Source organism: Humulus lupulus, chromosome 9, assembly GCF_963169125.1.
Source record: "Humulus lupulus chromosome 9, drHumLupu1.1, whole genome shotgun sequence".
NCBI lineage: Eukaryota > Viridiplantae > Streptophyta > Magnoliopsida > Rosales > Cannabaceae > Humulus > Humulus lupulus.
Genome location: NC_084801.1, coordinates 39,809,891 through 39,881,979, shown reverse-complemented (window position 1 = coordinate 39,881,979; position 72,089 = coordinate 39,809,891). Strand labels below are relative to the sequence as shown.

General features: G+C 41.4%; 1 protein-coding gene across 1 annotated transcript; it reads right to left on the bottom strand.

Moving 5' to 3' along the window:
* Positions 1–27,909: 27,909 nt before the first annotated feature.
* Positions 27,910–54,672, bottom strand: LOC133799634 (uncharacterized). The gene is made up of 2 exons (XM_062237632.1): positions 54,532–54,672; positions 27,910–28,563 (listed from the first exon to the last, which is right to left on the bottom strand). Exons 1-2 carry the CDS (start codon positions 54,670–54,672, stop codon positions 27,910–27,912), a joined length of 795 nt encoding a protein of 264 aa, XP_062093616.1.
* Positions 54,673–72,089: the final 17,417 nt, after the last annotated feature.

Here is a 72,089-nt window from a genome sequence, read left to right as displayed (position 1 = left end):
AGTCTTGGATAACGGTACCCAGTTTGACAGTGATCTATTCACAGACTTCTGCAAACGACATGATATTATCAAAAGCTTTTCTTCAGTCGCTCATCCCCAAGCGAATGGGAAAGTTGAAGCAGTTAACAAAACGCTGAAGGATACCCTGAAGAAAAGTCTTGAAGAAGCTAAGGGAGCATGGCCGGAGAAGTTGCTTGAAGTTCTTTGGTTGTACAGAACTTCCCACCGAACAGCAATAGGTCATACCCTGTTTTCCTTGGCGTACGGGTATGAAGCTATGCTGCCTGTCGAGTTAGATCCACCCTCGCACCGTAGATTAACACACGACCAAGACTCTAACAGCCAGCTATTGATGGAATCCCTGGACTCAATTGATGAGAAGAGTGAACAAGCTCAGCTCCGAGTAGCTACGTACCAGCAAAAGGTCGCCCGGTATTTCAACTCTAAAGTGCGAGAAAGAAAATTCAGTGTTGGAGACCTTGTACTCCGAAGAGTTTTTCTAAACACTTGCGACCAAGCTGCTGGAGTACTCGGGCCTAATTGGGAAGGGCCATACCAGATTGATGAGGTCCTTCACCCAGGCACTTATAAACTTGCACGCTTAAATGGAGATCTCGTTCCTTGCTATTGGAATGGAGAACACCTGCGCAAGTATTACCAATAAACAATTCTTCTTAAAGAATTGGCTTGTATTAATTTTACTTTTTACAAGTTTTGAAAAAGCGTAAGATCTTATTGATCACTCGTACAGACATGTTTAGTCCATTTATTACGAGAAATAAAAGGGACTGTGCGTAGCCAGTCATTTCTTGCCAACTATTGTATTTATTACAAGTATTTGCTCATTACGTGTGTTGTTTTGTTGTATTATAATGCTAATCATATTGCTACGAGCAGTAATGTTGGAACAAGTTCTGGTCAAGGCAAGTGACCAAGGACCTAAAGCTCCTTGATCACTTGGGGGGCATATAAGGTACAAGTAAGCAAAGCATATAGTTAAAAGGTATGTAAACATATGAGCAAAATAAGTGAAAGCATGCTAGGGCACTTAGAGTATTTTTCAAAATTTTGTTATTTTGTTAAATCAAACCAAAGTGTTATGCTAAGTTCAGTCATGCGAACAGATGTTATAATAATATGAAAATATATTATAATGTCAAAATGTATCATTTTACATCGCGAGCAGTCGCTGCTCTGATGTAATTGTTCAAATAAAAGTAAAAGCTGCCCATGTAGCAATAAAAAATATATTGTCTTGACATCACGGCCCGTAGGTCGTGTAGTTAAAAAGATAAAATATAAATAGAATAAGCTTAGGGAGCCGGAGGATCTTGAGGAGCCGAGGGATCTTGAGGAGGGCCTTGATCGATGACGTCTGCAGCCTCATTATCTGCCCCATCCATCCCAGCGGTCAGCGAGATCTCAGGGGAAGCAGAAATCCTCACCCTTTCTTCCTCTGCTAGTCGAGCGGCACAACGAGCGAGCTCGGCGTTTCTTGCATTCTCAGGAAGGTAATTGAAGTCAGCACCCTGGTTGTGCTTCCAGAAATCATAGAAGCATCGGAGAATGGCATTCTTATACCTTTCCAAGTTGCTGGCATTGGCTTTCTCGAGCTCCTCGATCCGGCCCTCCAGGGTAGTATTCTCTTGTCTACTCTCAACTAGTTCCTCCTTGAGTTGTTTGGCCGTGTGGAAATTGAAGCGGTTAAACTCCTTGTACTGGTCCCTCTGACCAATGGCCTTGTCCAGAGACTTTTGCTTCTCCTTCAACTCCTCTGCCAGCTTATTCTTCTCCTCGAGCACCACTGCAAGCTGTTCGGCATAATTTGCTTCGGCAGCTTTAAGTTCATCAGCGTGTCTTTGATCCAAAGATTTGGCCTCCTCAGAAACAGCACCCGAATGGAGGCGGTCGGCAGTAAGGGTCAGCATTGCCTGAGGTCAGAGCAGAATTTAGGCTAACTGTAAAGCATAGAAGAGTTGTCTCCGCAGAAAAAGATGACTTACACTGGTAAACTCGTTCAAGGCACAGTTTAAGATTAGGTCGACGTCCATCGCTTCGGTCACGACCATCGCCTTTCGGCAGCGGTCGTGCTTTGAAATCTTCGCGACCCTGTCCTTAACCGACTTGAAGACATGACCAATTATATCACCCCCAGTCGAAGCAGGACCGGCCTACTGAGTCTGGTCGGTTGGGGCCGCTGGAGGTGGAGTCGATCCGGCTAGAGCAGGGGGAGTGTGCTGCTCGCGAGAAGAGGGTGGAGTTGCATTGGCTGAGGGCTCGTCCTCTAGGGGGCTAGCATTGCGAGCCTTCTTAGCCTGAGGCACTTTGCTGCTTTCCCCATGGTGCCTCTTGCTTGGCTTCTTTTTGCTTGGGGGAGCCGTGGCAGCCTCGGGGGTGCTGTAAATGTCGAACACATTCATGGAGTCCATGTCTGGAAAAGAAGAAAAATGTTGAACAGTGAGATAGCATAAATGATTAAGTATATAACATCAGGAAAAGAAATAAAGAAAGATTGCAAAGTCAAATACCCGAGCTATTATTACTGGTCGCTATACTATAGACTTTACTAGTCTTATACTCACTCTCTGACATGAAGAAGTCTGGACCTAAATTTGGAGCATATTTAAAATTGTCGTCCCCGTCGAATAGATGACAGGGAATTGGTAAGCTATCTAAAAGCAAAATAACTATACCATTCTCGTCTGAAGACTCGTCCGAGTGTTCGACAGGCTCGGTGGCCTTCTTTTTCTCCCTCCCAAGGGGGACAGAGGGCCTCTCTGCTGGAGGTGTGCCAGCAGGTTCCCTGATCGTGACCCCAGTTGGTCTCCTTCATGGAGGCGATGCTGGTGGTTGCTGCTCGGGTTCCTCCTTGGCTGTGGCACTCCTTGCAGTTGACTCCCTCATGTCCTGATGAGGGGCCAAGAGGCCAACCAACCTAAGATTTGCCTCTGTGACCAGATGTTTGATGCTTTTTTCTACGTCAGTCATGCTGGCCAAGAGGGCTGGCCTCAACTCCATATATGGAGTTGGGTCTAGTCGCAGCCATGGGCTTGGAAGGCATTAAAAGTTTAAGAGATGGTGGAGAAGAACACTAAATAAATACCAACAGCCAGTGGTACGAAAGTTTTACCTCCTTGAGCGAAGGCCAGGTTGTCCGCGATCATGTCAGTTGTGAGGAAGTAGTCCTGCTAGTACCTCCCCACATTTGATATATGGGTGGTGTCAGTTAGGAAGGTGCGCCTAGTTTCCTGATGATAGAAGTGAAAAAACCCCGTGCCTTCTTGGTTGGGGTTAGACATGAGGTCGATGTAATGACCCAACTACTCTAGACTTTGGACCATTAACGAAAACTATACATAGACCCTAATCTTTAATAGAACTTACAAGTGAAAAAGATCATACTTTATTAAAAACTTGTAAAAACCAATGTTTAAACTTACATAACTCAAAGCAGGATATGGGATCCCATTGTTTTAAAAAGAAAATATATCTTAATTGAAATGAAAAGAGATTACATAAATAGGTGCGGAAAAATACACATAAACCATAAATAAAAGACTACATCCTCGAAATCGAACTCTCGACTCCTTGAATCCATTCATCACCGATACACATTCCCCAAGCATCCACGAACCTTACCCGCCACTATAGCTATTTTCCTGCACATATAAACAAAAAGGAATGAGCCTAATGCCCAGCAAGGAAAATCTACCACATAGTTCATATACATAAATTTCATAAGAAACATAAAAACATAACATGACACTTATATCATACACATACTATAATGGCCATTATTACTTGGGGTCCCATAGACTAAACAAGTCATATGCCCATTAGATTAGTGGGGTCCTACTAGCTAAGTAGGTCATATGCCCATAATCTGTTTGGGGCTTGTTAGTCATATGGGTCATATGCCCAAGCCTACATACGTACATAACATAACACATTTCATAACATAAAAACATAAGATAACATATAAAACATATAACACATGAATTCTATCCTATTTTCCTTACCAAAATTACCGGGATAAGAGGACAGAGGTGGGACTTTGGAACACTCCTAAGAACCATTTGAAAAAGAGTGAGTATAGTGAAGAAGAGAAATGAAAGGAATGGAAGGACTAAACCATTGAGAAAATACTTACCAAAAACTTATGTGCGAGTTCTTAGATTTCCTAACCAAAATAAGAATAAGGTTAGAATAAGTAGAAGACTATGAGAACTTTTAAAGAAAAAGTACAGAAACGAACTAGAGTTTGGGTTACCTTGAAGACTTGTAAGACCAATCTAAACCTCGAACCAAAATACTATAAAACCTTAGTTCCCCAAGTGTTTGATAAGCTTATGATGATCAAGCTTATGATTCCCAACCCAAGTGTTTACACTCTCACACTCACCTAGTAACTTGCAGCCTCTGTACTTAGAGCAAAAGATGAATAATGGCTAGGTACTAGGTCCTATTTATAGAGTTTAGGAATGAAAGGATCTTAATTTAACTTGAATAAAAATAATGGCTTATTAAGTGAAAATAATTTGAATTATCGTTCAGCAGAGGCTGAAGACTCGTTCAGAAAGGTGCTGGACTTATCAAGAGGTTGAAGGGTTGAATGGAAAATGATTTCAAAATCATTCAAAATCATTCAAAATAAGCGATATATCGCCTGGACCATTATGCCCGAGGCAAACGTACATCGTTTTGTGTTTTCCGTATCTATGTGATGCGATATATCGCCCCCTATAGCTGCGATATATCGGCATACGCTGATTATTTAAACACGAAATTACACATTTTTAGCTTAATTCAAATTTGGTAAACAGCCTTGACTAAGCCCTCAAACGTATTCAAAGCTGCTGACTGACCTTAGAGCATTCAAATTTTACCCTTATTAAATTTAATCCTCTAAATACTTAATCCTTAATCACCCATACATAACATGTGCTTAAAATCCTATTGGTTCTTATCTAAACCTTATAGTATAATAAATATTATCCTCAATATCAGCCATATTAATCAAACCTTAGGTTAACATCAATATTCTTAAACTATAGGTTAAACTTAGAAAATCTACAAGTACTACTATGAGTGTCCAAATAAATCCCGGTCTGAACCAAAAATCCACAGTCATAAAGATAATACTATAATTACTATAATACTACTATCTAACTTAGCTAAGTAAAGTTCTTGGACTCTACAGTCGAACAAGTAGTTGACCTCATGAGGAGTTGGCACGGGCCATTCCTTGTGGCTGTACAAGATATAGAGTGCAGTGAGCATCCTATATCCATTTGGAGTTATTTGAAAAGGGGCAACTCCGAAATATTTGGCCACCCCTTGGAAAAATGAGTGAAGAGGCAAGGTAGCCCCTGCCTTGATGTGAAACCTCGACCAGGCGCTGAAGGTGCCTCCGGGCAGGTTCACCCTTTGGTCTTGGTTAGGTCAGACTAAGGTCACCCCCGTGAGACCGTACTTCCTGATATAATTAGCGATCGTCCTAATTGTCACTCTGCTCTCAGGAAATAAATGCCACTCAACATTTGGCTAAATGGCATGTCAGGGTAAAGCGTGTCTTTGGATGTTGGGGTCAGGAGCATTTTTAGCTTGACCACTGGTCGAGGGAGTTTTAGCCCGAGGAGCAGGTTGATGTGAAAGAGTGGGGGTTTTCTTTTTCTGAGCTTTGGTTTTAGCACGAGCCATACTTTGAGTAAGGGCGGGTGAAGTGTTTGGAGTGACACGAGAAAATGGGATGTCAGGTATCAGTGACGATGGTTGCTCTTCGTCCTCGAGCATTTGAGCCAATAGGTCGTCGTATATAGGTCTTTCTCCTCCCCACAGATCTTGCATGTAAACTGCGAATAGAGAAAGGAGGAGATAAGACGTACAACCTGGGAGCTTATGTTGAAAGTTGGAATAATGTTGCTCGCGTCTACGACCAACAGCATTCTAACGAAAACTCTAAGTTCTATGTGAGTACTTTGAAAAATAGATCAAAAAGTGGAAATAAAAAGTTTATGGAATTTTTAGCCCCAGATTTTCATTCTAAAGGGGTGGGAAAAACCCAGATTTTCATTTAGCCTAAAAATCGAATTTTTACTTCGATTTTACGCCCTAAACTTACGATCTTGACTATCAAACTGGCTCCTAACTCCGACAGAGCAAAAATACACTACCATATCAAGCATCAATCAGTATTCCCACAATCCTCATGCATTTCTACCCAAGAACACGAAAAATTTCAAAACTCAAAATAGGCGTACAACAGTATGCATGGCATGTCAAAGAGCTTGAAAGTTGAAGAAATTTACCTAGATGAAGGTTGGAGGTTCTGAAATGAAGCGACTTTGGACGTGCAAACGGAGGATCCTTAGAACAGCGATGGAAGATCTTCGAAATTTTTGAGCTCTGAAATGGAGTTCTTGAAGGTTCTTGGCAAGAAAATGACTAGTAAAAAGTTAAAAGGTAAATTTGGGGATTATTTATAATGGCTGAGATATGTTGAAAATGGGTAATCATAAGTTACCTTTTTCAAGGCATGGGGGAGTGTAATAGCTGTCAGAGGGATTACTTAGAAACTGAAAAGGCGTGATTGGACGTGATTAGGTCACAGTTTTCGAGAATGCACGAGGGGCTCTGACTGATTTCGTGGGGCATACGAAAAGTTAGTTTCCTAAGTTTACTTATTGCTAGTCGCAATAAATAAAATTGGGGGAAAATGTTTATCCAAAAAATAGCTGTTGATGACGTGGCAAGAATTTTTGACACGTGGCCGACACATGGCAGAGATGCTGCTCGCCTATCGACCAGAGATACTTCCATATGCGGAGGGAAGTTTTATATACGACCAGACTGGTCGTATACTCCGTGTATATATGAATAAATCTATACAGTTGTAATGATATCCGAGAAATACTCTTCATTATAACCTGAAGATCCATTTATTAAGGAAATATATGATTAATTGACTCCTGTAACCCTCCTTGAGCCTATAAATATACAAGAAATAGCTCAAGGGGGGATCTTTTGATCTTTTTTCGAATTTCATTACTATTATCCATCGTTTGTATCGTCTTCTCCTTCTAAGGTCTGTGAAACTCAGGAACCCTTGTCCTTTTATCATACCTTTGAAACTCAATATTAATAATAATATCAAGTGGACGTAGGTCATTACCAATCACTGGGGCCGAACCACTATAATTCTTTGTGTCCTTTACTTTCCTTTAGATTGATTTCTCAAGCATCGTACTAATCTCCTGTCGTTTATTTGACTCCGTGTCGTTGACCAAAACGAGGGTCAACAGTTTATGACCTAGTTTATGATATGTATGACCCTAACATTTCAGGTACAATAAGAAGATAAGTGTGGCTGGACCTAAAGTGTTCAAAAATTTATGATAGACCTAAGTTGATGTACGGTAGGCTTGGTTGCCAAAATTGTGTGATAGACTTATGTCCAGGGCTTAATTGCTACCCCTATATAAGCACTTATCTTTTTCTTATACATGTCTTGTTATTATGACCTATTATGACTTATGATGTTGATCCATGTTATGACCTAGAATATATCATGATCTTGTATGATTAGTATGGGTTAGCATTGTTATGATCTTTTGTATGATAAACAGACCTTTGACTTTATTTACAAAGCATTTCCTTTTAATTTTTTTCTTTTATTTATAATGTTGATCATTTTATTTTGTTAAAAACTATTGTTTTATTTTTGTAAAGACATGGGATCCCTTTTGCTTATTATGATTTTCTTAAATAAAGGAGCAATATATATATTTATGATCCAACGCTGTATTCTCGACAATATCATGAGAAATTAGGGCGTTACACATCCTTTCATGAGCTTTCCAGGGAGAAACTCTAACTCCCTTGAGAGGCGGCACCACTTCTAAGTTCACATAGGTCAAGTTCTTACAACTTCTTTGCTACATTTAGAGATGCTTGTTGTACTTAACTGAACTTCATTAAAAACCTTAAGTTTAACCCTCACTCGGTAGCAAACAACACTAAACATCTTGGATGGAACTCATAATTATTTAGTGTCGAAACTATTCACTTATCAATGACTTGTTCTTACCCATTGAAATCTTTCCCTTGATGTTAACAAGGTTGGAGTTAGGTAGCCATCATTGGTGAATCTCTTATTCTAGGAGTTTTTGTTAGGAGTATAGCTTATTATCACAAGATTAATATGATAATTCAAAGGAATCAAACCTAGGTAATCTCGTAAACAATGGAAGAATAACACAATTTGAGGCAAACCTTTCTTGAGAGAAACCCAAGTTACATAAAATCATAAAGTTATGATTTAGTGTAATAAATCAATGGAGATGAACACGAAGGCTTGAAGTAATAGAATTGTTGTCCAAAAAACTCGATTCCTAGCCTCCCATAAGAGATTGCTTGAAGCTACTACAATGGCAGAATGAGTCTTGGGATTAACAAGCCTTGGTCTTCAAACAAGTCAAGCTTTCTTGATGAAAATCTTGGAGAATTTCTAGTAACCTTAGAGAGTGAGAGAGAGAGAGAGAGAGAGAGAGAGAGAGAGAGAGAGAGAGAGAGAGAGAGAGAGAGAGAGAGAGAGAGGAGAGAGTGATTAGTTCACCAAAGTCTCAAATGAACCCTTTAAATAGTGTAGGAACCGTTATTAGTGTTTACTAATGAAATTATAACATTTTAAACTCAGTTTTGGAGCCAAAACATGTAACTGTACGGGTCCGTACAAACAGCCCACACAATGCGTCACCTGGCAGGCAAAGCATTGCTTTCATGCAGGTGATGTGTCGCTTGTCTGGGCTGTCTTAAGCTAGGCAATGCAACACTTGTTGCACTGACTTTTAACCCCATACATTGCCCTAAAATACCTCCAAATATCACAAAAAATTTTGGGTACCTTTATATACTCCAAAGAAACACTTTGGACCCAAAAAGATAATTTTAAAATGCCTACACCAAAAGTCAACCCACTCATGTTGAATTTAGTGAAATAGTCTATTATTTTGCACCTTTTTGTGTATGACTTATATCACTATGTATTTAACCAATCCTAACAATCTCCCACTTGGATAAATACATACTATTCCTCTGGCTCGAACGATATTAGTGCATAGAATAAAGTACCTTTTAGTTTGAACTTTGTCTTAGTAAAAATACTACAAAGCTTTACCAAAATGTTTAGTATTCTTAAAAGATTGAACCAAACATTTCTAGTAATAAAACAAGTAGTATCTCACACACCTCTACCTAATTACTCACGTATTTCCTACTTTTCACGCTTAACACTTTTATGGCCTTGTGCTTATTCATTCATGAACCATCTGAAGAAAAAACTTCTACTCTCTTGAGAGGCGATACCACCTCTAGGTTCATATAGGTGAAATTCTTGCAACATCTTTGCTACCTTTAGAGATTCTTGTTACTCTTCAATTGAATTTTATTAAAAGCCTATGACTTAACCCTTATGTCCGGTAGCAACCAACATTAACTATTCTTGATGAGACTCTTATTAATAAATGTTGTCAACTATTCCCTTATCAACAACTTGTTTTTACTCATTGAACTCTACACTCGATGTATATGGACTTTGATTTTGAGATGACTAAATTTTTCAAGAACTTTCTCGACATAATGGGCTTAACTCAAAACAAAACCCTCACTATTTCTTCTAACTTTGATACCTAGAATGGTATCAACCTCTCCAAGGTCTTTCATCTTAAAGATAGAAGATGGAAACCTCTTTTTTTTCATTATTCCTCTCATGTCATTACTCAAAATCAACATATCATCTACATAAAGACACACTAGTATGACTTAGTCATCACAAGTCTTAGCATATAAGCACTTGTCCACATTGTTGTGTCTAAACCCATTAGAAAAAAATGACTTTATCAAAATTCTCATGCCATTGTTTTGGAGCTTGTTTTAAATCATACAATGATTTGACAAGTCTATACACTTTATGTTCGTTTCCTTGAAGAACAAATCCTTCCGGTTGTTCCATATAGACCTCATCTTTGAGATCTCCATTTAGGAATGTTGTTTTAACATCCATTTGGTGAACATACATGTTATATATAGATGATAAGGAAAATAACAATATAATAGAAGATTTCCTTGCTACCGGTACATATGTGTCAAAGTAATCTATTCTTTATTTTTGTTTAAATCCCTTGGCTACTATTCTAGCATTAAAGGTTTGAATGGTGCCAGCAATATGAATTTTCTTCTAAATAACCATTTGCACCCAATTGGTTTAGACCCTTGTGGAAGGTCAACCAATTCCCAAGTGTGGTTAGGCATAATTGAATCCAAATCATCATTTATTGCCTCCTTCCAAAAAGTGAAGTCTCTTCAGGACTAGCTTTTTTGAAAGTTTTGGGATCATTTCTATTTGAAGTACTATTGGAAATTTCCATGTAACTTCTTCATTATTTCCTTCTTCTAGATATAGTGTCTCCACTTGGGAGCACTTTTCACTTGATCCCAAGTCTTTAAGCCTTTGGCTTCTTCTAGGCAATAAAGGTTGCTCATCAACCATTTTAGGAGTCTCCTCTTGAGGCTCTCTAATTTGAATATGTTCTTTTGATTTATTATAATCACATAAAATTTTCTCAAAGAACTATACATCTCTTGATTCAATTATCATGTTAGGCTCCAAGTCTAACAATCTATAAGCTTTGATATTTGAGGAATAGCCTACAAATTAAAATCTTATAGCCCTTGGACCTAACTTGGTCCTTTTAGGATCCATGCTTTTGTAATAAACAAGATACCCCCACACTTTAAAATAACCAATATTTGGTTTATTTTATTTCCATAAGTCATATGGAGATATATTATTTTTCTTCATAAGAATATGAGTCAAGATATGACATGCGGATAACAAGGATTCACCCCACAAATTAAAACTTAATTTTTAATATAATAACATAGCATTGATCATTTAAAAAAATGTCCTATTTTTTCTTGCCACTATACCACTTTGTTGTGGAGTATATAGGGCGATACATTCATATATTATTCCATGCTCTTCACAAAACAAGTTGAAATCATTTGAAAAAATGTAACGTCCCAATATACCTAATAAGGTTTAGTGCCTTAATTAGGGGGTCAGGAGGGCAATAATTGAATTATTATGTGATTATATGCATGATTATCTAAATTATGTGAGTTATATTATAATATGACTATATTTGCATATTTAGGTTATTAAGCATGCATGTGGGCCTGTTTCTTATTAGAAGGGCATTTTCGTGATTTAGGCCCGTCGAGGGCATATTTGTATACATATATATATGTGTGCATATTGATTGAGACCACATTATTATGTGAATATATTTGGCTTATTCGGCACAAAGCAATCATAGGGAGCAAATTAGCGGTTTATTCATAATGGAGTTAAATACCCGGCTCAGGGTGAGCCTAGGGGTATTTTGGAGATTTAGTACATTACCAGGATTTATCGGGTAATGAAAAATTATTTGGTGATTATTTGAGGATATTGGAAGTAACAGGAAATTATGAGGCGTTAATTGAGATTAGCGGGAAATATGAAAATGATGATATTGCCCTTGGGGGCATTAAATGAGTAAGGCTTGATCAAGGGGCATTTTGGTCTTTTTATTTTTAGTAGTGACTTAGTCATTAAGTTGCTTCAGAGGTAGGAAAAAAAGGAAAACAAACACTCAGCTCTCTCTCTCTCCCTCACGTTCTCTCTCCCTCTCTCTATGTTGGTTTGAATTTGAAGAGGAAAAAAATGGAATTCAAGTTTGGGAGCTTACTTGCTAAGGGAATTAAGGAGTTTGAGGAAAGTTTGGAAACTATGGAGACTTAAAGAACAGTTAGGAATTGACTTAACAGAGGTAAATCCAAGGTTTAAGTTCTGAGTTTTTTTTTTAGTTTTAGAGCTTCTCTTGAATTTTGAGCTTTAGTGATGTTTTGGCTGGGTTTTGGTGGTTTATAAGTTGTTTATGACGTTTGGAAATGCTTGTGGGGGGTATAGTTTTGGTTTTGGTTTGGAGCTGTGGTGAATTGGCAGGGTTTTGGATCGGATAAAATCGCTATTTTTGTGAGTTCGCAGGGTCGCGCAGCAGCCCTCATGAACTTGGAGGCCATGGTAGTTCCCTGAACCCCCATTGTGCCACAACGTGTGTCTAGAAAAAATAGCTTAAAGCTCTCTAACTTGAGGAGAGTTGCGACGCCCCTCACAGGGGGCGCCATGACTCAAATTGGGAATTTTGGCTAAATTAGGTTTCGGGTGGTGGGAACTTGAACCTAAGGGCATGAGAAAGGTTCTACTACCCGGTTTAGTAGAATTCAAGGTCCCGGAGGCTGGGACTTAGTTTAGAAGTCTTTATTTACTCGATATTGATGGATATCACTTATTATGGTTGTGACTAGGGTACCACTAGGGCTCAAGACGATATCGTGCTCAAGGGTCATTATTAATTAGCTTGTGCTTGGACCAGAGGTAAGAAAACTGCACTCAATACGTGATATATGTGATTAGGGCTTGGCGCGATTATTAATTATGGATATGATTAGGGCTCGGGCTCCTGTGAATGAGCATGATTATGATTATGCCTATGATTATTTGATTAAGCATGCTTGAATGCTCTGTATATGGATAATTGTTAAATGATGTATGCTTGTTTGCATTATCTGATTGAAAGCATTGACTTATAAGTCAAGGGCGGTAGTAGCGCATAGAGCGCAGACCGACATGGTTAGGCCTAATCAAGAGCATGATATACGCTTGATCGACCCTATGGTCATGTGGAAAATAAAACGCTAGGTACGCTGGGCCAACTCTAAGGCTGGTTATACAGAGGATAGGGCAATGGGCCCTAGGGTGACTCTATAGTCCCATATCCTAAGGAAATGGGCCCCGGTGTGACTTTATAGTCATTTATTTAGGGCAGGGGCCCCGATGTGACACTGTAGTCACTTATCTGAATAGAATGCATGCATGAGTAGGGTTATTACTGCTAGGCATGCTATTTATGATTCTATAATATGTTGTTAACTGCTTATGAACTTGTTTGAGTTTTCTTGTTGAGCCTTGGCTCACGGGTGCATTGTGGTGCAGGTAAGGGGAAATGGAAGCTGGACTAGCCATGAGTTGGAGAGTGTTGTACCCTAATTTTAGCCTGAGTTCATTCACTCAGTTCTAATATAGCCGACAAATAAATATACAGAGAGATAACCAAGGGAATGATATTTGCTTATTATCCACGTAGACAACTCAAGTTTCATGTGGACACGTGTGGTATCAGGCATCCTGGGTTTAACTCGAGCTACAGATACGAAGGTTGTGAAGAGCGAGCTCATAATATTCAAATAGAAGTCAAAGTACGAGCTTGGAGGAGATCTTCAGCTCGTGGTAATCCGAATATATTGCACACCTGCGGATCCCCAGAGACTCGGGTCCTTTTATACATTTATTTATTGCCAGTCTGTCATATTTAATGTCCGAGATATTAGGAGAACATTTACTTTATGATCAAATCATATCCCATTATAAATGGGAAATATATGTATTAAATGTAATAAGTATGTATATGCGTGATTGACTCATGCAGTTACCCAAACTTGTCTATGAAATTCCCTTATAAATACTGAGAAAGTAGGACAGGGAAAAGGACCATTATTCTGTAATACTGAAACTCTGCCAAAATAGAGAAAAACAACAATAATATAGCTCGTGGACTAGGTAGATTTTAACCACTGAACCATGTAAAAGATTTGTGTTCTTGTGAATTCATGTCATTGTTCATTACAGTTTATTACTAAACACTAATCTACCTTATTATTTCTTAATACACTATTGTCGAAAAACTGCGTCAACAGTTTGGTGCTTTCATTGAGAGAGAATTAGTGCTTCATCAAAATCCCAGTCGAATCTCATCATGGTTCTAACTCACTCAATGCACGACAATGAGATAGAACAACCTAGTGGGCAGGAGGCCCATCATACTGCTGTTTCGAACGAGCATGGCCCTAAAGTCCAGCAACATTCGAGAAAACAACTGGTGGGTCATGGCGACACTGGGAGTTCGACGTCATTGCCACTGAATCCAAACCCAGACTACTTAACTGCCGTTGAGATGGAAAATATGTAGTTAAGAAGCCATCATGCTAAGGCAAACATGCAAATTGAGGAGGTTTTGGCTCGGTTATCCCCTTTCACAACTGACGTTAATGTCGGAAAGAGGCAAAGTGGGTTTCACAAGTCCCACAGGAATAACTGATCCAAATTAAGTCGTTCAGTCAGAACTGCCACCCCAAGTTCTGTGCCTATAGGGCAAGACCGCCAAAATGCTCATCCCAGTGGCTCTCATAGGTGTCATCAACATATTAGTAAATCAGTTAGAACCGCAACCCCAAGTTTGGTGCCTCCTTCACAAGCACCTAGGAATGCCCATGGAGACCCACGATGTAACGCTCTGGATAACCAAGACCATTACAATGTGTGTTAATAAATGTGCAAGACTTGCTAATCAAGTCATTTAGTTGGAAATGTGTTGCTAAACCATTATTGAACTAGGGTTAAAAGATTTTGGTCATAAAAGATAAATTTTCATTTAAATAAGTGTTTGTTACACGGGATCCCAAAAATAAACAGGGTTAAAGAAAATTTTTCAAAATTTCAAAGGTTATATACAACCACAAGCCACTCTAATTGCGAAATAGGCATTTTAGGTTCTCTTGTCCCTGTAACATCCCTCGGCCGTGGCAGCCGACTATGTACATTCCACCCCCAGAGCTCTCCAATTCAGGGTTGGTCCAGCTTACCCTTGCCTTTACTTGTACCACGTAGCACCTGTGAGCCAAGGCCCAGCAAGAAAACCATATTACAGAGCATTATCAACAATCAATAGTCAAATAATTCACAAGTCATCAATCAGATACTCAGCAGACCACATTGTTCACATAATCAGTGATATCAATCTGTAAACCAATAATCAATCATCCAGGTAGTAAACATGCCATAATCATCAGATTAATAACGGTAAACATATCACACAATATCCAGGGTCGACACCCTTAGGCCGCACCCTCTGTTTATCCCACTGACTCCGGCTCGCTTAGGCCGAGCTCAGTGATTGTATAGTTAACCTCAACTACAAGTGGCCGAGCCACGTCCTTGTGTGCCAATATTAATTCCGACACTCTTAGGCCGTTTAATTTCATGCTCACATGGCATAATACCATCATACAACATTGCATAAAAGTATAGGGAACTCTTAGTCCCAACTTAATCACACAACCGGGTGCAGTTTTCTTACCTTTGATTCCGAGCGGAGAAAATGAATTGATTCCAAGCACAATCCCTAGCCTCGAGCCTTGGCGACAAACCTAGTCACAAGAATTATCGATATCTATCAACTTCCAATCAGAAATAAAATACTTAGGTAACAAAGCTAGTCTCCGGGACCTCAATTTCTACTAAACTGGGCAATAGAAATTGTCCCGGGCCCCTAGATTCAAACCCCCGAGCCCTAACAACACTAAGAACACTTCCAAGCTCAAAACCCCCAAGCAGGTCGCGACTTGGCTCAGCAAGTCACGACTTTCCCCAAGTCAGAGAGCAAGCTCTCACACCAAAGGGGAGGCGGGTCGCGACTTGGCCAAGCGAGTCGCGACGTGCCCCCAAGTCAGAGAGCAGGCTAGGCCAGAAAGGCCACACGCGCCACGGCGCCCCCAGGTTGGGTCGCAGTGTGCCCTGTGAACCCAGGGAAAACCTGGGTTTTCCTCCTTCTTTCAGCCAAGAACACACCAAATTACCCAGAATTCCCCCCCAACTCCACACTAAACCAATTACGAACTTAGACCCATAATCACACATATTTTCATCCTCTAATTCACAACAATAAAATAGAAACCAGCCCTTAAATCTAGCCACAAGAATTCAAGTAATAACCACTGAAATTTCCTACTAAAACCTTCAGCCATATTCATCATTAAATCTATACTCAAAGCTTAAACTCAATCTAAACTACTCATCAACATAACACAGATGACTTGGGGTATCGCAAATACCTAAGGTGGGAACATGTGCCACTCCCTACTATTAGACTTCCCCCCAGGAGGAAACCTTCACGCTCACGATTCCATTCCACTGCCTCCCGTCTACACGAGCGACCAGGCTTGGGCAATGAAGCCCATGATGAGGCCTCACCGAGCTTAGTGGATGGAGGTAAAGCTGTGTTGGACCACTCCATGTGGTCTCCGTCAATGTTTAAACACAAGACTGACATGATGGTCATCTTCAATGACCCTAGAAATAATTTAATAGCATGGTCAAGGGTGGACCTTAGAGTCCGTAGATTCGATAGTTTTTTAGGGCAGTACCAGACCATGTATAGTTTAAATGAGGTCTAGGATGGGGTAGCCGTTCAATATGGGACTAATTTTTATAGGGACCTTTTGGGGCTATCTCCCACTTATAGAGATGAGACTCCCCTAGTGTCATCAGAAGATAGGGGAATCTCCTGGTCCCCGAGCCCAAGCTCGGTCGAGAGTACCAGTTAGGTTTCTATTATCCTTGAGTCTTATTTTTTTTAATAACCCTTGATCGATTACTAAAGTATGATCTTTATGTTTTTCAAGTGAAATGGACTCAGACCTAGACAATGTGCTCAATAAGCCTATGGCCGAGAAGGCGAGTAAGTGCCAACGAGCCTCGCAAAGAGGAGGTCGCCCCTCCAAGATACCCAAAAAGACCGAGATAGTCCCTCCAGTCTCAGTTCCATAAGATTCGAATCAAGCTTTCAAGCCTACCCCTGAGGTTGGACCAAGTACATCTACTGACCCCACGGCGCCTCCCGCCATTTTTCCTCCCCCTGCTGCCCAACAAATTTAAGGAATCCCTACAGTCCCAGCTCGAAAGGCCTGGCTCCTGTGCAGGAGCGCTTCCTATCGATCTCGACTCATGTTCTTGAGTTCATGGTTGACAATGCATCGGGATCTCACGGAGTCAAACTAGGCTTCGATGCCTTGACTCGAATGGGTCACAGTCTTAGCCACCTCGGGGCCCCTCAATGGGATTTTCTGACCTCCTACCGAGATGCCAACACTATTTTTGACAAGGGTGGAAAACTTCTCTCCTTGGTTAGTTACTTTTTCCTTGACCTTCTTGTTCTGTATTAATTTAGGCTATACTTTGCTAACTTGTGTTTATTTTTGTGTGTAGGCACTTGTATCCTTCGTTCAACACAACTTTATGTTGAATAACAAAGTGACCGCGAGTAGGGCGCTTGCGCAAGAGGCTAGAGACACCCAAATGAGGCTTGAGGATGAGCTGAAAGTAGCAAAGCTGGAGGTGGCAGAAAGGGATGCAACCATTCAGAAGGTCCCCGACCTCGAATCGACACTGGCGGTGACCTTGAAGGAGGTCGAGGCCAAGAATCCAAGATCAAGGAGAAGAATTTCGAGATCAAGGAAATTTGGGAACTCAATGCCAAGCTGGAAGAGGAAAATAAGATGACCTTCGAAGTTATAGAAGGTGAGAAGGCTCGTCTTTAGGAGGAGTTCAAAACCAAAAAAGATCGCGCCATAGACATGGCGATGTATCAGATTTAGGTGAACAATCCCGACCTCGACACTAGTTTCCTAGCCAACCTGGAGGCCGATTTCATCGCCAAATGGCAGGCTTGACTTGAGGAGGAGGAGGCCAGGCTCGAGGCTGAGGAAGCAGCAAAGGCTTCAGGGGCTGCAGCTGGAGAAACATCTAAGTCTTGAGGCCAAGATTATGGGATGCAACCCATTGTAATAATTTTTGTAATTACTTTTACGATTTTTGTGCCCTTAGGGCAAAGACAATTTATAGCTCGATTTTGAGCTATCTTAATTATCAATTTATAACAATAGCAATTATTATGCACACAATTTTCTAGCTCAAAAATCTTTATGCACTCGATTTTTCCTTTAGCTTTTTGCCTTAATATTATGCTTTACATTTCTGGATCAAAATATTTTGAGCTTGCCACTATTAAGAACTTGCTTTTATGCTTGTTTATTCGAACAAATATATCTATTGGATTTAGGTTCGAATTTCAATGCATTCTTGCATAGTTTTTTTCTTCTTCAAAATATCCATGTTTGGCTTCGTTATTGTCAAGGTCAAACTTTACTTTGACCATGTACTTAAAAATTACTCAATTGGCATGTAATTCTAGTTATATTTTGCTTTTCCTCACCCTCGAGTATGGCCTCGAGGTTGCGAGGTCGAAACTTGCTTTCAAAATTTTCCTGCCCTAGTTTCGACTTAGTTTACAGTTGGTTTATCTAGAATTCCAACGTTTTTACCGTCGGTTAGGTTTTTCTGGTTTGTTCCAGACTTATTTAGCTCGCGTGTTTGGTTTGTGATCCATACACTTATTAATTTTTTCACGTCGGGTCAATAATCCACACATTTTTAGTTTGCGTGTTTCGTTAATAATCCATACACTTATTAAAAAAATTTCATGTCGGGTTAATATTCCAGACATTACGTGTGTTTTTTTAATAATCCATACACTTATTAAATTTTTTTCCAACCTATGGTATGATTTGTATACCACTTATGCCCCCTTAATATCCTATGATTGCGATCTTAGGTTATTGAATTATGAGGGTTCACAAAAAAAGCATAACAGTAAACAAAACAACTTTTGAACGAAATTCAGTATTTTATTGATAAAAAGCAAAAAATCAAGCAAATGCTTGGTTACAATGAAAGCCTCACCCCTACATTACTGATAATAAGGTCGTAGATGTTCACCATTCCAAGCTCACAGAACCAATTCTCCATTTAACCTCTCCAGCTTATACACTCCAGGTCGAATAATGGCCTCAATTTGGTAAGGTCCTTCCCAGTTAGGGCCAAGTACCCCAGCGGAAGGGTCTCATGTTGCTAAGAATACATGCCTTAGCACCAGGTCTCCCAATCTAAATTTTCTATATCGGACCTTCTTGTTAAAATATCTAGTAGCTCGTTGCTTATATGCACCATTTTTCAATTGGGTTTCATCTCATCTTTCTTCAATTTGGTCCAGACTTTCTTCGAGTTGGGATTGGTTCGAGGCCTGATTGTATGTATCACAATGTATTGTTGGGATTTTGACTTCGATAGGCAATATGGCCTCGCACCCATAAGCCAAGGAGAAAGGGGTATGCCCTGTTGAAGTTCGTCCTGTGGTTCTATAAGCCCACAAGACTTGAGGCAATTCCTCTGGCCATTTCCCCTTTACCTCTTCTAACCTTTTCTTCATGGAGCTCTTTAAGGTTTAATTGACTGCTTTGACTTGGCCATTTGACTGGGGATGGGCCACAGAGAAGAAATTTTTTATTATCCCATATTTTCAGCAGAAATGTGTAAATAAATCGATGTCGAACTGGGTCCCATTATCTGATACTATCTTCCTGGGCACCCCATATATGCAGATGATATTATTTACTACGAAATCTAGGAATTTCTTTGAGGTAATGGTGGCCAAGGGCTCAACTTCAGTCCATTTTGTAAAATAATCTACTGCGACCACAACATACCTCACTCCACCTTTTCTAGTTGGCAAGGAGCCTATGAGGTCAATCCCCCATACTGCGAATGGCCATGGGGAACTCATCATGGAAATCTCGGTGGGTGGAGCTCGTGGAATTGAGGCAAACCGTTGACATTTATCACAACGTTTTACATACTCGAACGAGTCTGCCTTGACTGTGGGCCATAAGTACCCCTGCCTAGTCACCTTTTTCGACAAACTATGCCCCCCAGTGTGATCTCCAAAAAATCCTTCATGGATCTCTTCAAAAATGTTATTCGCCTCAGGAGGAGTTACACATCAAAGTAATGGCATAGAATACCCCCTTCTGTACAATCTCCCTTCCATAATAGTGTACCTTGGAATTTGGTACATTAGCTTTCTAGCCTCGTTCTGGTCTATTGGGAGACTTCCGGTTTTGAGGTAGTCCACTATTGGGGTCATCCAGATTGGTTGTGAGTCGATCATACATACATCTTCTTCGCCAGGCTCGTTAATACTCGGGGTCGGTAGAAATTCTACTGGGACCACGTTCAGAGTGTCAACTTCGTTAGTTGTGGCAAGCCTGGCCAATGCGTCTGCATTTGAATTTTTTTCTCGAGGGACTTATTCTATAGCGTAGAACTCAAACCTTTCGAGTGCTGCCTTTACCTTCTCTAGGTACGCGACCATTTTTATACCACAAGCTTGATACTCCCCCAGGACTTGGTTAACCACCAACTGTGAGTCGCTATAGCAATGTATAACCTTTACTTTGAGCTCAGTGGCTATTCAAAGTCCTGCTAATAACGCCTCATATTCAACCTTGTTGTTTGATGCCTTTAAGCCAAACCGTAGTGCCGAGTGGAAGCAATTTCTTGTTGGGGTAATTAGAGTGAGGCCTGCCCCTAATCCATTTTCATTAGAAGATCCATCGACATAAAGTTTCCACAGCTCGCGGGTTGGGGTTACGACTTCATTGTTGGAGATCCCAGTACATTTGACAATAAAATCTGCCAGAGCCTGTCCTTTGATTGTCGTTCTTGGGTGATAAGTGATCTCGAACAGTCCAAGCACGACAACCCACTTCAATAGTCTTTCAGACGCTTGGCTGGTCAGTTAACACATGGATAGAGTGTGCTTGGAAATAGGGTCAAAGCTTTCGAGATGCGTGCATTAGGCATAGAGCCAATTTCTCCATTAATGAATATCTTGATTCTGCCCCTAGTAATCTCTTCCTAACATAGTATACAGGTTTTTGTACTTTCCTATCCGCCCATACCAGTACTGCACTAATGGGGTTCTCGGTCGTGGCGAGGTATAAGTACAAAATTTCTCCTGTATTAGGTTTAGACATTGGTGGTTCGGCGAGGTGTTTCTTAGGATTTTGAAACACAATTTCACACTCCTCCGATCACTCGAACTTTTTGCGACCTCTTAAAAGATTAAAGATTGGAAGGCATCGGTCTGTAGATTTCGAGATAAACCTACTTAAGACCGCCATTCATCATGTTAGGCTCTGGACATCTTTATGTTTTCGAGGTGAGGGCATGTCTATTAGCGCCTTGATCTTGTCAAGATTAACATCTATTCCCTGAGAATTTACTATGAATCCAAGGAACTTACCCGATGATACTACGAATGAGCATTTTTGTGGGTTAAGTTTCATGTTGTATTTTCAAAGTACAACAAAGCACAAAGCAAGATCATCCACATGGTTATTGCTATGTTTAGATTTGACAAACATATCGTCCATATTCCATGTTATTCCTTATTTGTTCAGCAAACATCCTATTTACCAGCCCTTGGTATGTGGCTCCAACATTTTTGAGCCCGAAAGGCATGACTTTGTAGCAATACAATCCCTTATCAGTTACAAAGCTCGTATGTTCTTGGTTAGGTTCATGCATGACAATCTGGTTATATCTAGAATAAGCATCCATGAATGACATGATGTTGTGGCCTGCAATGGCATATACGAGCTGTTCTATTCGAGGAAAGGGGAAGCGGTCTTTGGGGCATGCCTTGTTGAGGTACGAATAGTCGATGCAGGTTCGCCATTTGCCATTGGGTTTTGGGACCAGCACCGGATTGGTGATCCAATCTCGATAAAAATCATCTCGTATAAACCGATTTTCTTTTAACCTCTCGACCTTCTCTTTGAGGGCTTTCTTTCTATCATCATCCAGAAGCCTTCATTTTTTTTGCTTCAGGGGGAAGCTTTTATCGATGTTAAGTGCATGGCTTATGACATTCAGACTAATTCCTACCATGTCCGAGTGCGACCACGCAAATACATCCTGATTTTCTTTCAAAAAGCAAGTTAATTGTAATCTTGCTTTTTCAAAAAGAATTTTTCCTATTTTTACCACCCTCGTGGTATCCTTCTCATCGAGCTCAACCTCTTCGAGCTCCTCCAGTGGTTCGAGATTGGCCCTTTCTTCAACTCTAGGGTCAATCTCTTCTTCAATCTCGAAGATGGATCCATCCATCTCCTGAATGATCACAAGTGTCTGGGCACTTGTTTGGTTTTTCCCTCTCACAGAAATGTTGTAGCATTCCCTTCCTGTGAGTTGGTCTCCCTTCAGTGTCCCGATGCCACTAGACGTCGGGAACTTGATGGCCAAGTGCCTAAAAGACGATACTGCCCCCAACCCAATCAAGGTTGGTCTCCCGAGCAGTACATTGTAGGCCGACGGTGCATCTACCACCACGAACTCCATCATCTTGGTTACCGAGACTGGATAATCTCCCAAGGTTACGGGGAGTTCAATGGATCATGTACAAGCAATCCCTTTTCCTGAAAATCCATACAATGTGGTTGCATAGGCTTTCAAATCTCGAAGCGTGAGTCTCATCTTTTCTAGAGTGGCCTTGTAAAGGATATGCATAGAGCTCCCATTATCAATCAGGACCCTGTGTACCCTCCTGTTCGCAAGCTGAAGCGTGATGATCAAGGGTCATTGTGCGGGAACGGGACGTGTGATGCATCTTCTTTGGTAAACATGATGGGTTGAGTTTCAACCCTCTGTAGCTTTGGAGCTCATGGTTCGGGTTCGTAGGGAGAACTGTCCCCAGTCTTTAGCTCATTAACGTATCTTTTTTTGGCATTTATGCCCGATCTTGCAATATGTGGTCCCCTAGAGATGGTTACCACACCTTCTCCATCAATTGGGGGTGGTCAATCATCGTCCCGTGTTCGAGAGTTGTTCTGTTGGGTAGTTTATGCAGTTGTTGCCCTTTGTCCTGTACAGGCTTGATTGGGATTTCAGTTTCTCACATACTGTCTTTACTGTCTGAAATATCCCCTCGACATTAAGCCCTCGATCTTGTCCTTCAGCTGTCGACACTCATTAGTTGTATGTTTGATGTCTCTATGAAATCTATAATATTTATTGGAGTCCCTCTTTGCTTTCTGATTCCGCATTGGGTCAGGTCGTCTAAATGGGATCTGATTCTCATTGGCAATAAGTATATTCTCCAGAGTCTCATTGAGCTCGGTGTACACTGTGTAAATGGAGAAATACTTGTCTTCTTTCTTCTTTTTCCCTCTGTCAGCCTCGGGGTTATTCCCTTCATTTTTCTTCCTCTTTGAAGGGTTATCCCCAGAGGGTCTTGATGTCGATGGGGCCGCCGAGGTGGAGGTTGAGTTAATATTTGTTGTTGTAGCTACGGGCTGAGAGGTCAGGTTTAATGCTGACCTCGTCTCTTCAACATTGACAAATCTCTGGGCCCTCCGATTGAACTCGGCTAATGACCTTATAGGTTTTCTTTGCAAATCCTCCCAAAGGGGACTCCTTGGTAATATACCCGCCCTTACAGCCATTAGGTGGCCACTGTCATCGACGTTGCGGGCCCGAGCCACTTTATGTTAAACCTTGTAAGGTAACTCTTCAGTGATTCTCCCTATTGTTGTCTGACATTTGTTAAATCCGAGGCTTCGGGTCTGGCACCTACCATGGCTTTGAACTGCTTCTTAAACTCCCTTGCTAGCTAATCCCAAGATGAGATCGAGTGTCTTCTAAACTTCTCGAACCAATTTTTTGCTTGTCCTGTCAGGGTAGCCGGGAATAACATACATCGAAGCTCATAACCAACATTACTGGCTCGCATGATGGTATTGAAAGTGCTCAGATGACTGTGTGGGTCTGAGTTCCCATCAGATGGTGCTACATGAGGTATCCTAAACCCCTACGGAAATAGAGTGTTGGAGATATGCGGGGCAAAAGGCTTGAGCTCCTCATCGGAGTCTTCAACCTTATCCCTGTTCCTTTCATCATGTAGGAGCCTGAACGCTCTTTCGAGCTGGTCCATTCTCTTTTGGACCAGGTCCACTGGAGGCAAAACTTGAACTTGGGGGAGCTGGTTATTGTTTATAAAAACTCCAGCCCCTTGTCCCGGTATAGGGTTATTCTGATTTCCATATGCTGACTGCTTTCGATTGTTTAAATAGTCGCGTAAATCAGGGTTTATGGGATTGGTCTCCCCCGGTTATGGTTGAGGTGATCCCAAAGATCAGGATGATTCCCCCGATTCCTGACATTCCTAGGTTCGGTATTATATATGCTTACGGATTGGTTGTAATCTGAGCTCCCCCTTATGAAGCTAACAGTTCTCTTTGGTTGAGAGGCTCAGTGGTTACGAGGGGGATCATTCACTGGCCTCCTCGCCCCAGCTGTTTGTGATCTCGACACATGGCTTCCTGACAGTTGGGGAGCCCTGTGTTCTCTGGTAGCCTGCCTCTCGCTCCTATGTCCGGGTCTGTCCTGACGATTTCCATCTCGACTGCCACTGTGAGAGGGCCTCTGCGGTGCAGGCCGTGCAACCTCTCGGATTGGTGAGGGGTGTCTTATTAGAGAGGGTGGATGTCTTATTGGTGACGGTGGAGGCCTCCCATTGTTGGGCCTAGATGGTCCAGAATTGGCCCAGACAGGTTCTGGGTTAGTCATTACTATTTCAGGGTTCGGGTTCTGAGCTTCTGGGGGAGCTCGGTTATTCCCCGTTCCTATAGATAGCTCCGCAGTTGGATTGTCAGTAGCCTCAGCCCGAGTGTTTCTCCTGGGGCGTTCATCACTGGGATATGTTCTGGGCCTAGGCTGAGCCTGCGGGGCCCCTTGCTCAGCTCTCCTGGCAGTCGTGCTCCCTTGGGGATGTCCGCCTGGCCTTTAAGGTGGTGCCTGGGCCTCAGCAGCCTGTCTGGCCAACTCTTCGTTGTGCCTTGTAGCTTCTGCCAATTGTTGGTGCAGTTGGCGATTCTCCAGTTCAACAATAGGTATGTATCTCTTTGGATTATTGTAGAGATCCTCATCAGGTCTGGGAGTAGGGGGTCCCTAGGAATCGGATGAATCCCTCTTCTCCTCAGGGCCCTGGTCAGCCATGGGTTGCTTCCCATGTTGATGTGGGTAGTCTTCAGTGCGAGGAGTTTGTTCCTTTGGTATTTGGGGCAACGGTCGCCCACCAGTGCTGGGGTTTTTTGTGGCGGCCATTGATAATTCAGGAGTTTTCTGATTAAACAGTCTAATGACTTGCTTAATGCTGTCAATGAAAGCACCAAACTATTGACGATGTTTTTCGTCAACTTAAATAAGAAGAGCACTAAACACTAAATCAAGAAAACAAATAAAAAACAAGCGAGATTTTACGTGGTTCAGCAATTAAAATTTGCCTAGTCCACGAGTCAATATTATTGAGTGGTGGAATTCTCCTTAAAGCTTTTAGAAAACAATTTTTGCAAAGTATTCTCAGTACAAAAATTGTTTGTGTCCCCAAATGAAATTCTCCAATCTATTTATAGACTGGTTTACAAAATATATTCCTTTTTATTTCGGGAAGTTACAATTTAAATTTGAAATAAATACAAATAAATACATTAACTACAAAATACCCCATAATAATCGGGATTAATTATCAGATTTCAACAAATCCCCAAGTAATTGGGATTTTCAAACAGCACCCGCGTTCAAACTGGATTACTGACCTCGAACATATAATTTACACACGTTCGAGATCGACCTACATCACGAGCTCATCATTCTAGTTAACCTCGTCCTTAGCCAGTAACTTTACCAAGATCATCCTCTTCGAGCTTGCAATGCTCATGCTCGAACCTTCGTGACTGGTGCCAATAGGAAAAAATAAGGAAACATGTAAATTTATACAAGTGTTGAACCCTTGTAGTTGATTAGTCGTGGCTTCGAGCTTGACTTGTAACCTTGAAACACCTTCGAGACCGCATGTAGCTTCGAGCTCACCAATTCCATCGTCGTCACCTTGATACTGAGCGAAATTGGTAAACTCGATTTGCGTATATGCTGATGACATGGCTTTTGGAACTTTAAGATGAACTACACAAGTATTATGTAGATACCTGCTTATTTCGAGCTTACATTTCGAGACCATAATTTCTATTCTTGAAATTTTGGTGTAACACCTACGAAATAAGGATTTCCTAACAGTCTTTCTGCGTGCCAAACATGTCACTGAGCTCGATCGTTGTGCTAACGTGCTTTCGAGACTAGCCAGACTTTGAGCTCATCGTTCCGGTTATATCCTCCTCCTCATCCAATGATTTTGTCGAACTCATTCCTCGGAGAAGGTTGGTGTGTTTCAGCCTCCAACTCATGCTCGAAATCTGATCACAGATGTGGAATCATATGTTAATTTATACAAGTGTACAACCAACACTTGTTATTTTTTAGCTTACTCTTTTCGAGCCTACATTTCGAAGTTATTTATTTATTCTCAAAATTTGGGTGTAACAAGTAACATACATTTTTGTAATATTTTATAAATTTGGGGGACGAAGGCCCCTTTGTATATACATGGATCCATTTTTGAATAAATAGATCATTATTATTCCATAAATGTTCAAAACACAATTTGAAATATTAACTTATTAAGTAATGGAAACAAAGACTTGTATCTTTATTTTTTTTTTAAAAATAAAAATTTACCATGCATTATATAATTACTGTACTATTTAGATTTTTTTACTGCTGCATACAAACGAAACATTATATATTTTACACTATAGAAATTATTTTTTGGGAAACTTGCGGCGAAAATCATTAAGTAGTTTGTAAAGTTGCACTTAAGTTACTAAGTAGTTTTTTTGGCAGCAAAAATCAATAAGTAGGCTGAAATATTGCACTTAAGTCATTAAATAGATTTTTTGGCGACAAAACTTAATAAATAATTTGAAATATTATATTTAAGTCACTAAGTAGTATTTTAGTTGCAAAAGTCATATTTTACACTATTTTTATCTCAATTTTAATTAATTAATAAAAATATAAAATTCTAACATTGAAAATTTATTTGAAATTTGTTTTACAAATAAAAAAATCAAAAGTTATAACATGAAAAATTATTTAATTTTAAATAAACTAAGTTTTAATTCAATTTAAGTTGTATTATTTTTTAAAATCTAATTTAACTAATATTAAATATTATTTTTATATTAGAAATTTTATAATTATTAATTATTTTTAAAAGAGATTCCTTTTAATTAATTATGAATATATATTTTAAGGCACTTATTTATTAATTAAAATTGAAATAAAATTAGTGTAAAATATGACTTTTGCAATAAAAACAATTACTTAATGACTTAAGTGCAATATTTTAAACTAATTACTGACTTTTGTCGCCAAAAAAACTACTTGATGATTTAAGCGTAATGTTTTAGACGATTTTTGTCACAAAAAAAACTACTTAGTCATTTAAGTGCAACATTTTGAACTACTTAATGATTTTTGCTACAAATTTCCCTTATATTTTGGAGTGGAAGGAAATTTTAAAATATGTATATATATATTTAAAAGAGCTATCTTCTTGTAAGAAATAACAATCAATATCCACGTGTGATGTCTCCACACGAGTTTATTTTTATTTTTATGAGAAATATATTTTGATTAATTTAAAACAACATGTTATTACAAAAGAAACTATAAACATTGGGCAATAATTAACGCCCAAAAACGAACTTAGTTAAAAATTTATTACAAAAATAGACAAATGTATGAACTACTCCATTCACACAGTGGAGAATGAAACGATACAAACCATCACCAGCAGAATTTTATAAACTAATTAAAAAGAATCATAAACGATAAACCATGAAACAGAAACAGACAATTACAATTGAATGGAAATATATAATTGAGATATTTTAGTTTTATCTATATAAATAAATTTATTTAGTTATTTGCAACTAAAATTCCTCCATTTTAGATAGGAAAAAACAATATTGTTTGGTGTGTATCCTTTACTCAATAACTTAATAATTAGTTTTCACACCAATATATATAAATTCACCCATAGTATGGCAAAGCTTCAAATTAAAACAAACATATCTTTCTAGCTAGCTCTCCTCCCATTTTATACTGATAATTATTGTTTACACCAACATGTCAAAAATGGCCTTCAATTTAACTTTCATACTATGCTCGGTTATTCTCTTCTCATCAACCTTTGTAAATGCTCGTTTTCTCACTGAGAAATTATTAGAAAATAAACAAGAAAATGAGAATACCACTAAGGAGACAATTGGCAATGAAAAGATTTCATCCATCCCTGGAATACCATCCATCCCAGGAATTCCCGAATTCTCATCAATTCCAGGATTCTCATCTATTCCAGGATTCTCAAATGCACCACCACTCTTTAATATTCCTGGAATGTCATTCATTCCTGGAATTCCTGGGATGCCGTCCATTCCTGGAATGCCGTCCATTCCAGGAATGTCAGATCTTCCTAATATTCCAATATTGAACCCTCTAATCCCTATGACTCCAAATTTACCACCCCTTCCTCCTTTACTTGCTCCTTCCACTCCCACTCCCATTTCTTTTCCTTCGCCTCCTGCTCCAAATTCACCAATCTCGCCTTCTCCTAATTCTCCCTCTGAGTCTTCTCCTGGTCCTGCCACACCCTCCTTGCCTTCTCTTGCTCTTGGTCCTGACACTTCCAGTAGGAATTTTCCATCCCCTACTGTTTCTCCCGCTCCTGCAACTCCCACCTCTTTCTCCTCATCACCTAGTCCGGCAGGGTACTGAGAATATATTACTAACAAATATATATGTATATAGTAGTTTTGGCATTTTCAGTTTGTTGATCCAATAATATATATGTATTTGTGTAAGAAAATGTAGCTATGGGTTTTGTGATGTTAATATATATATATGTGCAATTATATGTATGTATATGTAAGAAGCTACTGCATACGTGTAAAAACATGAATACATTGACTCTTATTTAATACGATATATTGTATTGTATACAAAGGAACTTGGCCATTAAATTTGTGTTCTTCCATTAGTCTAAATGCTCAAATCTCTTCTATATAAATAGTATATAGATAATATAAATTTTTTGTTTTAAATGTTTTTTTGTTAAGCTTAACAGAATATTCTAAATATTTAATAGAATATACATTTAAAATTAATTAAAAATAGATATTTATTAATTAATAATATAAATTCAAACATTAAATTTAAATTCAAATGTTATAAAATATCATTATTATAATAATAATATATAATACAAAACTATATATTTAATAATTATATTAACATAAATTCAAATGTTATGAAATATCATTAATATAATAATATATAATACAAGACTAGATATTTAATAATTATATTAATATAAATTAAAATGTTATAAAATATTATTATGATAATAATATCTTTCATATATAAAAAGTGTGTAGATAATGAAAATTCTTGGTTTTGACACTTGTTTTATTTTTTTCCATTAACTTTAACGGAGTATTCTTATATTTAACAAAATATTCATATATTTAATGGTAGATTGCAAACATGACTTAAACTCAAATAAAATTAATTAAATAAATTAAAAATGGGATATTTTTTTTTAGATATTTTACAACAATAACTATTTAAAAATAATAAAATCATACATTTTATAACTTAAATAAAATTTAATTAAACTTCACATATTAAAATAATATCATATTAAATATATAATATAGTATAATCTACTATCAACTCAACAAACTTATTTTCAAAAAAAAAAACTAGCAACAAACTTAAATTTAATTAAAATTCATGTATAATATATATATATGTACGCCCTGAATATCAGCACGTACTTCGTTGAGGCAACTCGGGCAAAGCGAACTAACAAAAAGCCATAACCAATGCGCCACGTGTTCACCATTCATCCGGAGAAATTTGGTATGATCCCCTAAATAAATAGCTCGAGGTGATGAGTCATTTAGCAGCTTATCACCTGGAACCATTGTATAAGCATGGCACCAAAAGACACGAGCTAGCTTTAAATTAAGCTCGTGGTACATCAGAGGTCTGACATACCCCAGGATCTTTGTAAAGTTGACCATGCAATATAAACGTGCCTATAACAGACATCACGTGTCTGTTTAATCCCTGAATTCCCGGATACGCAATTTAAACGTGTGTGATCAGACATTACGCACCTGATTAAGGCCATGCGACCCATTACCTTTTTTATCTTATTGATTAGACCGCACCTCAGTGTAAAATTTAGATATTAATCATCAATGTCGCAGAAATGATGTGAAGGATGAAGAGATCACGGGATGACCCCAATACCTACCCAGAGATCATTCTCCTATAAATACCAGGATCCTGGGTAGTGCAAGGGGTTGGACTTTTTCTGTAATGCAAATACTCTGTAAAAATAGCAAGAGAGAGAAACAGTAATAATATTGACTCGTGGACTAGGGGGATTTTAACCTCCGAACCACGTAAAAAGATGTAGAGTCCAAGAACTTTACTTAGCTAGTTAGATAGTAGTAGTAATAGCAATAGCTAGTAGTAGTTATAGTATGTTTTTGACTGTGGATTTTGATTCAAGTCGGGACTTAGTTGGACACTCATAGCAATACTTGTAGATTTTATAAGTTTAACCTATAGTTTAAGAATATTAATTATAGCTTAAGGTTTGATTAATATGACTGATTATGGAGATGATATTTATTATACGATAAGGTTTAGATAGACCCAATAAGATATTAACACTTGTCATGTGTATGTTTAATGAATAATTAAGTATTTTTGAGGAATAGTTTATTAAGAGTAATATTTGAAAATCCCAGAGTCTGCCAGCAGCTTTGAAATCGTTAAAGGACTTAGTCAAGGCTGTTTACTCAATTCAAATTAGGCTGAAAAAGTGTAATTACGTGTATAATATTTCAGCGTATGCCGATATATCGCAGCTTTAGGGGGCGATATATCGCCACACGGGGATACGAAAAACACGTAACTCCGCACGACCACCTTGACGAGCCTCGGGCATATGAGCTTAGGCGATATATCGCCTGTGGTAGGCGATATATCGGCTCTAGGGCTGCATTTTCAAATGATTTTGAAACCGAACTCATTTTAATCCTTAACCTCTTGATAAGTCCAGAATATTTTTGACCGAGTCTTCAGCCTCTGATGAACGATTATTCAAATGTTTTTCAATTAAAACGCCATTATTTTATTCAAGCTAAATGAAGATCTTTTCATTCTTGAACTCTATAAATAAGACCTAGTACCCAGCCATTTCTTCATTCTTCAAGCTGAGTTCAGAGCCTACAAGCTGATAGGATTACTTTAGAGTGTTAAACACTTGGGTTGGGGTTATAAGCTTTATCATTATAAGCTTATTAAACACTTGGGAAGTAATGTTTATAGTGTATTTCGGTTTCGAGGTGTAGTTCGGTCATAGAAGTATTCAAAGGTATTCTTATTCTTAGTTCCTTTTCAGTATTGTTTCATTAGTTTTATAGTTTTTCTCTACTTAAATCCTAACTCGGTATTCTTTATTCTTGGTTAGGCATCTAAGTTCTTTGAACTTGAGGTTCTCGTTGGTAAGTATCTTCTCGATGGTTTAGTTCATTCTTTTCATCTTTTTCTTTTAGAATACTCACCTCTTTATTAATGGTTTTTAGGAGTGTTCCAAAATCCCGACCTTGTTCTCATCATCCCAGTATTTTGGTAAGGAAAATAGGGTAGTTCTTATGTGATATATGTTTATATAAAAGTGTTATGAATATGCTATAGTATGTTTCTATGTGTTATGATATATGTATGCTTGGGGCTTATAGTCGTTATATAGCAAACCCTATCACATTTATGTTTTGGGGCTTATAGTTGTTATATAGCAAACCCCAATAGTTATATGTTTTTTGGGGCTTATAGTTGCTTAACTAGCAAACCTCTTTATAGTCCGAGGCTTATAGTTGCTTAGTTAGCAAACCCCAATAGTCACCATGTACACGGGTTAGAATTATGATATATGTGTTATAGTGTATGTGCATAATTTATGTGTATGATTATGTTTCATGCTTGTAGTAGATTTTCCTTGCTGGGCATTAGGCTCATTCCTTTATGTTTTATATGTGCAGGAAAATAGTTATGGCGGCGGGAAGGTTCTTGGCAGCTTGGGAATGTGTATTGAGGGAGAATGGAATCGGTGGACTGCGCGAACGATTCGAGGATGAAGTTATTTAAAGTCTTTTAATTATGATTTCTATGTATTTCCGCACTTAATATTGTAACCATTTTATTTAAGATTTAAGTTATGATACGTTTTATTTTCAAAACAATGGGATCCCATATCCGACTATGAATTTTATGTATTTTAACCTTGGTTTTACAGTTTTAATAAAGTTATGGTTATTTCATATGTATGTTTTCCTTAAGATTAGTGTCTGTGTATAGTAGTTATTAATGGTCCAAAGTCTAGAATAGTTGGGTCGTTACAGTTGGTATCAGAGAAATGGTTCATTCACATGAAGTTCTCCTCGATACACACACTCAAAGCTCCGAATCTGACCACCAAGTAAGTGTTTAAGTTATAGTTATTATGTTTATAAGTATAGCTAACGATTTTAGTCTTTATGTTTCAATTAAGAATGAACGGAGCATTAACTTATGAGGATATCCGAGCCATTAAGGCTTTAAAAAGAATTAGAGAACCGAGAAACATCATAGGAGCGCTAGAAAGAATCACTCGAAGATTGGTTTTGTTCCACAGAGAAATAGGTCATCTCCAAGAATCTAAGCAGATCATGATGAGAGTAATGGAGCAATACGTTTTAGTAATTAGACTATTTAGAGATTATCATACTATAATTGCAGCCTTAGAGGAGATATGGGAAACAATGGATAGTGAAGATGAATTGCCGGTAGCAATGAGATATTATTTTATATTAATTAGGTTCACTTCAAAAATGGAATTTCAGTTTACAAATGAGCAAAAGCATAGAATTTTTATTAACCTTCCTCGAGGACATTTTGAGGCACATGATAATGAGGACTATGAGGAGTTAAATGATGATATGCTAGATGAAGGATCGGATATAGAAGATCCCGATTTTTAGAATACTTAGTTTCATTGTTTGTTTTAATTTATTATTTGTTTTCTTTTATGGTTGTAAATAGTGAACACTTTATTTTCCAAATTAATATCATGGTTATTTTGTTATCATGTATGAGTTTGATTTTCTTTTGCAATCATAATAAATAATAAATAAAATAAATAATGACTAAGTTCGGTGAGGGTGGATACAAATCAATGAACCAAGTTTCTATATTGAGAGTTAGGGGGGCATAGTAGTGGGAACGATTTTACTGATCCCAGCCCTCTCTCAATATGGTTAACTTTGGAACAAAGATAAGTTTCGAGCCTAAGTATTAAGTCATATAGGGTGATTAGAAACAGACTTAGAAAATAATAAAGATGGCTTGTTTTTATAAGTATAGAAACCCACTCTAATAATAAAGAAGACTTATATAATTTTCATAAGAAGTCATAATTAATAGGTCCGAGATATGTTTGTTTAGATTAAGTTTTTTCCTTAGAGCCTATTAGGGTAAATTTCTGACATGTTTCTCTCAACTGTTAGAACTCTGCTGCGATGTCGCTCCGAAGATCTGCTCGCACCAACGAAAATGCCTCCAACGCTGCTCCGGTGAACAATGAACCCCCTCCAGTTCGCAGAAGGGGAGTACGTGCTACTACCAGCCGCAAGGCGCCGCCGCCACCAGCTGACAACACTGTGGAGATCTCCAGACTGCGACAACAAGTCGAGGAACTATTACAGCAATAGCGACAACAGGCTCAGCCCTAGACTCAGCCTCCGCCTCCGCCGAAGCCACAGCCACAGCAAATGGCCACAGCACCCCAACAAGTTGGTCCATATGGGGGATGGCCAGTGGCGAACTATGCGCCGTATCCAGTACAACACATGGAGCCAGTTTATGAGCGGTTCCGTAAGCAACACACTCCGAACTTTGAAGGGACTACAGACCCCTTCGAGGCAGAAGAGTGGCTAAGAAACGTGGAGGCAATCCTGACGCACATGAACCTTAGCAACGCGGATCGCGTATCCTGTGTTTCTTCCTTGCTCAAGAAAGATGCCAGGATATGGTGGGACTTAGTCCAGCAGACGCATGATGTTGCCACCATGAATTGGACTCAATTTGTGGAGCTGTTCCACAAAAAGTACTATAACTCGCTTCAAGAGTTAAGGAGTTCGCTGGCTTGAAGCTAGGGAGTTTATCAGTGGTAGAATATGCTCGGCAGTTCGAACGTTTGGCTAAGTTCACACCGGAAATGGTTCCAACTGACTATCTGAGGGTGTTTAAATTCGTTAGAGGACTTCGACCAAAGATCGAGATGGGGGTTAAGTTAGCAAACCCAGTAAATACTACTTATGCCGATGTTCTAGAGACGGCAATAGAAGTAGAAAGGCTGCAGGCTAACGTTAGTAAAGATGAAGCCAGTAAGCCTGAGCCTAGAAGCAGGGTCAATCTCAGACAAGTCGGAACAACCACCACCATAGAAACAACAACAGCCAGTCCAACAAAAACAACAACGGTTAGAAAAGAAGGCATCCTGACAATAAGCAGTCCGAAAATGATAAGAGGGCACGAACAAATAATGGAGGTAGTAGGACAGGTTATGTAGAATACCCGCCATGTGCTAAGTGCCAAAGGAAACATCCTGGGGAATGCCGGGCAAACACCAAAGGATGTTACAACTGTGGTCAAGAGGGACACCGAAAGAAAGAATGTCCTCAACTCAAGTCAGAGGGGAAAAAGGAAGATAAGATGGTTCCTGCCAGGGTTTTTGCCTTAACCCAAGGAGAGGCTGATGCTAGCAATAAGGTGATCACAGGTTAGGTTTCTATCCTCAATAATATATGTATTGTATTATTTGATTCGGGAGCCACTCATTCGTATATCTCGTTAGGAATGATAGAAAAACTAGACAAACCTTGTGAACGATTTAGAACTAGGTTTGTAACCGAGTTGCCTTCGGGAAAAGTAGTTCTATTATCACGGATAGTACGAGGCGTATCGATCAAGATTAAGGACGTGGAACTAGAAGGAGACCTGATAAAACTGGAGATCAAGGACTTCGACGTGATACTAGGCATGGACTGGCTAGCAAAGCATGGCGCAACCATCGACTGCAAACGCAAGAAGCTGGTGTTCGAGACTCCTGACGGCCAGAGATTATGCTTCATGGGACAAGTTTCAGGACTACGTACACTGCTAATATCATCTCTCAAAGCCCAAAGAATGATAGAAAAAGGGTGTTAAGCATTCTTAGCCAGCATCACTGATGTGGTAAAGGAAACACCACTTAAGGTTGAAGACGTCCGTATTATAAGAGAATTCCCAGAGGTATTTCCCTATGACTTGCCAGGATTGCCGCCGACTCAGAAAATTGGCTTCACAATAGAATTAGTACCGGGCACCGAGCCTATCTCCAAGGCACCATACCAGATGGCACCTACAGAAATCAAGGAGTTAAAGACGCAGCTACAAGAACTCCTAGACTTGGGTTTTATTAGGCCAAGCCATTCGCCATGGGGAGCACCGGTGCTATTCGTGAAGAACAAGGACGGAAGCATGCGGATGTGCATAGACTACCGCAAGCTGAATAAAGTAACGATTAAGAATAAGTACCCGCTACCCCAGATTGACGACTTGTTTGATCAACTCCGAGGTGCGATTGTATTTTCAAAGATTGATTTACGATCCGGGTACCATTAACTCAAGGTGCGGGGAGAAGATATTCCTAAGACAACTTTTAGAACTTGTTATGGGCATTATGAGTTCTTATTTATGTCTTTTGGTCTTACCAACGCACCAGACGCATTTATGGACTTGATGAATAGGGTCTTCAAGGACTACTTAGATAAATTCATCGTAGTGTTCATCGACGACATCTTAGTATACTCCAAGGACGAAGTCGAGCAGGAGGAACATTTGAGGTTGATTTTGTCCCGACTAAGGGAGCATCAACTCTACGCCAAGTTCAAGAAATGCGTGTTTTGGCTTTCGCAAGTGGCGTTCCTCGGGCACATTATATCCAAAGAAGGAGTTGCAGTAGACCCATCAAAGGTAAAGGCCGTGAAGGATTGGCCAAGACCAAAGAACGCATCCGAAGTAAGGAGCTTTCTGGGACTAGCAAGTTATTATAGGAGGTTCGCAGAGGGCTTTTCTAAGATAGCCATTCCACTCACCAACCTGACCTGGAAACAATAAGATTCAACTGGAATGATAGATGTGAAGAAAGCGTTCAGTTGCTTAAGGATAAGCTTTGTCCAGCACCAGTACTCTGTGTACCGACACCTAATGATAAGTTCGTAGTCTACTACGATGTGTCGAAGCAAGGGTTGGGTTGCGTGCTGATGAAAAATGACAAGGTAATAGCCTACGCCTCAAGGCAGCTGAAGGAGTACGAGCAATGCTACCCAACTCACGATATGGAGTTGGCAGCGGTGGTCTTTGCTTTGAAAATTTGGCGCCATTATCTTTACGGAGAACAGTGCGAGATTTATACGGACCACAAAAGTTTAAAGTACTTCTTTACTCAAAAGGAGCTTAACATGAGGCAACGCAGGTGGTTAGAGTTAGTAAAGGATTACGACTGCGAAATCCTATACCACCCGGGAAAGGAAAACGTAGTTGTTGATGCGCTAAGTAGGAAGAGTTATGGAAGTTTAGCAGCACTAGCAGGAATAGAAAAGCCGCTGCAACAGGAGTTGATCAGTTCCGAGATAGAAATAGTTGTTGGTAAGCTGGCTAATTTGTCTATCCAGTCAAATCTGCTAAAAGATATACGGATTGGGCAAGGGCATGACGACACACTAGTGGCACGTATGGATGCAGTCAGAGAAGGTAAGGCCACATATTTCTCAATATCAAGTCAAGGATTATTGAGACATAAGGATTGGGTAAGCGTGCCAGATAATCAAGGGATTACGATGGCGATTCTAGAAGAAGCACACAGTACCCCATACTCAGTTCACCCAGGGTCGACCAAGATGACTCATGACATCAAGGCAATCTATTGGTGGCCAAGGATGAAGAAGGACATAGCGAAATTTGTGTCTAAGTGTCTAGTATGCCAGCAAGTGAAAGCAGAACATCAGTGGCCTGCAGGCTTATTGCAACCGCTTAGCGTACCAGAATGGAAATGGGATGATATAGCTATGGATTTCGTGACAGGGTTGCCACGAATAAGTAAGCAACATGATTCAGCTTGGGTAGTAATAGATAGACTAACCAAGTCTGCTCATTTCTTGCTTGTTAAGACTTCATACAAGGCGGACCAATATGCAGACATCTATGTCCAAGAGATAGTAAGGTTGCATGGAATTCCCAAGACAATAGTGTTGGATAGATGATCAGTGTTTACATCGAGATTTTGGGGAAGTTTACAGCAAGCCATGGGTACTAAGTTAAGTCTTAGTACAACTTTTCATCCTCAGAAAGATGGTCAGTCCGAGCGTACGATTCAAAATTTAGAGGATATGCTATGCGCTTGTGTACTTGATTTTGGAGGATCATGGAACAAGTACTTGCCACTGATAGTGTTTTCCTACAACAATAGCTACCAGTCAACGATCGGCATGGCACCTTATGAGTTGCTTTATGGAAGAAGGTGCAGATCGTCGTTGCACTGGGACGAGGTAGGAGACGCCTGGTATTCCCTTCGACTTTGATTGGGTCAGCTAGGCAATGGTTCAAGCAATATAAGAAACATTCTATCAGCTCGTGGAAGAGTTGCCGATTTCAAGAGGGCATTCCGAGCCTCTCAAGCAATTCGCGTCAAGGCGGATTCCCTGGAAAACCTGAAGCAACAACCTGGAGAACCCTTAAAGGCTTGTCTGAGTAGGTTTGCCAACGTTGTGGCCCGAGCTAGAGACGCGGACGAAAGTTCCAGACTCATGGCTATGAGAACTGGAATCCTTATTGGGGGCGATCTGTGGAAAGAAATCCAAAGGAAAGGTGTCAACACCGTGGATGAATTCCTGAACAAGGCCTAGAGATGGATAAACTTGGAAGAAGCACGAGCGTCGGTCGCGGGAACCGGCCAAGTCTCTGACCCGCCCGCTGGAGCGGAAATGGATGTCGTAACAACAACTCAAACTGTTCCCCAGAATAACCAGGGGGGAGGAAGCAAGAGAAAGGGAAGTGGTGAGGGTGGCCAGCACGGTCCAAAGAAGAACAAGCCCATGGAGAAGTTCAAACTGGTCTACGCAGCTTATACCGACCTCACAGACACTAGAGAGCGCATTTTCCTAGCGAATTCTGCCCACCTTCCCTGGAAAAAACCAGAGCCCTTGAAGAATCAGAAGGCAAAGAGAGTCCCTTCCAAATTCTGTCGATTCCACAACGACATCGGTCACAACACCGATGATTGCAGGCATCTGAAGGATGAGATCGAGACACTCATCCGGGCTGGACCCCTAGCTCAGTATGCCCAGAATCGGGTCACTCCTAACCACCCACCAGGAAAAACATTCAATTAGCTCTGGAAGTCCCAACAAATCCAACCGGAGCCCTGCTGGGTCAGGACATCCCTCCTCCAATAATAAGAGGAGAGATAACCACCATTTCTGGAGGACCTCATCTGGCAGGCTCGAGCAGAGGTGCCCAGAAAAGATACATCAACGAATTGAGGTCTTACAACAGAGTCGAGTTTGTCCAGAGCATCACATACCTAAACAACAACGATTGGAGAGACAACCAATCAATTTTACCGAAGAAGATGCTAGTCATGTCCAATTCCAACATAACGATCTTTTAGTCATAACCGCCCAGCTCGCCAATCAGAGAGTTAGGGAGGATACTAGTTGATAATGGGAGTTCAGTGAACTTGTTGTTTCGGTCCACGCTTGAAAAAATGGGGCTGTCGGTAACCGAGCTGAAGGCCACCTCCATAATGTTATATTTGTTTTCTGGCGAAGGGTCGGCAGCGATAGGAACAATCGAGTTGGTAATAACCATGGGAGAGGGACCCCGAACTGTCTCCAAGCTCCTCGAATTTGTGGTCATCGATTTTCCCACCGCGTACAATGCAATTTTGGGTCGCCCTACGTTGATGGCATTCGAAGCCATAACTTCTATTCGCCACCTCGCAGTCAAATTCCCCTCCTCTACGGGGATATGTATGGTCTGAGGCAATCAACTCGTTGCCAGGGAATGCTATAGCATTTCCATGAACATAAAATCACAACCTGGGCAGCAGACGATGGCCATTCAGGGGCGGAAGCGAGGAACCCCAGGAAGTGAGAACTGCCCCTGGGATAGAGGAATCTCAGCCAGCTGACGGCGTAGGTACCACCCTGAGTGACGATATCGACCTTAGAATTGGTGAAGATAGGTCTGAGCTCCAGGCTATCGAAGAGCTTGAAGAGGTAAACATCGATCCAAAAGACCCTTCTAGGGTGGTTAGGCTCGGGAAAAGCCTTGGTGATGAGAGAAAGGCGGAGCTGCTGAAATTCCTGCAAGGAAATCTAGACGTTTTCGCCTGGTCTCATGAAGACATGGTAGGGATCAGCCTGAGCATCATCATGCATACCCTCAACTTGGAAAAAAGCATGCCTGCGAAGTCGCAGAAATAGAGGCGTCTGGGCACTACCCGAGCTGCGGCCCTGGAAGAGGAAGTCGCTCGACTTTTAAAATGCGGTTTTATCCATGAGGAAAAATACCCGATCTGGGTCACCAATCCTGTTCTGGTCCCAAAACCTAACGAAAAATGGCGGACCTGCATCGACTTCTCTGACCTAAATAAAGCATGTCCCAAGGATTGCTTCCCCTTACTAAGAATTAACCAGTTGGTGGACGCCACAGCAGGGCATGAGCTCATGTCCTTCATGGATGCGTACTCTGGTTATAACCAGATCGCTATGAATCCCGCGGACTAGAAGCATACCAGCTTCATGACTCCAACCAACATTTATTGTTATAAAGTCATGCCATTCGGGCTGAAGAACATGGGAGCTACATATCAGAGATTGGTCAACAGAATGTTCGCTAATCAGATCGGGAAAAACATGGAAGTGTATGTTGATGACATGTTGGTCAAGTCAAAAACTGCCGATGACCATGTTCCCGATCTGAGGGAATGTTTTGAGATCCTGAGGAAGTATGGTATGAGGTTGAATCCCCAAAAATGTACCTTTGAGGTGGCGTCAGGAAAATTTCTGGGTTTCATAGTCAACACTAAGGGGATAGAGGCGAACCCTGACAAAATCAGATCGCTACTCGAAATGCCATCACCCTGGTCGCGAAAAGACGTCCAGAGTCTGATAGGAAGGGTGGCAGCCCTTAATCGGTTCATTTCCAAGTCTATCGACAAGTGTTTTCCATTCTATAACCTGCTTTGGGGGAATAAAAAGTTTGAATGGACCGAAGAATGTGAACGGGCCTTCCTTGACCTAAAAACACATTTAGCCGAGCCGCCAGTGTTGTCTAAGCCAACGATAGGAGAGCCTCTTTTTCTTTACTTAGCTGTTACGGAAGATGCGGCTAGCGCCATGCTGGTTTGGGAAGGGGACTAGGCTCAAAAGCTAGTCTATTAATTTAACAAAAGGCTTCTCGGAGCTGAATCACGGTATCTGTTAATGGAAAAAATGGCTTTCTGCCTTATCACGACCTCCAGAAAGCTTAGGCCGTATTTCCAGTCCCATTCAATCCACGTCATGACCGATCAACCTTTAAGGCAAGTACTACAAAAATCTGAGACATCGAGACATCTTTTGAAATGGGCCATCGAGCTCAGCTAATTCGAAATACTGTACGTATCATGGACTATAATCAAAAGCCAAGCCCTGGCTGATTTCATGGCTGAATGCAATGGATTCCAAGAGGAACCTGGGGAAGAATCGGTGCAGGCGTTGTGGAGAGTCTTTGTGGATGGGTCATCTAGTGAGAATGGGTCCAGAGCTGGAATCATTTTGATATCCTCGGAGGGACATCGTTTCCACTTCGCGTTATGGTTCAGATTCGAGGTGTCCAACAACGAGTCCGAGTACGAAGCCCTATTGGTTGGGATTAGAGTGGCCAAGGAGCTGAAGGCCAGGGCCATCTAGTGCTACAATGATTCCCAGCTCGTGGTAAACCAAGTATTAGAGGAATACCAAGCGCGGGGAACCAAGATGGCAGCCTATCTGACCAAGGTGAAGAAGGAGCTGTCCGAATTTGAATACAACCTAATTGGGCAGATCCCACGTGAGCAGAACGCCAATGCTGACACTCTAGCCAAACTCTCCACCTCCAAGGAAGCCGAGACCTTGAGCATGATACCGGTTGAATTCTTGGGAAAACCAAGCGTGGTAGAAGATACAAGGGAGATCGAGATGATCGATGCCGGGCCAACCAGGATGACTCCCATAGTTAAGTACCTTACAACAGGGAAGTTACCCGATGAGCGAAATGACGCGAGGAAGATACTCTATCAAACTCCAAGGTATACAGTCATAGACAGAACGTTGTACCGGCGTGGCCTCTCTCTACCTCTTCTGCGATGTGTTCTGCCAAAGGAGGCTACAACTATTTTGCAGGAGGTGCATGAAGGCTTTTGTGGAGATCACGCTGGGGAGCAAAACCTGGCCTTGAAGATATTGATGCAAGGATATTATTGGCCCACTCTATCAAAGGACTCAATTTCTTACGTCCAAAAATGTGACAAGTGCCAACGGTTTGCCACGATCGCCCGAGCTCCACTAGTCGAGCTGAAGATGATCTCGTCCCCATGGCCATTCACAGTCTGGGGAATTGAATTAATTGGAGCCTTGCCCACGGGAAAAGGAGGAGTTCGCTATGTAGTAGTGGCAGTTGACTATTTCACAAAATGGGCAAAAGCAGAGCCCCTGGCAACAATAACGTAAAAGAGAGTCCTCGATTTTGTGGTTAGGAATATCGTCTGCCGGTTCGGACTGCCAAGGAAGATCATGTCAGACAATGGAACTCTATTTGATAGCGAGTTTTTCCTCCGTGGCCTACCCCCAGGCTAATGGGCAGGTCGAAGCTGTGAACAAGACGCTTAAGACAAGCCTTAAGAAGAGGCTGGACGAGGCCAAGGGAGTTTGGCCTGAGCAACTCCCGCAGGTGCTGTGGGCGTACCAGACCTGGAATGCTATACATTTGACAAAGTATTATCAGTAATCAAACCTCTTGTCTATGTAAGGCTTGCATTTAAAAGCCAATTAATTATAAAAAAAAATGAGGATGTGTATGGTTTCATTTGTGTCTGTGTACGGTTTCATTTGTATGCTAGTTCAAAGTAACCCAGCAAGTCTACTTCCTGATTACTTGGGGGGCAGATCATCCGACGACCAGGTTCCAAAACTTAGAAGTTGGTTAAATTGATTATCCAATGTTTTTTCTAAAGAAGCACACGGTGTCGATAAAACTAATGTGAACTAAGTTTTTTTTTAAAAAAATTAAATTTCCTGGACACGACCAGGTTCCAAAACTTAGAAGTTGGTTAAATTGATTATCCAGTGTTTTTTCTAAAAAAGCACACGGTGTCGATAAAACTAACGCGAACTAAGTTTTTAAAATTAAATTTCCTGGACACGACCAGGTTCCTAAACTTAGAAGTTGGTTAAATTGATTATCCAGTGTTTTTTCTAAAAAAAACACACGGTGTCGATAAAACTAACGCGAAATAAGTTTTTAAAATTAAATATCTTGGACACGACCAGGTTCCAAAACTTAGAAGTTGGTTAAATTGATTAACCAGTGTTTTTTCTAAAAAAACACACGGTGTCGATAAAACTAACGCGAACTAAGTTTTTAAAATTAAACATCTTGGACATGACCAGGTTCCAAAACTTAGAAGTTGGTTAAATTGATTAACCAGGGTTTTTTATAAAAAACACGAGATGTTGATAAAGCTGACGCGAACTAAGTTTTTGCCTAGCACATCATAAAGGACGAGAGATTGGAGAACAAGTAAAACTTGGGTAACTGAAGTTAATGTACAAATTTTCTTGAGGAGAATAACCTCATGCTTAGCATTTACAAACAAAAGCAAATAAAAATAAAAGTACAAAAATTCTAAGCCCCCCCAGGCCGCTCTGAGGACGTCACCTCCTAAGTCTCCTGCTCGCCCGCAGTAGAGGTCTCCCCGGTCTCAGTCGGCGCCTACAGCTCCTGTTGTAGTCAAACCTTGAACTTTTCAAGGTAGTGCCCCCATTCGTTGGCCATAAAGGAGAAGTTGTCTTCCTGATTGAAGGCCCAGTAGTGGTAAAGCATGCTCTCCATGGAGGAGGTCGATGCCTTTTTCTCCTCCAGAAGGGCCGCCTCGACCTCTAGCTGTTTTTCCTTGGCCCCCTCGAGCTCGGCCTGAAGGGCTACCGAGACTGCCTTCGCCGCCTGATCGCCTTCCTGAGCAGTGGTTAAGGCAGCCTTCGCCGCTTATTCACTCGCCTGGGCCGCCACCAAGGCAGCTTTGGCATTCTGCTCTCTCTGTTGAGAAGCGGCGAGCATAGCTTGGGCCACAGTCAGCTCGGCCTGGAGTTCGTCATTCCTAGCCCTTGCCCGAGATATGCTACGATGTTGAGCCTGGGCCGCCTGCAAAGAAGCAAAGAAATAGTTAGGGGCATACCAAGGGGAATAAAAAAAAAAAAATCAGGTCAGGAAAAGTGCTTACCGTGAGGTTCATTCCCAGGGCTAACTCCATGATGTTCTCGAGGCTCCTTTCCTCGATCGACCTCAGGTCGTTGGGCTTGGCCTTGTAAAAATGTTCCACCGCATAGTTCTCCGTCCCATAGACCGTCCCCCGAAAAGTATCTAGAATTTGCTCCAGGTCATGGGGGTTGACAGGAATGCGGACGGAGGCAGAATGGATCACTGGAGCCGAGGGACCAGTTGGTGCTACCTGGTCCCGAGCAGGAGCTGGGGGAAGGCGAGGAGGGGGTGCGGCCAGACCCCTCTTCTCTGTAGGGGCGACAGGTGCAGTTCCCGAGCTCGTGCCTGTCCTTTTGGCCGGGGATTTGGAAGCAGCTGCGGCCGGAGGAGTTTTCTTCGACATGGATCAAAGTTTCTTGACCAGGGGGCCACCGCTGGAGCTCCCCTCCTGGAACATCAACCAGATGTCAGGTTCCTCTCGTTGTGCCATCTCCTCAACTAAAAAAGAAAGGAAATTTTTTTAGAGATACGTGCATACTCATCAGTTTGCAAGGAAAGTACATACAAAGTATCTCTATGGGGGCAGGGGAGGGAGCTCGCAGATTATGGGGGCAGCGGCCCGCATCCTTCTCAAGGCTAGGGTCTGACCTTCGACAATCAGCTTGCATGCCAGCATCGCGTCATCAGACATGAGCTGGCGATAGTCCTTCTCATTGGACGAAAGCCTCGCCAAAGTCTCGTACTGACCCCCAAGGGTCATTGATCTGGCTGTCCTTTTAAAAATGGCTGTGCGAACACATTCCAATCAATATATGCACAAGGAAGACTAAGTATGAAAGGAATTCTGTACGAGCTGAGAAAAGAAACTTACGGGGGCGGTTGAAGTATCGGTGTTCGCAGTTGCGGAACTCGTTCGACATGAAGAATTGATCTTTGAAGTCGTTGGGGTGGATGGGCAGCTCAATGACTGTAGGTGAGTTCAAAAATTGGGTCAAATAATAGAACCCATCCCTCGTCCCCTCTGGTCTGGGCTGGCCTTGAAGCAGAAAAAATAGAGGATGTCCGCCGGAGTGGGGACCTCCCACTCATGCTTCAGGAACAGGTATTTCAATCCCGCCAGCAACTGGTACGAGTTGGGGGGGAGCTGGAATGGCGCCAACCTCACATAATTGAGGAAATCCGCAAAATATTGGTCGAGGGGGAGAAAGGCCTCAACCTTCAAATGTTCATCACTCCAGGCCACGAAGTCATCCTGGAGTGGTGAATAGATCCGCTCCCCCTCGTAGGGAGGTCGAGCGATTAAGGTCCCTTTCCCAGCTTCAATGTTGTGGGACAGGAGGATTTTGTTGACCCTTCCTTGGGTCGTTATCTTGGAGATGATCCTCTCGGCCTCGAAGAAGGCGTCAAGAACAACCGTGACCTCTGCCTCCACCACGGGACCAAACTCATGAAGGGGGAGTCAGGGACGACCCCTTTCCCCTTGCAGAGCTGCTGAGACGACGAGCCATCTGTGTTCTTCATAGGTGCTCCTTTCTTTGGTGCCATCAGATCGCCTATCAAATAAAAATGACAGAGTTTTTAGTGGGTGACATAGAACTTTTGAACAGGAAAAAAAAACAAAGGTGAGGTGTCCTAACACATAAGCTGACGCAATATCAGTGCGCGTGATGCCACGCGTTGCCTGTGCCACGCGCCTAAGTTTTCCAACAGATCCCTGATATTCATGGATCCGTGTGTCAAGAGAGTCAGGCCACTACTTTCCTTGGGAAGAGGGTTTTGAAGAAAAACCGCCCAAGAAACGTGACCTTTAGGCTACCCGGTTTTCTACCCTAAAAACCTCTCGCCTTCCATACCCTGAGTGAGTATTTCCTAAGTTTACCCAGAAATTTACCCAAAAGTTTACCCAGAAATCTCTCAATCCTAGACATGTTTTAGGATCTACTCAACACGCCTAAAATTGAAACCTATGCACCAAAGTTATTCAGGAACAACCTACTGTTTACGACTATGAAATGTAAATTTTCATGGCAAAGAAAAAGGAAGTTGAAACACACGAAAAATAGGAAACTTACAATATATTTTCCAAGTGAAGGTTGCAAGCAGCGTAGAGGTAGAAATCCTGGAGAAATCCCCAAGACTGGGCTTGTGAAGGGTTTTTATGACAAGAATATATGGATTTCTGGGATTTTAAACAGAAGAAGAAAAAGAGTTTTTGAGACTCGGAAGAGAGGAAATGAAGAAAAATTTCAAATAGAAGGTGATGAGTACTGATAATGGCCAGCCCAATTTATACGTAAAAGACATTAGGAAACAAGGACCGTCTGATCAAACAAATACGAGATACGAGGGTCATGATTTATAAGATGAGACGGCGACAAAAAAGTGGTCATGCCATTTAATGCAATCCTCGAAGCCCGAGCAGGCACCAATCACGGCGTTCCATGTGTCCAGTACTCAAATGGTGGGCATGGGATGGATAATCGAAAAGGAAGTTTAAAAGCCCCCACTGTGAAAGTCAAAAGTGACGTCATAGATCACGAGCAGGGGCTTGGGGGGAAAATGTACGCCCTGAATATCAGCACGTGCTTTGTTGAGGCAGCTCGGGCAAAGCGAACTAACAAAAAGCCATAACCAATGCGCCATGTGTTCACCATTCATCTGGGGAAATTTGGTACCATCCCCTAAATAAATAGCTCGAGCTGATGAGTCATTTAGCAGCTTATCACCTGGAACCATTGTATAAGCATGGCGCCAAAAGTCACGAGCTAGCTTTAAATTAAGCTCGTGGTACATCAGAGATCTGACATACCTCAGGATTTTTGTAAAGTTGACCACGCAATATAAACGTGCCTATAATATACATCATGTGTCTGTTTAATCCCCGAATTCCCGGATACGCAATTTAAACGTGCGTGATCAGACATCACGCACCTGATTAAGGCCATGCGGTCCATTACCTTTTTTATCTTATTGATTAGACCGCACCTCAGTGTAAAATTTAGATATTAATCATCAATGTCGCAGAAATGATGTGAAGGATCAAGAGATCACGGGATGACCCCAATACCAACCCAGAGATCATTCTCCTATAAATACCAGGATCCTGGGTAGTGCAAGGGGTTGGACCTTTTCTGTAATGCAAATACTCTGTAAAAATAGCAAGAGAGAGAAATAGTAATAATATTGACTCGTGGACTAGGGGGATTTTAACCTCCGAACCACGTAAAAAGGAGTGATCATTTTTCTCTTCGTAGTTGGCTTCCAACATCCTTGAGTATTATCATTTTCTTATTACGGTTTATCATTAAGCACTAATCCATCCTAGTTATTCATATAATTCACTACTGGCGAAAAACCGCGTCAACAATATATATATATATATATATGCTATTAATACCATATTAATATATATAATAAAATTAAAAAACAACAAACTTAACAACAACATTAAATTTATTAATTATTATATATAATTTTAGTGCGTATATATACATGTTTTAATATTAACTTACGTTTTATAACTTAAACAAAATTTAATTAAACTTAAACTTCACCTATTAGAATAATATTATATTAAACATATAATATAATATAATCTACTATCTACTAGCAAGAAACTTATTTTCAAAAATAAAATAAAATAAAAAATAGCAACAAACATATATTTAAAATTCATGTATAATATTAATATTATATTAAACATATAATATATAATCTTTTGTTGTCACTGCCAAATTCAAAAATTAAGACAAACATAAACTTAACAAAAATAAATTAATTAAAATAGGACATTTGTAAGATATTTTATGATATTTTAAATAATTAAATCATATTTATTTAAAAATAATAAACCATACATATCATCTTTTTTTATCTTATAAAATTGTGTGATAGTCTGTTTCTTATCAAGTGATTGGAGCTCTTTTTATTCATCAAATTCACCAAATGATATTGTGAGATTCATTAAAAACTAAAAATAGTTGATGCATGTATACTGTTAGAAAAATATATGTTGTATCAATGGAAATTGGTAAGAAATATTACAACTATAGAAAAAATATTACAAATAAATAATATTGATTAAATAATGTTACAACTCTATGATTGAAAATACAAATAAAAATAGAAGGATTAGAAGAAGAGAATGGTCAAATACAAATAAAATAAAAATGTTTGTAACAAAAGAAATGAGAGGATTACAACTCTAAACAAAAATACAAGTAAATAGAACAAGAAGAATAAGAAGAAAAGCAATAGTAGATTATATAAAAACAAGAACAAATAACAAGAAACTATCACTCACACAACCAAAGCAAAGAGTGTTGGGGATCACCAACTTGAACAAAGTTTGAAACCTTTGTCAAAAAGCTTATTTCCCCTAACTCAAGCACTAAGGGATCTCTCATAGATTTTCGAAATTGCTTTCTAGAATAATCAAGCCTCTAGGTATTTTCTAGCCAAGTGCTCCAATGGATAGAAAAGTTGTCTTACAAGTGAGCAAGAGACTCCTATTTATAGAGTTTAGAAACACCATTTTAATTTCAAATTCCACCAACCCCATGGTTGTTACCAATGATTAATTAGATGTTTATGGAATTAAAAATGAGATTTGGGAGTTATTTGTGTTTTTAGAGCCGTTAAAAAAAGATTGAAAAACTGAATAAATTTTGGTCAATCAAGCCTCTGTGGCCACGACCAGGAGTATCAGTGGCCGTGACCACTGGTCTCTATTCCCCAGGCCGCATCCACTAACACCCTTGGCCGCGGCCACTGACCAATTTTAGCACACAAAAATGTGTTGTTTTTTTAAACGGTTCCAAATCACTCCCAATTGATTTTGTAACCCCCAAAACACATTATTGGGGTTAAAATCATATCTCTAACAACCATTTTACATATGGCTTTAAGAAATTTATCTCAATATTGTGTAACAACAAATCTACACAATAATGGGCAATATTTGGAAGTTACAAATTTGTAACTGAATTTGTAACACCAATTATGTTACATATTTGGATATTCACATATATCTAAATATTGTAACTCTCTATTATATGTTACAATATGTGACACTCTTTGTCACATTTATTTAATCTAAAACATTATATTATAAAATAATATAACATTCCCCCACTAGATTAAATAGTTATCTATTGTAACACTTATTTAATCAATCAACATTATATTTTAAAATATAACATATCCCCCACTTGATTAAACAATAACTCTCTCTTATAGGAGTCATTGCATTGGTGCATAAAATAAAGTAGTTTTCAACTTGAACTTTACTATAGTGTAATTATCACAAAGTTTGTTGAAAATTTGGTTGCACTAGGCATTGAACTTTCTTTCCATGATAACAAATCGGTGATAACACACACACACACCTTTGCCATGTTCACTTGAGACCTCTATGTCTCGCTTTGCACTGTTAATGGCCATGTGCACTTTCCATTCATGGACGTTCTTGAGAATACTCCCAATTCTCATGTGAGGCGGCACCACCCCTAGGTCCATATAGGTAGAACTCTTACAGTATTTTGTTACCAAAAATACTTGTCTTCACAAGACTGAATTCTATTAAAAAACCTCTCGGTTTTAACCCTCAATTTGGTAACTCACAAGTACTCAATATCTCAGATGTGACTTGTTTTTAGTACATCTAATATTCACTTGATTGACTTGTTGTTCCCTATTGAACCTAACATTAGTTAAATAGCTAGTGTTAAGATAGGTTACCATCAATCGTGAATCTCTTTAGGGAGTTTAAGTCCCATCCCTCGAGATGATGGAGCCACTAAATCTCTCGTTAGTGCCTTAGTGAAAGGATCCACCAAGTTTTCACTTGTTCTCACATAGGATATTGAGATGATTCCTCTTTGAATCAATTCTATTACATATCCATGTCTTATACTAATATGTCTACACTTCCCATTATACACTCCGCTGTATGCTCTAGCAAATTTTGCTTGGCTATCACAATGTATCGATATAGTTGATACATTCTCTTTGATTAAGGGTATCTCTATCAATAGATCCCTTAACCATTCTGCCTCTTTGTCGGCAGCAGCTAGAGCTATAAACTCTGCTTCCATAGTGGAATGAGATATATAGGTTTGTTTCTTGGAACCCCAAGAAATTGCACGCCCACCAAGTGTATATACCCAACTAGTTGTGGAAAAGATTGGATATCCAGCTTGCTTCTGTATATCCTTCTAAGATTGAAGGAAATTTGGAGTAGTGAAGACTTAGTCCTTTGGTTTTCTTGAGATAACATAGGACTCTTCCAATAGCCTTCCAGTGATCCAGACTTGGATTATTTGTAAGCCTACTAAGTTTACTTACTGCAAATGTTATATCAAGTCTAGTACATTGGGCAGCGTACATAAGAATCCCTATAGCACTAGCATACTCCAATTGAGCCACCGCTCTTCCTTCATTCTTCTCTAGTTTTACACTATGATCGAATGAAGTATTGGCATCTTTAACCTTGAGATGATTAAATTTGTTCAATACTTTCTCAACATAGTGAGCTTGCCCTAACGCAAAACCCCGACTATGTTTCTTCACTTTGATACCAAGTATGGTGTCAACTTCTCCAAGATCTTTCATCTTGAAGGTTGATGATAGAATCCTCTTTGTTTCTTCTATCCCTTTCATGCTATCACTTAGAATAAGCATGTCATCCACATATAAGCAAACAATGATCACATATCCCTGACAAGTTTTGGAATACAAATATTTGTCTCCATTGTTATGCCTAAACCCATTAGGCATGATGGCTTGATCGAATTTCTCATGCCATTGCTTAGAAGCATGTTTCAATCCATAAAAGGATTTTACAAGTCTACATACTTTATGTTCATATCTTGGTAGGACAAACCCTTTGGGTTGTTCCATATAGACCTCCTCATTGAGGTCACCATTAAGGAATGTCGTTTTGACATCCATTTGATGAACATACAAGTTGTGTATAGAAGCCAAGGCGAACAAAATTCTTATAGAAGTTGTTCTTGCAACAGGTGCATAGGTATCGAAATAATCGATACCCTCTTTTTGCCTAAACCATTTAACTACTAATCTAGATTTAAAGGTTTGGATAGTGCCGTCAGTGTGGTATTTTCTCCTAAATACCCACTTACACCCAATTAGCTTAAACCCCAGTGGGAGGTCTACAAATTCCCAAGTGTTGTTGGAAAGAATGGAATCCATCTCATCATTGATGGCTTCTTTCCAAAATGCACTATCTCTTGATTGCATAGCTTCTCTATAAGTCTTAAGATCATCCTCAACAAGAAGTATAATAGGAATTTTCCTAATGACTTCCTCTCTTTTTCCTTCTACCATGTAGAAAGAAATTCGTTGAGAATCTATCTCATTCACTACTAGAATTTTCTCCTTTCTAAGCCTTTGACTTCTTCTAAGTTCAATGGGTTGCTTTACATTCCTTTGAGAATTCTCCTCTTGTTGAGAATCATTTTTCGGATGTAGAAGCTTGAGAATTGTTCTCATATAACAAATTCTCCTTTAAAGATGTCGAAGCTTGAGAATTGTTGTCACATAATATGTTCTCAAAAAGTTCAACTTCTCTAGATTCAATCACAATATTAGACTCTAAGTCTAATGGCCTATAAGCTTTACTATTGTTGGCATAACAAACAAAAGCACACTTTATGGCTCTTGAACCTAACTTTGTTCTATTAGGTTCATTTTTCTTGCAATATGCAAGACAACTCCACACTTTGAAGTGCCCTGTTGTACCCTGATTTCAACACGAGTCCTTCACTCAGCTCGGGTACATCTGGCAATAAAGTATACAGAAAAATAACCAAGGTATCCATTTATTATACACGTAGGTAGCTCGGCTTGCACAGTGGTCATACGAGCTAGGGATACGGAGGTTGTGAGGCGCGAGCTCATGATATTCAAATAAATGTCAAAATACAAGCTCAGAGAGATACTCAGCTAGTGGTATTTCTCATATATTGTGTACCCGCGGTGGCCCAAAGATCAGGTCCCATTATACATTTATTTATGACCAGCCTGTCATATTTAATGTCCCAGATATTGGGAGAAAATTTACTTTGTGATAAAATCATATCCCAATATAAATGGGAATTGTTTGTATTAAATGTAATAAATATGTAAATCTGTGATTGACTCATGCGGTTACCCAAACCTGTCCATGGAATTTCTCTACAAATACTGGAAATAATGGACAGGGAAAGGGATGATTATTCTGTAATACTAAAACTCTGCCAAAATAGAGAGAGAAATAACAATAATATAGACTCGTGGACTAGGTAGATTTTAATCACTGAACCACGTAAAAGATTTGTGTTCTTGCAAATTCATTTCATCTTTTGTTACGGTTTATTACTAAGCACTAATCAACCTTTTTATTTCATAATACACTATTGGCGAAAAACCGCACCAATAGTTTGGTGCTCTCGTTGAGAGGGAAATTAGTGCTTTCATCAAAATCCCAGTCAAATCTCATCATGGTGCTCACTCGCTCCATGGATGACAATGAGATAGAACAGCCTGGTGGGTAGGAGGCCCATCATACCGTTGTTTCAAATGAGCATGGCCCTGAAGTCCATCAACGTTTGGGAAAGCAACCGGCGGGTCACGGCGATACTGGGAGTTCGGCGTCATTGCCACCGAATCCAAACCCAGACTACTTAATTGCAGTTGAGTTGGAAAATATGCAGTTAAGAAGTCATCTTGCTAAGGCAAACATGAAAATTGAGGAGGTTTTGGCTTGGTTACCCCCTTTTGCAACCGACATTAATGTCGGAAAGAGGCAAAGTGGGTCTCATAAGTACCACAGGAATAACCAATCCAAACCAAGTCGGTCAGTCAGAATTGCCACCCAAGTTCTATCCCTACAGTAAAAAATCATCAAAATGCTCAACCCAGTGGCCCTCATAGGGGTCATCAACATGTCAATCGATCGGTTAGGACCACAACCCCAAGTTTGGTGCCTCCTTCAAAAGTTCCTAGGAATGTTCCAACAAACCCTCCTGTGTCACGATCGGATCGTCAGACACAGAGAGATAGAAATTATGGGGCAGAACAAAGGCATGCTAATTTAGTTTGCCCTGATGGGACAAGGATTGCCTCGCCAGTAAGGCATCCCCTGTCACCTATTAGACATCCAACACCAACTCGGCCTACGCGAGACATTCCTGCTTATGGAGACAGTAGGAGAAATCCTCCTCTGTCTGCCCATACTTATGTCCAATAGATACGTGTTGAGAATCCTGAGCCTCGTCCTCAATTGCAAGCTATAAGCTTCGCAAATAGAAGTTATTGGATTAAAAGTCGTCAAAGTGGTAGGTCTGAAGGCGACCTAAGAAATCATCTAAGTTCAACAAAAATCCCTCGATATGATCCACAACCTGATCTACATGATCGCCTGAATTCGCAGAGAAAAAATTCAGCTCGAGATGAGGGTGTTAGTTATACTCGTTAGGAGGGAGGTCCTTTCGAAGTATGTGATAAGGGGAATGCACCACCAAACCAAGTTCGAGCTATTGAATAGCCCCAAAATAATATAGGTACTAGAGACCAAACCCTCGAGAGGCTAGCTCAGATGGAGGAGCAAATGAAGAAGCTTCTATCTTGAAAAGATAAATACGATTGTGACTCTGAGGATGAGCTCGAGCTTTTCGCTCTAAATATTACGGAGACCACATATCCGGTGGGCTTCAGAATGCCACACTTGTCAAAGTTTGACGGAGATGGGGATCCGCCTGATCACCTTGGGATGTTTAACACTATGATGATGGCCCACAACGTCGGACTCAATCTAAGTTTCATTTTATTCCCCTCAACTCTGATTGGGGCAACCATGCAATGGTTTAAACAGTACAAGTGGCATTCAATTAGACCGTGGAAGAAGTTTTCTGCTGATTTCAAGAGAGCATTCAAGGCTTCCCAGGCAGCTCGGGTTAAGGATGATTCATTAGCTAATGTAATTGCTGGCCTGGTGAATCGTTGAAGGCATATCTAAATAGGTTTTCCAATGTCGCTGCACGAGCTAGAGATACCGACGATAGCTGCAAGCTCATGGAAATGAGGACGAGAATCCTTGTTGGAGGCGACCTGTGGCAAGAATTATAGAGAAAAGGAGTTAATAGTATGGACAATTTCTTGGCACGAGCTCAAAGATGGGTTAACCTAGAAGAGGCACGAGCTTCTATCGCAGGAACCAGCCAGATCCCTGTCCAGCCCATTGGAGCGATAACGGATGTTGCAGCTACAACTCAAACCGTCATCCAGAATAACCAAGGGGGAAATAACAAGAGGAAGAGGAATGGTGAGGGCGACCAGAGAAGAACAAAGAAAAATAAGCCCCGGGAGAAATGCAACCATGTTTACGCAACCTATACCAACCTAACCAATTTTACTCGCCTTCCAGGGAAGAAGCCAGAACCATTGAAAAACCAAAGAGCGAAGAGAGACCCTTCAAAATTCTGCCGATTGCACAATGATATCGGTCATAACACTGATGACTGTAGACAGCTGAAGGATGAAATCTTGATTCTCATCAGGGCAGGGCCTTTGGCCTAGTTCGCCCGAAAACGAGTGGTCCCTAGTCAGCCCGCTGGAAAAAAACCTTCGTCAACTCCCGAAGCACCAAGGAATCAAGCCGAAGCTCAAGCAAATCAGGACGACCCTCCTCTGATAATAGGGGGAGATATAGCCACCATCTCGGGAAGACCTCATCTGGCAGGCATGAGCAGAGGTGCCCAGAAGAGGTACATTAACAAACTGAAATCCCATAATGGAGTGGAGTTTGTCCCAGAACAGCGGTTATCAAAACAACAACGATTGGAAAAACAACCAATCATTTTTACAGAAGAGGATGCTAGCCACGTCTAGTTCCCACATAACGATCCTTTGGTCATAAATGTTTAGCTTGCCAACCAGAGAGTACGGAGGATACTGGTAGATAATGGGAGTTCTATGAATCTACTTTTTAGGTCCACCTTGGAAAAAATGGGGTTGTCTGTAACTGAGCTGAAGGCAATCTAAATGATTCTATATGGGTTTTCTAGTGAAGGGTCGGCTACCATCGGAACAGTCAAATTAGTGGCAACATTGGGAGAAGGTTCACGAATTGTCTCCAAGCTTTTTGAATTCATGGTAATCGAATTTCCAGCCGCATACAATGCGATTTTGGGCCATCCTGCATTGATGGAATTTGAAGCCATAACCTCTATCTGCCACCTAGCAATCAAGTTCCCCTCAACTGCGAGAATATGCATCATCAGAGGCGATCAACTCGCTGCCAATGCTATAGCATTTCTGTGAAGGGAAAATCACAAACCGGGTAGAAAGCTATGGCCATAAGTGACGGAGGTGAGGAGTCATAGGAAGTGGAAGTTGCTTGTGGGACAGAAGAACCTCAAGAAACAAAGGATAGTGACGTCGCCCCATGTGATGACATTGACCCACGAATGGGAGAGGATAGGTCAGAGCTCCAAGATATTGAGGAGCTCAAAGAAGTAAACATAGATCCCAAAGAAGCTTCAAGAGTTGTAAAGATTGGAAAAAATCTTGATGATAAAAGGAAGAAGGAGCTGATTAATTTCTTACAAGGGAATCTAGTCGCCTGGTCACATGAAGACATGGTGGGAATAAGCCCACGTGTGATCATGCACACTCTAAAAAATGTGCCTGCAAAATACAAAAAATAGAGGCGTTTTGGAACAATCCAAGCTGAAGCACTGGAAGAAGAAGTAGCTCGACTGGTAAAGTGCGAGTTTATTCATGAAGCAAAATACCTGTTCTGGGTTGCCAATCCCGTGCTGGTCGCAAAGCCAAACAGAAAATGGAGGACCTACATCGATTTCTCCGACCTGAACAAAGCTTGTCACAAGGATTGCCTTACACTGCCAAGGATTGATAAGTTGGTAGATGCCACGGCAGGTCACGAGCTCATGTCCTTCATGGATGCGTATTCCGGATATAGCCAGATCCCGATGTATCCAATAGACCAAGAGCATACTAGCTTCATGACCCCAACTAATGTATACTGTTATAAAGTCATGCCCTTCGGGCTGAAGAATGCCAGAGCTACATATCGGCGATTAGTCAACAAAATGTTTGATGATCAGATTGGGAGAAATATGGAAGTGTATGTCGATGATATTCTTGTCAAATCCAAGACTGCTGAGAACTATGTATCTGATCTGAAAGAATGTTTTGAAATCTTAAGGAGGTGTGACATGAAGTTGAATCTCCAGAAGTGTACTTTTGGAGTAGCATCGAGAAATTTTTTGGGATTCATAGTCAATACGAGGGGAATAGAGGAAAATCCTAATAAAATCAGATCATTATTAGAAATTCCCTCGCCCAAGTCGCGTAAAGAAGTTCAAAGCTTGACTGGAAAGGTGGCAGCTTTGAATCGTTTTATCTCGAAATCCACTGACAACTGCCTGCCATTCTACAACTTTCTTAGGGGAAACAAGAAATTTGAATGGACTGAGAAGTGCGAGCAACCATTCCTAGACCTAAAAACACACTTGGCCTAACCCCCAGCATTGTCTAAGCCTATGTCTAGAGAACCTCTGTTCCTTTATTTGGCCGTGACAGAAAACGCAGTTAGCGCTGTGTTAGTTTGAGAAGAAGACCGTGCTAAAAAACCAGTGTATTATATAAGCAAGAGACTTCTCAGAGCTGAATCACGGTATCTGTTGACGGTGAAATATCGTCAACGAAATTAGGTCGGAAAACTCAAAGGTAAATACGGCGATCTCTAGATAAGAACTTAGAATTAACTTATGAAAGGATAAACACAGATGAACAATGGAGTGAAAAAATGTATATTTCTTAATGGCCTCTGCATACAATGAATTTTCCAACCCCCTTTCAGGTGGTTTTAGAGTTCATTTTATAGTAGGCTCTAATGGCCTTAGGTACATAGTGGTCCAGGGGACCAAGTGGTACATACGTACTGTGTCAGGGGAGTGGCTCCAGAGGCTGTGGTCGTACACCCCGTACAGGAGCAGGTGTCAGGAGGATGTCTCCACTACTTGTCTGTATCCATGTCTGATGCGTGGTGGCAGGCGTAGTGGCGCAGGAGGTAGTGGTGTCGGCTCTGACCTATGGCCGTAGACGTACGGACCATAACTCCTATCCTTGCATACCCACTCCTGGCATTCCCACTACTTGTCTGGTAGGGGTACTATATCCGTACTCTGACTTCTTTAGGTTCGTAGGTACATTCCATATTCATGCGTGTACCTTGCCCCTTGTGAGTATTCTCACCTCCAAGGCCATGGAGGAGGTCATGGGCGAGGCCATGGAGGAGGCCATGGAGGAGGCCATCGGGCCGAGGCCATGGAGGAGGCCATGGGGCCGAGGCCATGGAGGAGGCCATGGAGGAGGCCATGGGCGAGGCCATGGAGGAGGCAATGGGCGAGGCCATGGAGGAGGCCATGGGAGAGGCCATGGAGGAGGCCATGGGGCCGAGGCCATGGAGGAGGCCATGGGGCCGAGGCCATGGAGGAGGCCATGGGCGAGGCCATGGAGTGAGGCCATGGAGGAGGCCATGGGGCCGAGGCCATGGAGGAGGCCATGGAGTGAGGCCATGGGCGAGGCCATGGAGGAGGCCATGGAAGAGGCCATGGGGCCGAGGCCATGGAGGAGGCCATGGGCGAGGCGATGGAGGAGGCCATGGGCGAGGCCATGGGAGGAGGTCATGGGTGAGGCCATGGAGGAGGCCATGGGGCGAGTCCGTGGGGCCGAGTGCATAGGCGAGAGGGGCCTTGCGAGGCTACTGAGCCTTGGCACCTATGCCTTGCCAACGTGGGCCACTTGGCATTGACTCCATGAGAAACGAACCCAGACTCGTGTTGTGATGGCGCGATGGCTTCCCGAGACGACGGTGGCCTTAGGGCCTTGCCTCGGCCTCATACTTTCTCTTGATGGGATTATGAGCATCAACATTTCTCATGAGATGATCTCCTGTATTCCACAAGGCCTACAGGCTCGAGCCCAATAGCATGAATAAGCGACCCTTATCCCCATGTTCCAACCAGGGACTAAAGAGTTTCTTTTTGGTGGATTTTTGGCATCCACACTTGCCCCCCAGTCTATAGGGAGGCCTTTAGACATTCTTGTAGACTCTTCTCTTTCTTTTGATTTTCTATTCTATGTATATATATATATTTTTTTTTTCTCTTTTTTTTTTATGCTCGAGGTCCTTTGGAACCCACGCGAAAGGGGGTTCGATAGGTCTCTCTTTGGTGCACCTTGGTTGCACCTATAAGGATATATTGACCCCTTGGGTTCTAGTTATCCTTTTATATATTTTCGTGCGCGCTTATTATATCTTGCGAGAAGCGTCCTTCTCGTCATTTGGCATAGTACTATTTTTGCAAGCGTCTTCTTTGAGACCCTTTTTGCAAGCGTCTTCTTTGAGACCCTTTTCGGAAGCGTCTACTTCGAGACCCTTTTCGATAGCGTCTACTTTGGAGACCCTTTTTGCAGGTGTCTACTTTGGAGGCCCTTTTTGCAGGCGCCTACTTTGGAGGACCTTTTTGCAGGCGTCTACTTTGGAGGCCCTTTTTGCAGGCGCCTACTTTGGAGGCCCTTTTTGTAGGCGCCTACTTTGGACGCCCTTTTTGCAACTTTTGAGTTGATCTCCCCTCGGGTCGGGGCTTTCATGGCTAGATGGTCTTCGTTCAATCTCGAGCTTGGTCAGTGACCCCTCTAGCACGATGCCCCATTCTATATGGAATCTTCATACGTATTGGTAGTAGGGAAACTGAAGGAAGGTTCGATTTCTTCAACGTAGAAGTTCTTATGGCCCTCTTCCACACGTATGTACTTCTGTGCTCTCTCTCGAAGTCGTCCAAATTCGAAATTTCTCTTTTGAGCATGCTCCCCCACAACTTACTTCCTGGACGAACTCCGGCTGTAATAGTCATCTTGTGCTCCGCTTTGGTTAAACCTTTCACCTTTGTTGCTTCTATACTGAACCTATGGATGTAGTCCTTCAGACTTTCATTCTCGCCTTGTTTTATGTTAGCGAGGCTGGTGGTTGGCATGACGTAATCACAGGCTGTATGGTGTTGCTGAAGAAATTCATCAGGGAATTGTTGCCATGACTCAATTGTCCCTGGCCTCAACCTCTTGAACCACTTGTACGCCACTCCTTTATGTGTAACGACGAAGCAATGACACTTTGCCCTGTTGTTGACCCCTCTTAATCTCATCAAGTTATTGAAGGTGTCTAAATGATATTTTGGGTCAGTAGTACCCTCGTACGAAGTCATGCGAGGCTCTCTGAAGCCAGAGGGCATCCGCTCAGCCTGAATCTCCCTTGTGAAGGGTGAATCACGGTCAAATTCTTCGTCATCCATGTGCCCCCCAAGTGCAGTGGCGATCTTGCCTCGAGGGCTTCGTATTTTGGTGTCTCGTCCCCTCCTCTTTTTGCATAAGGAGTTTTGCAGGTTCTCGGGCTGATCCCTTGCCTTGGTTGTGTCCCTCAGGGGAACCGCGGGGGGTACGTCTCTTACTTCTGACCTCTCTCCATGGGGCTCTTTTCTTAGGCCAGGGGGTGCTTCTTTTGAGGGGACTTTGGCCTCGTTCTTACGACCATCACCTTCCCTTCGCCTTTGCTTCTGGGGACATTTTGTTGGCCTAGGTCCCCCATGATACCTTGTCTGGGGGGTTTTACTGGCGGAAAGTTGGGTTCCCCCATCATCTACGGGGACAGTGCTTTCCCATTTTTCATGCTCCTTCCCTTTACGCGCAGGAGGGGGTGCGCTTGACTTTCCTCGCAATAGGTCATTTAAAACCTCTTGCATGTTCTCTATCTGGGTTTCCAGCTTTCGAGTCTTCTTATGTAACTCTTGAATCTCATCCCTATAGAGGCGAGTCCTTGAGCCTGAACTTACCGAGCGTACCCCGAGACTCTTGCTTGGCCCGTGCGTTGATGGACCTGGGTCTTGGTGGCCTGAGCGTGGTGCTACCGGAGGCCGGTGAAGTGAATGCACTGGCGGCTCCAAATGACCTCCGTCGGGCCAGATGGTCGGAGATGAGGCTTCCTTCTCCTCCCTTGGGGGAAGAGACTCCTTCGGTCTGCCTCCATGTTTAGGCGGAGGGGGGTCTTTCTGGGTAGCCCTCCGCTCTACTTCATCTCGGAGAACCTCAACATCTTGTATTTGCCATAGGCGTTTTGAACGTCTTAGCATCTTTCTTTGCTGGGAATGATGGAAGAACACTGGCTTGATGCTTGTTCTTCCCACAGACGGCGCCAAACTGTTGATGGTGAAATCTCGTCAACGAAATTAGGTCGGAAAACTCAAAGGTAAATGCGGCGATCTCTAGATAAGAACTTAAAATTAACTTATGAAAGGATAAACACAGATGAACAATGGAGTGAAAAAATGTATATTTCTTAATGGCCTCTGCATACAATGAATTTTCCAACCCCCTTTCAGGTGGTTTTAGAGTTCATTTTATAGTAGGCTCTAATGGCCTTAGGTACATAGTGGTCCAGGGGACCAAGTGGTACATACGTACTGTGTCAGGGGAGTGGCTCCAGAGGCTGTGGTCGTACACCCCGTACAGGAGCAGGTGTCAGGAGGATGTCTCCACTACTTGTCTGTATCCATGTCTGATGCGTGGTGGCAGGAGTAGTGGCGCAGGAGGTAGTGGTGTCGGCTCTGACCTATGGCCGTAGACGTACGGACCATAACTCCTATCCTTGCATACCCACTCCTGGCATTCCCACTACTTGTCTGGTAGGGGTACTATATCCGTACTCTGACTTCTTTAGGTTCGTAGGTACATTCCATATTCATGCGTGTACCTTGCCCCTTGTGAGTATTCTCACCTCCAAGGCCATGGAGGAGGTCATGGGCGAGGCCATGGAGGAGGCCATCGGGCCGAGGCCATGGAGGAGGCCATGGGGTTGAGGCCATGGAGGAGGCCATGGAGTAAGGCCATGGGGCCGAGGCCATGGAGGAGGCCATGGGCGAGGCCATGGAGGAGGCAATGGGCGAGGCCATGGAGGAGGCCATGGGAGAGGCCATGGGCGAGGCCATGGGGTCGAGGCCATGGAGGAGGCCATGGAGTGAGGCCATGGGGCCGAGGCCATGGAGGAGGCCATGGGCGAGGCCATGGAGGAGGCCATGGGCAAGGCCATGGAGGAGGCCATGGGCGAGGCCATGGAGGAGGCCATGGGGCCGAGGCCATGGAGGAGGCCATGGAGTGAGGCCATGGAGGAGGCCATGGAGTGAGGCCATGGAGGAGGCCATGGGGCCAAGGCCATGGAGGAGGCCATGGAGTGAGGTCATGGGTGAGGCCATGGAGGAGGCCATGGGAGGAGGCCATGGGAGGAGGCCATGGAGGAGGCCATGGGGCGAGGCCGTGGGGCTGAGTGCATGGGCAAGAGGGGCCTCGCGAGGCTACTGAGCCTTGGCACCTATGCCTTGCCAACGTGGGCCACTTGGCATCGACTCCACGAGAAACGTACCCAGACTCGTGTTGTGATGGCGCGATGGCTTCACGAGACGACGGTGGCCTTAGGGCCTTGCCTCGGCCTCATACTTTCTCTTGATGGGATTATGAGCATCAACATTTCTCATGAGATGATCTCCTGTATTCAACAAGGCCTACAGGCTCAAGCCCAATAGCATGAATAAGCGACCCTTATCCCTATGTTCCAACCAGGGACTAAAGAGTTTCTTTTTGGTGGATTTTTGGCATCCACAGTATCCACTGATAGAAAAGATGGCATTCTGTCTGATATTGGCTTCCAAGAAGCTCCGACCATATTTTCAGTCCCATTCAATCAATGTCGTGACTGACCAACCTTTAAGGTTGGTGTTGCAGAAATCTGAAATGTTAGGACGTCTTTTACAATGGGCAGTTGAACTTAGCCAGTTCGAGATATTGTACGTGCCACAGACCTCAATAAAAAGTCAGGCCCTTGCTAATTTTGTGTTTGAATGCACGAGATTTCAAGAGGAGCTTTTGAAGGAACCGGTGAAAGAGTTGTGGAAAATATTCGTAGATAGGTCATCGAATGAGAAAGGATCGGGAGCTGGGATCATATTAGTCTCCCCAGAAGGGCATTGATTCCATACAACTCTAAGATTTGGATTCGAAGCATCTAACAACGAAGCCGAATATGAAGCCTTACTAGCTGGACTGAGGGTGGCGAAGGAGCTCAAGGCGAAGGCAGTCAAGTGCTATAGCGATTCTCAGCTCATGGTTAATCAGTTGGGAGAGTATCAAGCTCGAGGCACCAAGATGGAAGCTTACCTAGCTAAGGTGAAGGGGGAGCTATTCGAATTTGAGTACAGTACTGTTGAACAGATACCTCGCGAGCAGAATTCTAATGCTGACGCTTTGGCAAGGCTTGCCACCACCAAGGAAGCTGAGACCTTGAATGTAGTGCCAGTAGAGTTCATGGAGAGTCCGAGCGTGATAGAAAAAATGGCAGAGGTCGAGATGATTCACATAAGATCGACCTGGATGACCCCCATAGTGGAATACCTCATAACAGGAAGGCTACCCGAGGAAAGAAAGGATGCAAGAAAAATACTATATTAAGCTCTGAGGTATGTGATAGTTAATGGGATATTGTACCGACGTGGTCATTCATTGCCTCTCCTATGGTGTGTTCTGCCCGAGGAGGTTAAATCCATTTTGCAGGAAGTGCATGAAGGCTTTTGTGGAGATCACGCTGGGGGCAAAACCTAGCACTAAAAATATTGAGGTAGAGCTATTTTTGGCCCATTTTAACAAAAGACTCCATCTCGTATGTTCAAAAATGCGACAAATGCCAGCGTTTTGCCATAGTTGCCCGAGCTGCTCCAGTCGAGCTAATGATGATCTCATCCCTGTGGCCATTTGCAGTGTGGGGAATCAAATTAATAGGGTCCCTATCTATGGGCAAGGGAGAAGTTCATTACGCAGTGGTGGCAATTGACTATTTCACGAAGTGGGTAGAAGCCGAGCCTTTGGCAATCATCACTTCAAAGAGAGTCCTAGAATTTTTGGTGAAGAGTATTGTATGTTGGTCTGGGCTTCCTAAAAAGATCGTGTCAGACAATGGGACACAGTTTGACAAAGACCTTTTCACTAACTTTCTGTGAAAAAATGGTGTTATTAAGAGCTTCTCCTCAGTAGCGTATCCACAAGCCAATGGACAGGTCGAGGCTGTGAACAAAACCCTAAAGGCGAGCCTTAAGAAGAGGTTAGACGAGGCCAAAGGAGCATGGCTTGAACAGCTCTTGCAAGTACTTTGGGCATACCGAACTTCTCACAGAACCTCCACGGGACACACTCCTTTCTCCTTAACTTTTGGAAGCAAGTTCGTCCTTCCAGTCGAAGCCATGGTAGCCACTCACAGGCAAATGACATTTAGCCAGGAGCAGAATGATGAATTACTTAACGCATCTCTCAACCTAATTGATGATAAATGAGAGGATTCGTAGTTATAACTTGCCCATTATCAACAAAAAATCACTCGTTACATTAATTCTAAAGTCAAGAGGGGTAGTTTTGGATTGGGCGACCTGGTTCTCCGAAGGGTCTTTCTGGTGAATAAGGATCCCAAGGACGGTGTATTAGGCCCGAATTGGGAGGGACCATATCAGATCATGGAAGTTTTGCATGAAGGAACCTTAAAGATAGCTCGGCTGAATGGAGAAAATGTCCCACAGACTTGGAATGCCATGCATTTAAAAAAAGTATTATCAATAGCACCATCATCCTTGTAAGGCTTTATTATAAAGCCATTTAATTAAATAATAGATGGATTATTAAATAATTTTTCTTGTTAAGGTTGTATCAGCTCGCGTATTTAATGTTTGTAAAAGCAACCGAGAAAGTTTATACATTCTGGTTACTTGGGGGTCATATAGCCCGAGGTGAGTTAGAGTAAGATCGCTGGATAAGTTTAAATTATTTAAAACCTTGGATACAACCAGGTTTGAAACATAGAAGCATGGAAAATTGATTATTCGACGACTTTTTAAGAACTCGAGATGACAATAAACCTAGCACGAACTAAGTTTAAATTACTTAAAACCCTGGATACAACCAGGTCCGAAACTTAGAATCTTGGAAAATTGATTATTTGACGGCTTTTTAAGAGCTCGAGATGTCAATAAACCTAGCACGAACTAAGTTTAAATTACTTAAAACCCTGGATACAACTAGGTCCGAAACATAGAAGCTTGGAAAATTGATTATTCGAACGGCTTTTTAAGAGCTCGAGATGTCAATGAACCTAGCACGAACTAAGTTTAAATTACTTAAAACCTTGGACACAACCAGGTCCGAAATTTAGAAACTTGGAAAATTGAGTATTCGATGGCTTTTTAAGAGCTTGAAATGTCAATAAACCTAGCATGAACTCAATTTTAATCATTTAAAACCCTCGGTACAACCAGGTCCAAAACTTGAAAATTTGGGAAAATTGTTTAAAATCAAGGGCTTTTTAAAGCTCGAATTAGCAATAAACCTAACACGAACTAAGTTTAAAATATTTAAAACCACGGGTATGACTGGGTTCAAGGTCTGATTCTTAACAGGTATGATATAAATCAACACATAAAAGTTTGGATATAACCGAGCTCAAAATATCTATCCCGGTCTAAAAATCGATTCCTGAAATCTCGAATGTACAAGTCTAAGGAGTCATAAACATGAGAGATAATAAAGGAAAGATAAATAGATCAAAGTTAGATATATGAATTGAAAATAAAATTATCCCGAAGATAAAAACCTTGAACTAAGCCCAAAGGCAATTGTTTACAAACAAATATATAAAAAAAAACTCAAAAGGAAAAAGGGTCACTGAGCTCCTCCAGGTCGCTCTGAGGATGTAACCTCCTCACCATCCCGCTCACCTGTCGCAGAAGTCTCTTCCGTTTCTAATGGTTCTTGCAGAATCCAAGCCTTGAATTTTTCAATGTACGGATCCCACAGCTCGGGTGCCATGGAAGAAAAGTTCCCATCCTAGTTAAAGGCCCAGCAATGGTACAAAATATCCTCCATGGACAACAATGAGGCCGCCCTCTCTTCTTTGACTGCGGCCTCGACCTCGAGTAGTTTAGCTTTGGCTCCATCAACCTCAGCCTGAAGTTGTGCATTTTGAGCCTAGAGGGCAGTCAAGGCGGTCTTCGCAGCCAGCTCGCCTTCTTGGTACGAGGCAAGAACAACCTTGGCCTCGTGTTCGTTTTTATGAGCAGCTGCCAAGGCAGTTTGGGTGACCTGCTCAGCTTCTTGAGTGGCTACCAAGGCAGTATTGGCAGCATTTAATTTGGCCAGGAGCTCATCATTTCTTGCCCTAGCATGGGCTATACAACAATATTGAGCCAAGACAGACTACAAAATAACAAGGCAAGTCAGATATATCCATAGACGCAATAAAAAGAAAAATGTCACCAAGGAAGGATAATTTAGAGTAAGGTTCATCCCCATGGCTGACTCTAGGACATTCTCTGGGCTCCACTCCTCAATAGTCCTTAAGTCCCTCGAGCTAGCCTTATAGGCGTGCCCCACCATATGGCTTGTGCGTCTTGTAAATGATCCCTCGAAAGGTTTTGGGGATTTTCTCCAGATCGTGGGTATCTATCGGTATCCGGACGGTAGGAGTTGACACGAGGGGCGCTGGAGGATCACCTTGTATCACTTGGTCTTAGGGAGGCACGAACCGAGGTGGAGGAGGAGGAGGAGGAGTCCTCCTATCAGTAACAGAAGGCACCAGAGCTGTTGAGCTCGTGCCTTTCCCCTTAGCAGGGGACTTTGAAGTGTTCCCTACTGCCGGAGGGGTCTTCTTCGTAAACCTGGGCCTCTTCACAATGGGGCCCGAGGCGGCCTTCCTGACCTAGAAGGCAGTTCAGAGGTCAGGAGCTCCGAGTTGTTCCATCTCTTCATCTTGAAAGAACCAAAGGAGATTAATTCACGACTAAAGTTGTCAAAAACACAAAGAAAGAAAATAAATAAAGATCCTACCCTCTGGGATGGGGGAGGAGTCTATAATCACGACCTCCGACCTTGGGACTACTGGAGGAGAGGGAGAGTCTACGACTAGTTTTTCTTGGATCCTAGGAGGTTCAGGCTCAGGTTCTACCTCAGGGCTGGACTCATCTACGTACTGCCTAAATCCAGGGGCAAAGGTGCCCTGGAGCAGAGAAGGCTAGGTCCTACAGTTGGTTCCATACTCCTAAAAAATGGCAGGTCTAAAATTTAAAGTGTTGTCAACAACAATTGTGCCCTTAGGGTAATTATTGTCATGATGTACCACTAGGTGGTCTACACATTGGAGCAGGGTTATGTTCCGATCTGGGTTATGAGGATGACGATGGATGAGCTGATTTGGGTTAAACCTAACTAACCTAAAATCAGCAACAACCCTATCTAGTTCCCTATAGGGGTATGGGTTGCCTTGGCTGGAGGGGCCAACTGCTGCCCCTGACGCAGCACAATCTAAATTAGGTTCTCGAACAGCCTCGGGAACCCGCCTCTTTCGCATAAGAGGCACCTCGTCCTCTTCCTCCTCGCCTTCGGTGGCCAGCAAGGCCTCCTCTTTAGAGGGCGGGAGCTCCTTGATCACTAGATGGGTAGCCCGGGTCCTTAAGGCCAATGTTTAACCTTCTCCAATCAATTTACATGCCAACATCGTGACGTCATTCATGACCTGGCGATAATCCTTCTCACTGGGGGCAACCCAGACAACGTCTCGTATTGACCCCCAAGGGTTACGGACTTCACCGTCCTCGCAAATATGTTTGCACAAGAAATAAACTCAGTTAATACATGTACAAGAGAAATATCTTGGAAAGAATAAAATTTCACGAGCTGAAGTCAGAGAATAAAGAACTTACGAGGATGGTCGAAGTATCTGTGTTCGCAATTCTGGAATCCATTCGACATAAATAATAAATCTTTATAGTCATTGGGGTGGCTGGGAAGCTCGATGACGGGAGCAGAATTGGGGAATCTGGTGAAATAGTAGAACTCGTCACCTCGACCTCTCTGTTCCGGGCTAGCCTTGAGGTAGAAAAAATAGAGGATTTCTGGCAGAATGGGGACCTCCCACTCATGCTTCAAAAATAAGTATTTCAGCCCCACCAAAAGCCTATAAGAATTTGGGGGGAGCTGAAATGGAGCCAACTTCACGAAGTTCAGAAAGTCTGTGAAGTATTGGGCCAAGGGGAGAAAGGCTCCTGCCTTCAGGTATTCTTCACTCCAGGCTGCGAAGTCGTCCTTGAGAGGGGAGTAGCTCCGTTCCCCTTCAAAATAAGGTCAAGCAATGAGAACTCCGGTCCCGACCTCAATGTTGTGGCTCAACATGATTTTTTTTACCCTCCCCTGGGTCCTGATCTTAGATACAATGTGTTCAGCCTCGAAGAAGGCATTGGGGTCAACCACCACCCTTTCTCCACCACTAGAGTGAAGTGGGGAATGGGGGATTCTGAGGCGATCTGCTTCCCCTTGTTCTTTTGCTGAGCAGATGAGCTGGGTGCGTACTTCTTGGGAGCCATTAGATTGCCTAATGAACATAATGATCTAATTAGTAGGCGACCTAAGATGATTTAAAGGTTACGACGCAGAAGTACGGAGGGGGAATGGTTTACTTTTGACATACGAGTTGAGTTAGCCTCAACCCCATCGCGTGATGCCACGCACTACCTTAAGTTACGTGCCTCGGTTTCCTAACAGTCCCCTGATATTTAGGGATCCGTGTGTCAGAATATCAGACCACTACTTTTCTTGGGAGGCGATTTAATGCAAAACCACCCAAGAAGCGTGACCCCTAAGCAACCTGGTTTGAACCCTAAAAACTTTTCATCTCCTATATCTCGAATGAGTATTTTCTAAATTCACCATTGAAATTAACCAGATTTACCAAGAAATTACCCAGTTTTATGAATGTCGTAGTTAGAAAGATATTTTAGGACCTACCCATTGAACCTAAGTCGAGGCTTATTCGCTAAAAACATTTGGGAAATAGCCTAATATTGACTACAGTGAAAGAACGAAAAAACCAGTAAAAAAAAATTCAAACTAAGATATCAGAGGTACTTACAACATGTTCTTCGATAGAAAGAAGTAGAATTTGCAGGGGAAGTTTCTGGAAAACTTCTGAATAACTGGGTGGAACGAACGATTTTTGGGTTTCCTAAGAAAGAAGAGGGATTCAAAAATGCAGAAGAAGATTGATTTCAAATGAAAGGTGGTGAAGTCTGAAAATTTCCTATCCTATTTATACGTAAACTGCATAGGTTAATTTGAGCCATCCGATTTTGTCAGTACAAGATCTAAGGGCCAGGGTTAAAAAGACAAAACAGCGGCAAAAAGGTGACAAGACAGTTATTGCAGTCCTCAAAACTCGAACAGACACCAATTGCGGTGTACCACGTGTCCAATACTCGAGTAGTGGGCAGGCATGGTTTAATGCAGTAGAAGTCTAAAAGAACCTACTGTGTAGGTCAGAAGGTGACAACATGAACCACGAGCAGGGACTTGAGGGGCAAATGTTGTACCCTGATTTTAGCACGAGTCCTTCACTCAGCTCGGGTATAACCGGCAATAAAGTATACGGAAAAATAACCAAGGTATCCATTTATTATCCACGTAGGTAGCTCGGGTTGCATAGTGGTCATACAAGCTAGGGATACTGAGGTTGTGAAGTGCGAGCTCATGATATTCAAATAGCTTTTGAAGAACGAACTCGGAGAGATACCCAGCTTGTGGTATCTCTCATATATTGCATACCCACGGATCCCCAAAGACTCAGGTCCCATTATACGGTTATTTATGACCAGCCTATCATATTTAATGTCCCAGATGTTAGGAGAACATTTACTTTGTGATAAAATCATATCCCAATATAAATGGGAATTGTTTGTATTAAATGTAATAAATATTTAAATTCGTGATTGACTCACACGGTTACCCAAACCTGTCCTTGAAATTTCTCTATAAATATTGGAAATATTGGATAGGGAAAGGGACGATTATTCTGTAATACTAAAACTCTGCCAAAACAGAGAGAGAAATAGCAATAATATAGACTCGTGGACTAGGTGGATTTTAACCACTGAACCACGTAAAAAATTTGTGTCCTACGAATTCATTTCATCTTTCATTATGGTTTATTACTAAGCACTAATCGACCTTTTTATTTCTTAATACACTATTGGCAAAAAATCGTGTCAACATACCCTATGTTGGGCTTTCTTCCTTTCTATAACTCAAATGGAGATATCTCATTTTTCTTCATCAGTTATCGATTAAGAATGTGACAAACGCTTAACAACGCTTCACCCCATAAGTTTAAATTCAACTTAGAAAACACCAACATAAAATTTATCATCTCTAGATAAGTCCTATTTTTCCTTTTAGCAACACCATTGTGTTGTGGTGTATAAGGTGCGGTGCACTCATGAATTATACAATTTTCTTCACAAAATGTATGGAATTCATTAGAGAAGTAATCTCCTCCTCTATCACTTCTTAGTACCTTAATCTTTTTATTAAGTTGATTTTCAACTTCTAATTTATATATTTTAAAAGCATCAAATTTTTTATCTTTATGCTTTAAAAGAAACACATAGGTATATCTACTAAAATTATCTATAAAAGTAAGAAAATACCTTTTACCACCTCTAGTTAAAACACCATTTAATTCACAAAGATCACTATTGATTAAATCTAGTAAATTAGATGATCTTTCTACACTAGGAAATAGTTTCTTAATCATTTTTGCCTTAACACATGTTTCACATTTACCATAGTTTTTAATATTTCATGCAATCATACCACATTTTACTACTATTTTCATGGTTGAAAATCCTATATGAGATAGTATAAGATGCCACAAAAATAAAGAGTCATACTCAACAATATAGACGGAATTAGCATTTTTATTGATAACATTGAAAGTTACATCATTGGTGCACAACTTAACCATGCCCTCACAAGAGTACCCCTTTCCCAAAAATACATTAGATTTGGCAAGAATAAGTTTACCAGACTCAAAAACAGCTTTAATGCCGGACTTGCAAGGCAAATCACCACTTATTAAATTCTACTCATTTCGGGAACATGAAGTACATTCACTAATGTTACTTTCTTATCGGAGGTGAAAAGACTTCAATGGTACCTTTGCCAAGTACGTTGGATTTTCCCTCATTGCCCATTTGAATCTCATGGTTGCCCTTTGACTCTTCAAAGGTCTTGAACAATGATTTATCATAGGTGACATGGATGGTGGCACATGTATCATACCACCACCCTTTCACCTTGCCTCGGACCGCATTCACCTCACTAAGGGTAGCAACTATATTCTCCTCTTGAGTTGCATTTACCTTAGGTCCTTGTTGGTCTTTTCTATGCCTACACTCTCTAACATAGTGACCCTTTTCCCCAAACACAAAGCAAGGACTTTTCTTGCCCTTAAACTTGTTTGGGTTGGTTCTTGAACCCAAGGATGTCTCATTATCCTTCTTTCCTTTCCCTTTGTTTTTGGGATGTTTTGTTTGTGACACCGCATTTGGTTTGGAAGTCTCTCCATTAGACCCCTCCACAAGTTTATCTCTACATATCGATTCCTCCTCGATTCAAATATGCTTTTGCATTTCCTCCAAAGAATAATCCTCATTTTTATGAAGGATTCTTTTCCTATAGCTCCTTCAAGTTGGTGGTAATTTAGCCACTATAGCACCAACTTGAAAGGCCTCGGGAAGCTCAATCCTCATAACTTTCAATATGTTAACAATTATTTGCAATTTGTGTATTTAAGGAAGAATAAGTTTGTTGACCCTCGATTTGGCCAACGACACAGAGTCAAAATTACAACAAAGAAATGAGATGATATTCAAGAATAGAATCAAATGGTAAAGAATTGACACAGATGATTTATAGTGGCTTGACCCCAATGAATGGTAATAACCTACGTCCACTTACTGCTATTATTATTATTGAATCCTAATGCCATGATCAAAGAACTAGGGTTCTTGAGTTTCACAAGCCTTAGGGGAAATACAACTATTTGGAGGATAATCGCACTGTATGCTCTTTCTCTCAGTATTCAGCAAAGAGATTCAAAAGTCAAAAGTCCCCTCCTTGAGCTCTCTCATGCCTATTTATAGGCTCAAAGGGGGTTACATGGGCCAATGGACCTTAACTATCCTTAATATCCATATATCAAGGCAATAAAGAGGAAATAATCAACATAGTTATTATAAGATTACAATCTTTTAAGGAAATAAACCGAAGCATACAACCAGTCTAGTTGCATCTAATCGTGAGGTTTGTTAAAGCATCAGGGAGCTGGTCGATAAGTGTACAACACCTTCTTCATTTCGACTCTGCCACGTGTACACCACGTGTGAGAAATTCTTGCCACGTCATCAACAACCGTTTTTGGGTAAACATTTGCCCCCCAAGTTTATTTTACTGCGACCAGCATAAAGTAAACTTAGGAAACTGACCCTTCGCATGCCCTACCAAATCTATTAGAGCCGCCCATGCCTTCCCAAAAAAGGTAACTAATCATGTCCAATCAAGTCTTTTCAGTTTCCCAAAAACTTGTCTGACGACTATTGCACTTCCCCATGCTTCGAAAAATGTAATTCCATGATTACCTCTCTTACAGTGCCGTGACTAATATAAATAATCCCCCAAGCTTAATTTTTAATTTTTAATTTTCACTTATCTTCTTTTCTTCAAGAACTCTAAAGAACCAAGCCTAACAACCCAGAAGCTTTCATTGCTGATCTAAGGAATTTTCGCTCAGACGCTCAAAACGTTCGTGTTTGTACTCTAATTTTCATCCAAGTAAGCTTTTTGAACCTTTCAGTCATTAGAGATGCCATGCAAGACCCTTTTTTATCTGTTTTGTATCTAAGCTCTTGAATGTCCTTGACTGAAACTGTCTTGGGGTAAATGGGCATATTGATCGATGTTTGATAGGGTAGTGAAATAATGTTTCATAGGAGTTAGAAGTCAGTTTGGTAGTCGAGATTGTAGATTTAGGGCGTAAAATCGAAGTAAAAATTCGATTTTTAAGCTAGTTGAAGAATTGGGTTTTTCCCGCCCTCTCACAGTCGAAAAAGTTTTTTCTGAAAAACTTTTACTTCCGCTTTTTAATCCGTTTCTCAAACTGCTCGTATAAAACTTAGTGTTTTTGCTAGAATGCTGATGGCCGTATAAAAGCTTAACTTCTATACGCGAGCAATGTTATTCCAACTCTCAACACAAGTCTTTAGGCTTTAAGTTCTCATCTCCCCTTTTCTGTTCCCAGATTTTCATGCAAGATCCGTGGGGAGGTGAGAGACCAATTGATGACGACCTGCTCGCGCAACTGCTTATTGACGAAGAAAAGTCGTCACTACTTATTCTAGACATTCTTTTTTCTCGAATTCCACCTAACAGACCTCACTAGAACCCTTCAGACATGGGTAGAGTAAAATCCACTGCCCAGAAAAAGAAACCATCAAAACCTTCTGAAAACCAGCCTGCTCCCCATGCGGAAATTCCCTCGACCAGTGGTAGAGCTGAGGGTACTCCCGAGCCAGGAATCCAAACTCAAGCCCAACTAAGAAATGTCATTCGACCAGATGCCGAATGGTACGTTGCCCCCTATTCG

Excerpts from the sequence above, each read along its gene's own strand:
- LOC133799634 (XM_062237632.1), bottom strand. The coding sequence starts at position 54,672 with ATGGCTTCAAATTCCATCAATGCAGGATGGCCCAAAATCGCATTGTAT. Across the intron at positions 28,564-54,531 it reads CTAATTTGACTGTTCCGATG|TACCCTGCCGGACTAGGTGA; the intron begins GTAGCCGACCCT and ends ATATATTCTCAG.